Here is a 57389-nt window from a genome sequence, read left to right on the forward strand (position 1 = left end):
AGACAGACAGACAGACAGACAGACAGACAGACAGACAGAGACAGACAGAGAGAGACAGACAGACAGAGAGAGACAGAGACAGAGACAGAGAGAGGCAACTAGGATGCAAGACATGTCATTGTCATAGGAGAATCCTCTAAAGGACTTGGGGATGTTTAGCTAGAAGAATAGAAGATTTAAGGGGAATCTCTTGACCATCTTCAGGTATTTGAATGAATTGTCAGTTGAAAGAGGGATGCTTTGAGCCTGAGGGGAAAAAAGAAACAATGGGTGAAAGTTACAAAGTAGAAAACATTTAATATAGTGCTTACTCTATGCCAGCCATCAGTGCTAAACCCTTTGCAATTATTATCTCATTTGATCTTCACAATAGCTCTGAGATACCTAGCAGGTGCTCTCATTATCCCCATTTTGCAGATGAGAAAACTGAGGGCAACAGAGGTCAAGTGACTTGCCCAGGGTCACACAGTTGGGAAGTGTCTAAGGCCAAATTTGAGCCCAGATCTCCATGACTCCAGGGTCTTTGGATCTTCCTTCCACCCCTCTCACCACCACCACCCTGACTCCATCCACATACTGTAGAGCATGCACCCCAATCCGTCTTCAAGCTCCAGTCATCCTTCTTTCTTGTGTTTTCTTTCACCTGGTTCTTCCTTTCCATTCCACCACTCAGATGCCAAAATAACTTTCCTAAAATGGAGGTCTTGACCATGGTCCCACTCAATAAACTCTAGTGGCTCCCTATTGCCTCCAAAATCAAATATGAAATCATCTGCTTGGCATTTAAAGCTCTTGACAAAGCTTTAAAGTGCTTCACCACCTGGTTGCTTCCCACCAAGACAGTCTTCTAAAGCTTTATTTCTTTCTACAATCAGGATATGCTTGTCTATTTGCTGTTATTCTGACATGATAGTATCTTATGTCTACCCTGTATATTTGCACTGATTATCACCCATGCCTGGAAGGGTCTACTTCTTCACCTGGGCCTTAGAGTTTTCCTAATTATCTTCAAGACTCATTTTACCTTCTATAGGGTGGGGAGAGGGCTAAATAAAATTAGCTAATTAATTTAAAAAGTAATTAAAATTAATTTTAAAAGTTAATTAAAAGCAATGTTAAAGATAAATAAGTTTATGAATTTTTGTTACATGTAATTGTAAAAAATAAAATATTTTAAAATATTTAAGTTTTAATTTAAATATAAAAATTTAAATACTTTAATATGTAATTTTAAATATTTATATGTATAAATATATATTTTAAACAGTTTATTTTCATTCATTATTTAATTTATAATTATTATTAAATAAACTATTAAATAAATATTAAATATATGACTATTTTTATTTTATCTTATATTTAAATTTTGAATATTTTAAATATTAATGTATTGAATACTTCTTCAGGGGGCCTTTTTCTGTTCTCCCTCCTTAATCCCTTCCCTATAAGAATCGGCTTGCATTTATATTATATATAGCTTGTAGAGGAAGCTAGGTAGCCCAATGGATGGAAGAATAGGCCTGGAGTCAAAAAAATTTACGTTCAAATCTGGCCTTAAGACACTTACTAGTTGTGTGACTTTAAGCAAATAATTTAACTAGTTAGCCTCCTCTATGAAATACGGATAATGACATCCCCCTCCTAGAAGTGTTGTGTGAAGATTAAATGAAATCATGAAAGCTCTATAACTGTTAGCTATTAATTAATTACATGTCTCCTCTTCATTAGGAAATCGGCTACTTGAAGGCAGGGATGGTGTTTTTGCTTTTCTTTCCATACCCGCTTGGCACAGATCTTAGCTTACTCCCAGTTGCCTAGCTCTTAACCGCTCTTCCACAGAAAGGAAGTAAATAAAAATAGAAATATTAAATAATATCATTTATTAAAATAAGTAAAGTACCTCCACAATCTGGACCTTGTCTGCTTTCCAGGTTTATTTCCTACCCTTCCATAGCATTGGGTTATTAATAAATGCTTGTTGTCTGATTGACTGACTACTACCACTCTATTTGGGGCCTTTCTCACGTCAGGACTCCATCCTTATCCATCTACCCAATCCAATCCATAATCCATCTGGTACACACAGGCACACACAATTATAGATAAATAGAACATTTGTTAAGCACTCGTTTCATTATTTATTGTCATTACCGAAGACAATAAAAATAATGACAAAAATGTGTTTCCCATTCCCAAACACAGGCTCCTCTGTAACGTCCTCTTTTCCTTTTGGTGTATAGAATTCATTTTTCACGGATTTCTCAGATGCTACTTCACCGGTCTGGTGGTGGTACTATCTCATCAGCCTGATGGCGCCTCGGGACGAGGTGGTACGCCTGGAAACAGGTACAAAAAGTCTATAACCAAACTGGGTCCAGTTTGGATGATCCTTCAGTGTTCATAAAGTGTTTTCCCGCATAATATTTTGTTTGAATCTCACAATGACCCTATGAGCTAGGCAGGCCAGGTGTCATTATCATTACCCAAACAGAAAAAAAAAAACTGAGATAGGAATAAGTGATTTGCCTAAGGTCACCTGGTTAGTAAGGGGCAGAGTTTGGGAGTAGAGCCCAGTCTTCTTAGAACCTCCAGGGTAGTCTTCCTAAAGCACTTCTTGGGAGATTAATAATAATAATAATAATAATAATATCTGACATTTATAAGGTATTTTAAACCTTGTAAAGCACTTTATATGTTAACTCATTTGAAATCACTATTCTACTCAGAAATCTTGAACGGTTTCCCATCGTTTACCTAATAAAGCCAAATATTATAGTATAATATAATATATAAATAATATAAAATATTACAAATGAAAGCCTAATATTAAAGAATCTCCAGAGGAACAGCAAAGTGGCTCTGATTCAAATTCGGCTTCAGATATTTCTTAGCTCTGGTATCCTAGGTGAATCACCTAAAGCCCAACTGCCTAGCCCTTACTATTCTTCTGCTTTGGAATCAATACTTAGTGTCAAGTCTACAACAGAAGGGAAGGGTTGTTAAAAAAATAAAAACAGAGGATGTCCACAATCTGGACCTTGTCTGCTTTTCAGGTTTATTTCCCACAATTTTATTATGTGACTCCTTTTTCGCAACCATTCTGTATGACTCAAAGCAATAAGCATTTATTTTGTTTTTTTTAATTCTATTTTATTTTTAGGTCGACATTCTCTCACTCCCACCTTTCTCGCCCCCTCCCATTTGAAAAAACAAGAAAAACAAAACCCTTTATAAACACGTATAGCAAAGCAAGTACTCAAATTGGCCTTGTTCCCTACTGCACACACACACACAAAGCTTTAAAATGTAGTCTGGAGTCAGCTAGGTGGCTCAGTTGGATAGAGAACTAGGCTTAGAGATGAGAGGTCCTGGGTTCATATCTGGTCTCAGACACTTCCTAGCTGTGTGACCCTGGACAAGTCACTTAATCCCCATTGCCTTCTGCCTTGGAGCCAATGCACAGTATTGATTCTAAGAAGGTAAGGGTTTTTTGTTTTTTTGTTTTTTGTTTTTTAATGATACCTAGGTTGCAAGCCAGTGATTGGGAAGGTGGTATTGCCTTGCAAAGTGATCAGAAAGTCAGGGCAGGGCAGGAAAAGGGGGTCAGGAGAAGAGTTTAGTTCTGGATCTATTTCTGAGTTAAAGATATCCACATTTCTCAGTTGACAAACACCCATCGCTTACCTGTGGTCCTTCTTTGGCCATGTTGCCCCTCTCTGTCCGGACTCTCCTCTTCTCCTCTATTTCCCACTCTATTACAATCCAAGTTCGTTCAAAGTCCCTTCAAAGGTGACTTCCAGTATGAAGTCTTCCTTGATTCCTCCCAGCAAAAGGTTGATCCCTTCTCAACCTCTATGATATCTTTCTTAGTATTTTGCTATCTAGTTTGTCTCCCTGCCAGATTATCAGTTCCTTGAGAGAATTTGCTTTTGTTGTCCCCTCACCACCTGGCGAGGTGCTTTGCACATAGCTGTTGCTCGACAAATGTTTATGGATTGAATAATTACACAAGACGCTTGCTGCAAGGCATCTGGAGTCACACTGGATGATACTTTCAAAAAATAAAAAGCCTTATGTGTTTCAAGGGGTTGGGGTGCTTTGGGGGGGGTGTTACTTTCTGGGCATCCTGCACATTTCATGGCCTGTGTTGATTGGTTTCTTCACCAAAGCTGTGTCTCTGAGGAGCATCTGCCCACCTCTTCCTCCTCTGTAATTGGAAGGTTTCTATTCTCCCTCCAAAGGCTTTTTGGTACCCGTCCTTTGCTTAGGTTCTCTCAGAGGGATGATTGTAGATGCTGTTTCGCACTCCAGGCCAGAGAAACAGTCTAATTATTTCAGGTGGCATGTTAGTAGGGATGAAAAAAGACCTGGACCAAACTACTCCCATTGGCTTCCTTAGTACTTGTAGCAAAGCATCTTCTGCCATTCTTTCCCTTCAGCTCTGTGCCCCCAGCTGGCCCTTTGGAAAATGCCCGCTTGCCTACAGAACCCAACCTAGAAGCGCTTTTCCTGAAGTTGGAGGGAAACCAGTGCCAAGAAATAAGTTTTCCCTTCTTTCCCCACTGGCCCATCTAAACAGACCGCTCTCGTGCCAGCAGGTTTCAGGGCTGGCTCTTGGACGCTGAGAGAGCTTTCTGGGTCCTGGGCAAAGCAGAGAAGGCGAAGCAAAGGGAACAGTAGGGCATCTGTATCACTGGCCACTGAATCTCTGTGTGGGAAATAGTTCTCAGGTTGCAAGGGGAAGGAGGTTAGAGGGAGGGGGATGGGAAATTGGGCTGGGCCAGGAGGGGCTGCCCAGTGGGTGTGAAAGCGTGGAGGTTGCGGGGGCGGGAGCTGAAATGCCCAGCTTGGTGGAACCCGTCGGAAAATAGCACTTCTCCTCCACTCCCGGTGGAGCCTCGCACCTCCCTGCCCCGTCCCGTCATGGCAGAGAGCTCAGACAAAGTGCCCATCGCCCTAGTGGGCCCAGAGGACGTGGAGCAGTGTCGCCCACCCGTGAGTAGTGCGCCCCGGGTGCTGGGCCAGAAGTCCCCCGGCAGGCCGTGGGCGAGGCCCGGTGTAGACCTGCAGGGTCCGTGCCCATCTGTACTCCGATGTGCACGAAGACCCTCGTACCCTGTGGGTGCCTAAGAAAGCCATCGTACTGAACCCCATAGCATAAGCGTCTGATGGGGGGGGTCCATATACACACCATTATGTTCGGGGGGAGTGGAATGCCCTGTGCAGAGTCCAGTAGATCCAAGTGGAAAATGCGCGTGTTGCTGAGGCACGCGTGTTCCCACATCCCATACGGCTGCCGGGGAGACGGTGGAATTTGAGGGACTGAAAAGGAAGGGGACCCCTCGCGGGGTGGGAGGTGAGGTGGGAAAGGCATGGGGGCTCCTCGACCCCAATCAGTCGAGGCACAGGGTGGAAGCTGCTCCTTTTGCCCTCCCCGCCCCCAACTTCCGCAGGCGTACACAGCAGTGGCGGTGAGACCCTCCAGCCCCGGGCGGCTGCTCAAGGTCGGAGCTGTGGTCCTCATCTCCGGAGCGGTGCTGCTGCTGTTTGGGGCTATCGGCGCCTTTTACTTCTGGAAGGTGAATGACAAACATGTGAGTGGCGAACTTTTCCTAGGGCTGGGTCCACCAGGTGCGCGGGGAGTCCCAGGTGCCCCGGGGTGGGACGTCTTCGGTGGCGGGATGGGGAGATCCCGACCAAAGCTCAGCTACGCCCCCACGCCGCCCCTGGGAAGTGTCGCAGGGGCTCAGCTCCCCGAGTTAGCCAGATTCCTATTGGGGTGTTTTATGGTTTTAGGGAATTCATGAATATTGCAGTGCATTAGAGATTAGCGTTATGAAAAGAGGCTGTTAAAATCTCGGTTGTGGTCTAGCCTGAGAGTCATTTGCTGTGTGACCTCCTGCAAGTGCTTCATTGCTCTGGGGCTGTTTCCTCGGTCTGTAAAATACTGGGGTCGGACCAGTCTCTCGAGTTCTAAAGGATTCCGATTTCTCTAGTTGTGAAGGATTATGATCCTAAGGAAGAAAAAGGAAGGCTCCACAAATGAGCTGCCTGCTCCTGGGGTGCGTGAAGGGATCAGGCAGAACCAGGCACTGGAGCGATCTTAACCTTTCAGGGCAGTTTCATCTGACTTCAGCACCTTTCTCTTCTCCCTCAAAAACAGGGCAGGGAAAAAATGCAGGGCACTTAACGTGTTAGATAATGTTTAAAAAGCAATTCTTCCTTTGGTTTTATACTAAACGTTACACTGAACTGTCTCCTTACTTTTACTTGTATACAAATATTTGTTTTCACAAGAGCTCCAGAAATCAAATCGTTTCAAACTTTTGCTTGGAAGAGTTCTAATGTGTATTTTAAAGGGGAAGAATTTTGTTCATCCGTATAAAAGGGATATTTTATCTCCATAACTACTGCACGAGATCTAACGTGAGCTCATTTCTAGTAATGAGGGGAGGGGGGAATCCATCTCCATCCCCAAGACATACAACAGTTCTTGTACTGTTTCTTGATCATTCTCCACAGAGGATTTCTGAGCTCTCTACTCCCCCTCCTTTTTTCTCTATCCCTCTCTACCTCCTTTTCCCTCTTCCCCCTCTCTGGGGAATTCAAAGCATGAGCTAATTCCAGTACTTAAGAGAAAACGGTGGAGAAAGCAATTCAGCCATTTTGCACCTCACATCTTCTACAGACATTGCACAATTTGTATTCTTAACTCTGAGGCCTTATGCTGATAAGCAAGCTTGCCTGATAGCATCGAATCTATTCTAGGGACCCCATCAAATTTAAAAGCATCATTCTGTAAGATGAGAATGGTAGTGTTTAGTGTGTACATGCATGGTGAGTGTTTTATTGTATTAGTATTTTAAATGTAAAAACTGGGCCATATGCTCCCAGCAGCTCTGGACAGAGGAAGAGATTTCAATATATAAATCTACCAAAAATTGAGTGTTTGGATTAACTCCTCTTTTGGAAGCTTTATTCGTTTATTTTATTTGACTATAAATTCAAGCTTTTTGATCAAAAAAAGTAAAGGAAAATCAAGTTTCATTGTCATATCATGATAAAAATAACTGAGTTTTATGTAGCTGGGCTGTGCTATGTATTAAAACTAATTATGCTACTTGGCATCTAATTATTTAAGGAAGACATTTCTGATTCACAAGATCCTAAAATGAGAAAATAAAGAATCATATGCAGTAAGCAAAGCTTATTCATGTCTTGCTTCATCACAAGTTGATTGGTTTTGTTTCACAAGAATGCTAAGAACATCCAAGAATAGCAAAGCACATAATTGTCTGTCAATAAAAGTCACTGTTAGCGTATTCCAGACCAGCAGGATCATAAAGAAAATTATGTATTCTTATGTTATTTTACTTCTGCAAAACACTCCCAGGAGCCTTATATACTTGCAAATGTATATTGTATAGATATGAAGGATTTTGAATAAAGTACCTCACAGAGACAAATGCCCATTTTCAAACTCCCCATTTTTTGGATTCATCCCTTTCTCTTTACTCACACAATATCATCCTAAATCAGGCCTTCATTAATTATTCTTGGACTATTGAAATAGTTTCTTAGTTGATTCCCTGTATATAGAATCTCTCACCTTTCCAAATCATCTGACACACAGCTGCCAAACTGATATTCCTAAAACACAGGCCTGTGTCATATTTATGTTCAAGAAGCTTCCAAAGCTCCCTATTGCCCCCAGAATACAATACAAACTCCCTTGTTCAGCATTTGAAATGCTGTAGTCTTAACTCCAACCTATCTTCCAAAGATAATTTCACCACCCACTCAACAGGTCCCTTCAGGATTCTGCTTGGGTCACTTACACAAGGTCTCTCTGGATCTCTCAGTTCATTCTCCCAGCCCCACCCAAATTACTTTGTATTATGTGTTTATTTATCTGTGTACCTGATAGGAGAAGGAAACAGCTCCCAGTGCAAAGAAAATGTAAATTTTTTGCCAGTCAAACTTTCATCTTTTTGTCTATTTCTCCAGGACCTGGCATACATTAGGCACTGAATACCTGCTCATTGAATTATTTATATATATACAGAAACAACTGTGTACTTTGTATATTCACAGATTTTCAGTTCTAGCTCTGCTTCCTATTAACATTTGTAATTTTAACAGTCTAAACAAAATTTAATTGGGAAGGTACATCTGCCATTTTGAAAGGCATTCTAAAATTAAAAAGATTATCCATATCACTGCTCCCCTCCAATAGTATGGGAGAGTTGAAAGTTTACTATAATTCTCTTGGGATCCTTTTCATAAGGATCTATTTCCTAGGTTTATGCCATCTTAGTTTAGATAGTGTCTTGAGTACTAAAAAAGCAGTGTTTAGGATCAAATATGGACTTCTGCATCCCAAAATAAGCTATTAAAAAGTTGGAAAAAACATGGGGTAAAATGGCAATCCTCTAGATATGGGACATCTGGTCACTCTACATTATGTAACAATAGTAGCAAAAGAATATATTTAGATCCTTTCTTCACAGACTGAAGTGTTTGGGGGTTTTTAGTAGATTTTTTTTAGTTCAGCAGACAAATCAATGTTGTATTGTTATTGCTTTGTTAAAAGCACCTATTTGCATTTTAGAAGGCACCACATTCAACAGTTTTGTGGCAAACAAGACAGTTCATTGTGCTTATTTTCCTTTCTAATTGTAAATAGTTTTTACAGAGCTGTTTGTGAATCCAGGAATCTTGCTGGAGCCCAATTCCATGTTTTTGTAACCCAACACTTGTTTCTTTATCCACTGCTATTCATGATGGGCTCAAGTGATGTTTCTAAAATTTATCATTCCTCATAAGATAATGTAAGTTCTATAGATGTCTGTTATCATTATTGATTTAGGCTTCTGATTGTTAATATAGTTGTTGGGAAACCCCAATGGGAAGATTTTTGCCATCAACAGAGCTGCACCTGTTGTGCAACTGATCTTGAGTTTCCTGGGGGCCCCCGAGATGTGAAAAGCATGACTGTAGCCCAGGGGACTCAGAGACCAGCTCTTCATCTCCTTATCATCCTGCCTCTCCTCTCATTCTTCTCATGCTCTTATGAGTAATCCAAGCACAGTGAGTGCTGATTCAGCAGATAAAAGAAACCAAAGCTCACCTATTATGTGGGCTGAAGGACTGACATTGGAATTCAAATAATATCCGTAAAATTCATTTAAGTTTTCATTTCCTTTGTCACCAAAGTAGATCTCAGTAAAACAGGGGATCATCACCTTTTTGAGTGTCATGGACTCCTTTAGAAGCCTGGTGAAGCCTATGGATCCCTCCTCAGAACAACATTCTTAAATACATAAAACACATGGGATTACAAAAGAAACCATTATATTGAAATATAAGCAATTTAAATATTTTTAAAACAAGTTCTTGGACTCCAGGTTAAGAGCCCTTAGATTAAGGTCTCAGAATGAATTCCTTAATTCTGTGTTCCTGATAATGAAGAGTGTAAAGTCCTAAAGAGCAAGGATTTTTTTTCATTTTTGTCTTTGTATTCTTAATATCTTTAACATGATAGGTACTTACACAGGTAGTGGTGGTGGTGACAATCTTCTCATTTTTGCTGTTCTGATCTCCACCCCTTTAAAATCCAAGTTCCTGACACAAAATGGATAAGCAAGGAAGTGACCTGCCCAAGGTCATGTGGGTAACAACTGGTAGAGCTGGGATTCAATTCTAGGTCTATCTGACTCCTAATCTAATACACTGATACACCGTGCTGTTTCAACTTTTCTTTCTTTCTTTCTTTCTTTCTTTCTTTCTTTCTTTCTTTCTTTTTTTTTTTTTTTTAAAGAAAACAAACAAGAAGATCTAGGAGTATTTCTTTCTGGTAATGGCTAATTCATCAAAGAGGAGGCTAGGCACCATTTCTGTCTGCAAAAATAGGGGATGAATGTGATGTGATTGCTAGTTCTTTTCTAACAAAATGATACACACAACACAATCTGAATGCCTTAGGAGTTCATTATAATGAGATATCCCCTGTACTGGTCTAATACAGGCATGAAGATTGACCTTGCTTAAAACAAATTTAATGAACTCTAAGATTCTGTGATTCTGCAAAATCTTATACCCCAACAAGCAACATTTGTTAACCCTGTCTCCATGCTACTTAATTAAAACCCATTCTTGATTAAACCACTACTACTAATCCAAGCTGGCTTCCCCCAATCCAGTACATCCCCCTAGGCATTCTGCCAACACCACTTCCCATTTAGCTGGAAGGGGCCAAAACAAAGGACATTCTAGGTTTTTAAAGAACTGCACTGAGGGATTAATGTGGATGAGGTTCTATCATAAATATATGTAGAACTATTAACAACAGATGTTAAGGGCCTTGGAAAAAATGAAAGTCATATTATATATTGAATGGTTAAAGAGAAGCCACTGATTACTTTTAAAAAAAAGTACTAACTCCTTATGTTCAATTCCAGATTTACAATGTCCATTATACCATGAGTATTAATGGAAAAATACAGGAGGGATCAATGGAAATAGATGCTGGGAACAACTTAGAGACCTTTAAAATAGGAAGCGGAGCAGAAGAAGCAATTGAAGTTAATGATTTCCAGAATGTGAGTAGATTTGACTCATTTCAAAGATTTAATGATTCACTCCTTTTCGACTCTTCCATTTCAGGCAGAAGTAGCATTTCATACATACAAAGCAGTAAATGTATTTTTATAGAAAGAATCTATTATCAGCTCAGGCCACAAGCCTGGGTCTTTTAAAAAAGCATGAATCAGATGGTGTAGCTCTACTAGTACTTTTTCCTATATTTTAAGTCTTCAACTGCTAATGCTGTTACCGACCGATTCCTCCAATTATCAAAGAATTAGTTCAGTGGAGTCACCTTGTGATGCAGCTAAAAGCAGCTTTTTCCCCTTCTTCATCCTGTTTCCAGGCACTTATCTGATTTGATAAACTGGAAAAGTGATTGATTGTAATCTTGCTTCTTTTAGCACTTTGTTTTACTACCTTAATATTCCTACTTGCTTAAATTATTTGCTTAAAATTTCAGCATGGATTTGAGTGAGGGGAGGAAAGGAGAGAGTATAGAAAAGTGAGGGGACTGTAAAGGTAGAAGAAAAGCAAAGAATTGAGAAATAGAGTAAAGAAGGGAAAGGGAGGGAGGAGGAAGCAAACCTATCCCCTGTTTGCATGGTGTAAGACCATTAGACCTAACATAGTATTCACCTCTGGTTTCCCTAGTCTGTGGTTTCAAGCCTTGAAACAGGGAGCAGCATAAAATCTCTATCCTAGATTAACTACAGTTCCTACTCTAAGGAAAGTAAAAAAATCATTCTCCATAATGTTGCTTATGCTACATAGTGGCATCTTCTTCATAGACCTCCTATGGTTCATAAATTTGCACGAATTTCCTAAAATCTGACCCACAGTTGACTAAGAGGCATCTTTACCCTGTAGTTGAGAGTCCACTAAACTCAGATCACTTAATTATGGCCGTGATCCTGAGTTCTCAAAGACTCCTCTAATAAAACAAACCCCTCCAAACTTTCAGTCCTACCAGACTAGACAGGCTTTGGTGGCTATGAGCTGTCTAAAAGACAAGACTCGTTAAGTCTGGAAAGGCTTGTCTAGAGCACCAAGTGAGAAGGGGGTTTCAAGATTTCCTCAGTGAGTATAAAGTCACTCTAACTGGTCCCAGTCATGCTTTATATTCTAACTGAAAATTATCTTGAATTTCATAGATGAAAGGACCTCAGAGGCCATCTGGTTTAACCTCTCATTTTAACAATGAATAAAACTAAGGCCCAGGGAGTTTAAGTGGCTTGGCCTAAGTTTCAGAGAAGGATTTGTACAGCAGGCAACCATTCCCTGCAACCATTCCCTCTAAGAATATAATCAACCAATATTTCTATTGCTATTGGAATGGTCATTAGCTCTACTATGGCCACACTCACAGCTCCTAGGAATGTCACAAACCTCTTGGTTCACCTTTCACATATAGGTGATGAACTGTCTGCATTAGAATTTTATATTCCCTAGGGCCAAAAAATCTGGCTTCTGTATTCTATCCCTGGATCTTGGCATTAGGTAATGGTTTAACAAATACTTTTTCATTCATTTATTCCATTTATTCAAGAAGAAAGAAGAGGACATATTCATGTATTTAAAGTCTGCCAAGCATGCTCATAACCTGTGACTTAGGGAATAATCTCACTTAAGCTTTCCTCAAACACTTGGAATTTTATGAATTCTGTCCTAAGCTACGAAACTGTTTTTAGCCATGAAAACAAAACATCATATAACAAAATGTAAAATGCTTCAATCTAACACCTTCAACTAAGTACATGTACTTTTATCCACTGAAATTTGAAAGGTCAGTCACAGTGAACTGACCCCTGTTAGGAACTCCAGGATTGTGAGCTTTATTACTAATATAATTCCTGGGGTGAGTAAATGGACAAAGTTGTCGCTTTGGGAACAAGTTCTTGGGAACGACTTATAAAAATAGTTAAGCATCTGGCCTTGGATTATAGTAATTTATTTACTTTTTTTGTCTCAAAGCCCTTTGGAAAGATCTATGAAGAAAGTTAAGGAACTTAGGTTTCAATTTGGTTGATTTATTTGCTCTTTAATCATCATATGGGATGCAAGTCTGAGACATGAGCCCTGCTTCTTAATAAAATATAAACAAACAGTAAGTGATATGTGTCATAAGTGTAAAATTCATTATATAGATAATGTACTCTAGGATTCAAGAGGAGGAAAAGATAACTCCTGGCTTGTGGGGTTCTGGGACAGTTTCATAGAAGTGGCATCTGAACTTTTAAGTTGAACAATGAATAGTTTCTTTCTAAGAGGGCAGAGGATGGGGGGGGGGGGAGGGGAGCATGCTAAGAGGTATTTAATTATAGATAACCAACCACCAGAGAATTCTGTTGTTGTTGTTAGGGGATCACTGGAATCCGTTTTGCTGGAGGAGAAAAATGCTATATTAAAGTCCAAGTGAAAGCTCATATACCTCAGGTGGATGCCAAGGCTAAACAGAGCATCAGTTCAGAACTGGTAAGTAACTTGCTAAGAATGTAGAAAGAAGCCTTGCTCCCAATAACCCTTCCATCCTCAACTCCTGTTCACAGAAGACTGGAACTGGTCAAATTTCCATTTCTTCTCTCTTGAAGGAATAGACTGTTTTTGTTTCTATGGCTGAAAAACTCTATTTTCCAGGTGATCTTGCTAGGAGCAGGTAAGGGGGAGTATCTTAAAATACAACACAATTTCTGCCTCTTAAAATTTCACCTCCTAGACCTAGACTCCCTAGGTCTATGCAAAGTTTCTCTTCCACATGACAGCTTTTTTTTCAGGTATTTAAAAAGTTATTATCCCCTGAACCTTTTTCTTTTCTGTGAAAAATCTGTTTCTTTAAATATCCATCCTATAAAAACACTGCACAATCCTTTGCCAATATCTTTTGTCAACTTCCTTATTAACTAAATAAAATATTACAGAACTTAACAAAATGTTACAGATGTGACCTGACCAGCCTATTATATAGTATGTCGTTCTGGACACTGTAATTCTATTAAAGAAACCAAAATTGCCTTTTGGAGGGGAACAAATCTGTGTGTATGTGTGGGGTGAAGAGGAGAACAGCTAGCTAATTTACATCATATTGATTGCTGATATTAAACTTAGAGTAAACTAAACATCAAGGTCTTTTTCATACAACCAGTTTCTCCTATCTTGGATTTTTGAGGCCCTGCTCCCCATCTGTCTTCTAAATAGCTAAGCCACAGCATGGACCAAGGGGAAAAGAGCCTATTGTTTGGGGACTCTTTATTGTGAATGTTGGCTTACCTTTGGATAACAATAATGACAGTTTGCCAACTCCTTTATAAGCTGCATCAGCTTCAAAACAATTAGTTTTAGATATTTTAACACACCCATCTCCCACCAGTATTTTATATAGAACAGAATTTGGATAAAATGTGGCAGATTTTTATGCAATCTGTTCTAGCACATTTTCTACAAATTTTGTATAACTTTTAAATGATATTTGAGCTCAGAGAGGGGAAAGAAAGATTAGGAAATTAATTATATAAAAAGAAAAGGCTTATCTATCAATAATATGGGGGGGGGATCACTTAAACTTAGTGGAACAAATGGATTAACTAAACAATAGTTTTCCATAGTTAACCTGAAAGTATTTTAATTCTGCAAAAAGCTCAAGGGAAAAAGTGTAAATGAAGTGCTGCTTTAGATAAAAAAAATTTTTTAAAAGGAAAAAGTGTTTTGATATCTCTAACCTACTGCAGATGAATAAATACATGAAAGGAACAACTTGGCAAAATAAATTTGTCTCCTGTGTTATCAAACCACTCTCAGGAACCTGCTATATAAGAAAATCTAGAGTTTAACTTTGAAATCTCACTGGTGTGCTTGATGCCAGAGACATCTGAAATATGTTTTGCTACAGCTAGAAAATGTCAAAAATGGTTTATGTTAAATAATACTTTGAACTAAAAAACATTAAAGAACCAATCATTTGCATCTCTCTCTTCAAGCTGTCTGAAACAACAAAACAAAAACCTGCAGAGTTGGTCCTGTCTTCAAATGGGGTTTCCAGGGGAGGTTGGTTCCTGAATCTTTATTATAATTTGGGGGTCCATTCAATTGCTTTTCCTCCCTAAAGAGCTTGAATTGCCAGCACCAGATTAACCTAAAACTAAAAAAAAACAAATTTCACTTTCAACTCAAGACTTGGTCTTTTCTTTGTGGGAACAATCATAACAATCTAAAATTCAAAGAAGCACCTCTGAATGACACAACTCTGAAGATTATGTAAATGACCACAAAAAGAATCTTTTTAAAAGGTACCTGGTATTCATTTCTCATGAAACTTGTATAAAATGTAATAATCTTTCAGGAAAAACTGAATCTTAATATGTCCATACATATGTAAAATGAGCCACTGTTCTCTGCTAAACTACTACTGCATTTTGTTTTAACTGCTTTAGGAAGGCAAGATCATGCCAGTTAAGTTTGAAGAAAATTCTCTAATCTGGGTCGCTGCAAACCAGCCTGTTAAGGATAACAGCTTCTTGAGTCCTAAAATCTTAGAACTGTGTGGAGACCTTCCTATTTTCTGGCTTAAACCAACACATCCAAAAGGTAATTATTTTAATTTTCAGATGAACACTATTTAGAATTTTCCTTGTTTTGTATCAAGACCCTATTAGCCACTCACTCTACACTAAGCATTACAAACCTGGGCCAATTAGAAAGATAAATCAAGCAGTATAGACAGACCTCAATAATTAGTAGGACAGATAAAAGAGGAAATAAAGACAACTATTAATTGTGTGTTAAACGGTGAGGAAGGAGGCTAAAAGATAACTATATTCATTACCTATAATTTTCATTTAATAAATTCATTTTTTCTTTGGCTTTGCCTCTAAATCTTTGCTGTTTGTTTATTTTGAGTTTGCTCTTCTTCCATTGAAGCATAAAATAATTGTTCATGCAGAGCATTGTGGGAAAGTCTCAAGATGATGAAAGTATACTCAGTGACTTAACAATTCAAGACTTAAACATTAGTTCTCAAATCTTAATTGTTCTAAAAAAATTCCACTTAGGCAGGTTCAGAGCTATAAGCTACATCTATCATAAAGCCAACCATACCTTTCATCTTTGCTCCTAGAAAAAGTTTTAGCAGGCTAATAATTTTGCATTTATTTTTAAGTACAAATGCTATAATATTAGTGGGTCCAACAAATTTATTTTAGGGGAAAGTAAGCCTGTCCATTGGGAAGTTCCTTATAAACAATTAAGACCAATAACTGGTCAGTAACTTCATCTTAAGGAGTTACCTGGGGGAACTGAGATTAAATGATTTGTATGCCCAATGGTTACAGGATCAAAAGCAAGACTTAAAACCTAGGTAATTCCCAACTCCAAGGCCTGTGTTTCAGATCTATATATAACATGTCTAGTTTCACATTTTTTAAGTTTAAGTCAATCCCAAAAATGATATATGTGTATATATATGTATATATATATAAGTACATGTATATATATGCATGTACTAATCACACATATAAAATATTTTTTTAAAAAGAAAAAGGCAGTATGTTGCCATTTAGTGTAAGTCAAGAATGATTTGGAAAGGATCCAAAAGGAAGCAAAGGGCATAGATGGGCTTCCTTAAATCATAGTGACCAGCAAGTTTTTCCCTCTACTTCATTAACTTCTCTTTTTCCTCCCTCAGTACTTTCAAACAAGTAAAACTAAGCATGGGCTGGGGCAGGTTGGGTACTTCAGGCCCAGGTGGGTCCCCCTTACTGTTTGCATCAAGTAATATTGTCTGGTGCCAAGAATTTTATCTCAGGGTGTTGATGTAAAATTCTAATATCAGCAAGTAGGAATAATGAAGTACATTTGAGAGGACTCTCAGCATAGACTAGAGGTTCTCAGAGTGTTGTCCAAGGAACCATGGGGTCCTAGAGACCTTTATTGGGGATCCATGAGGTCAAACTATTCCCATAATAATACTAAAGCATTTTAATTTCTAATATGGTATCTATCAATGAATATAATCCATAAAACAAAACCACTCTTGAGGGAGGAGGGGCATGACAATTCCAAGAATGCAAGAAGGCCCTCAGACCCAAAAGTTTAAGAATTGTCAGCATAGAAACTAGAATACTGGGCTTTTAGGAAGGCCTGGCTGTTTGTGTTGCCTCTGATACTACAGAATTAGGTAAAGACTATAATTTAAATGATTAAAGTCTTTAGATGGAGGGACTATAAAAATCACAACATAAGAGGCAGTAACAGTTTCCCTCTGAAGGTACTTGACTCCTTATGGTAGAAAGAGGAACAATGGATTTGGGGGTAAGAAGACATCTGAATTTGAATTCTGCCTCTGATTCCAATAGTGTGATCTTAGATAAATCACTTAACCTCTCTGAGATGCAATTTCTCAGATAACAGAGATAACAATAATACTTGTAAAATCTATCTCATAGCACTGTTTCAACCACAAGACAATTTGGCAAACATCTATTAAGCGCCAATTACATGTGACACACTGTGCCAGGTGCTAGAAATACAAAATATTGACAGTGAGGGGTCAAGGGAGAAGGAAATGTCAAGAATCCTCTGAAGGTTCTGACCTTAACTGAGAGTGGATTTAGGAAGAATAATTCTCTTTTGGACAAGATGACTGAAATAGAATGGGAGTGCAGGAGAGAAATTGTAGCTGGATATATTGAGTTTGGAGGTCACTTGACACTATGGAAACCAATGAGATCAACAGGAAATACAGAGACTAAGGGAGAATCTGGCTCAGGATGGTGCCATTGCTGGGTGGTATCCACAATAAGGAGGAAGGATAGTGATGGAACAAAAGATACTGAGAAGGAAAAGACAGAAAGGAAAAGACCAAAGCCACAAAACCTTTAAGTCAGAGGCCATCTAATTCAACCTGTACCTGTCACCTCTTCAACAGAACCAACAAACATTGGAAGCTTTGAGGAGAGCAGCAAGATTTGAAGTCTGACCACAATGGGTTGGAAGTCACTGGGCGGTAAAGGCATCATGTGGCAGGAACCAAAAGAAGCAGGAAAAGGGAGGAGAGGGAGAACAAAATATTTTGAATGATGGAAAAATTCTGGAAAAGAGAAGGGATGGAACTAGGGACACAAATGGGGAGGGAGGGAGATTAGGGTAAAAGAACAGATGAAAATGTTCATGATATTTGGAAGCTTGGAGGAGAGACAAAGGTGTTCTCAAAGAAGTCCCATTTTCTCATTAACATGGAAATGAGAATACCTTCTGAAGAGGGGTGGGTTGGCAAGGATGACATTGGAGGCTACAGAGATGGGAAGCCCCTGCTGAGAGGAGCAGGTTAAGAAAAGGTCCCTTCCGGCTCTAGATCTCCACCAGGCTGCTTCAGGGAGGGCTGACTGGAATGAGGGCAGTGCCAATGTAATGCCATCAGTAGAGTGCTGAGCTTTCCTCCAAGAGGAGAAGCAGATGAAAGAGAGAAGGTATGAAGTGAGAAAGGACCAGGATTGAGGGTGGGGAGGGTATAAGTGGAAGGACAAAGGGACGAGGAAGCCAAGAGGGTGATGGAATTGTTTCATATAGGGTGAAGGCACTGAAGAGGAGAAAGTGAGGTCAGGGTGATGGATGAGGAGAGCAAGGAGAGTAAGGGAGGCTGTGCTGAATATCTGTAGAACTTTGTGAGCCTTCAAGTGATATGTGTGTCTGAGAGCTGTGGTTATTATCCATACTAACATCCCAATATCTCCAGACGCTACTTAGCACACACTTCCTTTTTTCCCTGCATTTTCTAGATGAGCATGTCTGGATAACAGAGACTCAACAAACCACACATGATGAGCCAAACATGGTCCTGGTGGAAGCTGTCTGTAGCTTAAAAATTGTTTTTGTAAGTTTGAGCTCTGTTAAGATTTAAATTTTTATGATCAGTAGCCATAGATCATTCTACAGTTCCAGAGGCCAACTGTAGTGTAATGGAAAAAAAATGGTGTTCTTGAAGCTGAGAGACCCAAGATCTTGTTTCAGTTGGCCAATTAAAGCCCTGTTGGACACATCACTAACCTTGGACACATCACTAAACTCTTTAGAATCATTTTTCTTATCCATAAAATGAGAATAATATTTATTCTCTTTCAACGGGCTACCAAATGTTTACTGAGCTGAAATGAGTTTGGTGAGACAATAAATGTGAAGATACCTTTCAAACTATAAAGTTCTAAAAATGTTAAAGTATAAAACTAAACTGACTACCATTGGTGTTTACTATCCCAGATTCTGAGCTATCCATTCTGTTATCTAAAATTTCTCCTTGAATTCATATTAGTTTTAGGTTATATTTTAATGTTCATGTAGGTTATTCCATGAGCTACTTTCCTTTTCTCCATGTTTTAGCAGGTAGTCAGAACATACCAATGTCAACCATCACTTTAATATTTTTAAATTCACTTTTAATCATGATGAGTAATTAAAATAAGTATCCTGAAATTTAAAAATTAATTTCTTACAGAAGGACCATTATCATGCATTAATAACCTTTTAAAAAAACACACTGATACCATCATACATATTGGGGAACTGGCATTCTTTCTGACAGATAAAAATTTTTTAAGCTTTTGAAACAATCAAATAAGTGCCATCGTCATACTCATCTAAGAAGAGACAAGTTTTTCCAAATGTCTACCTGTGTTCTTCTGCTTTATTTTCATGTAAAAGCAATAAATTTGTACTTTTTTTAACTAAGGAAATAAAGTCATAAATATCTTTCCTCGTAGAAAATCAAAGAGAACGAAGAGAAATCTTAAGAAAAATTCGTCAAGCTACCACAAGAAGGGCAAACAGTGGGCCACAGGGTAACCCAAGCTCTGGAAGACCAGTTAATGAAACTAGGCCCGGTATTCAGGAGGATACAGAACCTTTCAATCCAGATAATCCTTATCATGTGAGTAGTCATGTTCAGATTAACACAGCTCTAAAATAATGTTTCTGCATATGTATTTTGAAACGAGTATTTAACACTCAATGGAAACATTTTTCTGGCTTAGTAATAACTTTTAAAATGTAGGCCTATGAGAAGCAAGACCCCCATAGGCAAGCCCATGCCCATAAAATCTTGATGGACCCAAGGGAAACTTTCAATTAGCGCTTAAAGTAAGAGAAGAAAATCTGAAACAAACCATATCAAGGGTCAGAATACATTCCAATTAATCTTTTTACTAAAGTACTTTCTCTAACTTTTTTTTTTAACAATTATTTCTTATTCCTCTGTTTGCTTGGATTCCATGAATTGTAGCATTTTTGAAGCCTATATTTAAAATTTTGAATTTGGATTCCATATACAGAATCTTTTCCTCAATGACTTACAGTTCAAGTATTTTTCATCTCCATTGCTAAAATGAAGGCAGGAGAAGTTATATCACTTCTCTAGGATCCCTACCGAATTACAACTTGAATTATTATACTTAATTCCTCTCTCTGTCACCATTAGATCACTGGGTTCCAAACTCTACTACCTAGAGACTGAAAGCCATCCCAACAAGAAATCAATAGGTGATCCCTGGAAACTAAACTGGCAGCAGTAGATTCTTTTTTTGTTCTGTTTATGTGTTTAATGAAGCCTGATAACTAGATCTCATGATTAATGAGCAGATGCAATGTAATACTTGCTTGCCTCAATGGCAGTTTTGGTAGGTGGAAGTTCCATGAAAACAAAAGCAATTTTATATAACTTTCAAGCTTTAAAAAAAAAAAAAAAAACTGAAGATGGGGTAGCTAGGTGGCTCAGTGGAGAGAGAACAAGACCTAAAGATAGGAATCTTAAGTTCAAAACCCATCCTGCCCAACTAACTCTCACTCCTCCTACCTGAGCCAAGCTTTTGTATATGGTGTTTTGTATTTTTCTTTTTCATCTCTTGCCCTTTGTCTGTCTTTGTTGTTTTGGGCTAAAAGGTAAGGTGCCTACTTTGACATCTGCCACTGTCCAGTGGTGTTTCTTTGGGGGGAAATGGCATCTAACTTACTTGAAGGATCATTTGAGAACAGAATTTAGATTTTTTTTTCCCTTTTCCCCATAGCTTTATTTTCTTAGATTTGGAGTTTGTGCTATCCTGAATCCAAAGCAAATTGTATAAAAAGTTTTACATTCCATATGGTATGTAGTTGGGAACCCAGGACAGGAAAAGAGGAATAAAAACTTCCCTCCTCTTGGTGTTTCAAGCATTTGGAAGAGACCATCCCCACATGAATGAGAGATAGGATAGAGGCAGGCAAATTCAGTTCTCCTCACTCTATTGCCTTTCCTGACTGCTAACATCTCATTTACTTTATAAAAAGTTTGCATGAGTTTCATTCCTCATTCCCCTTTTTTTGAGCCACTGCTGCTGTTTGATTATGAAATTTTTCATCCGAGGGAGAAGGGTCAAATGGGCCATCTAGAAGCCCATGATATCTTTCTCCCACCATGCCAGAAAGGTATTCTGCACACCCCTGTTGAAAAAAAAATTAGGTATGGAGGGTGGGAGTGGGAAATGTCTTTTTGTTTTAAAAGTATTTCACAAACTTGCAGGGGGAGGGTGGGAGATTCAGTTTCAGACATTTCCCAGCTGTGTGATCCTGGGCAAGTCACTTAACCCCAATTGCCTAGACCTTGTCATTCTTCTGCTTTAGAACCAATACTTAGTATTATTCTAAGATAGGGTTTTAAGATAAGGTTCTAAGATAAGGGTTTTTAAAAAAAAAGTTAAAGAACCTTTACATTAGCCTATTCTGATTCTCATAGCTATGGGAAATTAAGGATCTAGTTCTAAAATTATGCACACTAAGTGAATTTTACATTCTATAGAAAATTCAAATAAATTCTTTTATTTTACAGCAACTAGAAGAAGGTGAGGGCATGACATTTGACCCCAGACTAGATCATGAAGGAATCTGCTGTATTGAATGCAGGCGGAGTTACACTCACTGCCAAAGGATCTGTGAACCTCTCGGTGGATACTTTCCCTGGCCTTATAACTACCAAGGTTGTCGCTCAGCTTGCAGAGTGGTCATGCCCTGTAGCTGGTGGGTGGCCCGTATCCTGGGGATGGTGTAAGATGGTTTCCTATCGTAGGTATGATAACCAAAGCAAGAAAAAAAAATTTGCTAAAGTGATGAGACTACAGCCAAAGAAGTATAGAGATTCTTGGAGTTGAGGACACTTAAGTATATAGTCATGAGTCATAACTAGGTCATTATAGATGTCTCTACATTTTCTACTCCCAGTATGGAAAAATCCACCAAAAGGGCAATGTGACTCTAGAAACACACATTAATCTCTTTTTTGCTGCAGAATTTGGTTTGTCAATAATAGTTTATTCATATATCACCATCCCTTTGTTCTGGAATACATGTGAAAAAGTTATGGCCAGTTAGTCTAGAAGCTCAACTTCTTTATTTGGAACTACCTTTCAAACCAAGTCACTGACAAAAATAAATCACAAGACAAATTGTCCTGTTATTATCCATACTAAGTTTCCAAATCATTTTGTATAAAAGTCGTATCTCATCCGTTTCCAGCAAATATGCTCCAAAAGTTACTGAAATTTAAGTCCAATAAGAACCAAAACACACTGAAAGAATAAGCTACATAACAGAATGTATTCACGTAAGTGCTACTTATCTATGTATCTCAAAGTGGTGGCAACATGGGAAGTTGGTCATCTAGAGGGTATGGTACACAATGCCTTAATCCTTAAACATCATCAGCTCTAGGTCTTTAGGATGAAAATGGTCAAATTTAAACAAAGCCAAATCACCCCAATGGAGGGGAGGGGAAGTGGAAAAAATTTTATTATTAAAATTTGGAAAAACAGATAATCATATCTTTTTCAACCTGCCTTCAATAAATGGTCACCAGAATAAAGGAGGATAGTTGATCTCTACTTTTGTAGTATAATCAGACTGCTGGAGTAGTCCAATTACAGTATCCCTTCTACATTACAACTTTCCTATTGCAATTTTAATATATCATGAATCAGTATAAGAAATTAAATGGGAATTTGGGGGAAGTTTTACAGAAGCTGCCAATAACACTTGAAGGCAAAGAGGCAACACAGAAAGAATCTAGAAACTATGTAACCAATGCCCAAATACCTGACCTGAAATTTCATAATAAAGTAAATATCTCAAAAAAGAAAAAAATTCAGATTTCTTCTCTGGCATGAGAGGGCCAAAAAATTTTACAAAGATTGTCCAGATCATAGGATTACTGTACCCCTAACTCCCATGATGTGGAAGGGAAATCTGTACTAATAAATCTCTCTTACTAATGGGACTGATAGTGTTGCTTGGAAGACTTAGCCTAAGAGGAATGATAAATATATTTTAAAATCAAAATATTTCTCTAACAAGAGCACAAATTAGAAATTTTACATTTTTTTGACAATTGAATTCTAAGAACCACAATTTTTTTGAGAGCTGTAAAGAAAATTAAAAGTTGCTTTTAGGAAGATTTACAAATAGGAGCTGAGGAAGGGAAAAGAAAGGTCTTCATGCCTTGAAACATCACTAATAGTTCTAAATGCACCATACTTTTATGCTGATATGAAGATTCTTATTTTTAACAAACAGCAAGTTCCTGCCAACTAAAGTATATAAAAATGCCAAAATATTTTAACCCTTTTCTAACTTGGTTAGTGGATTTATGTTCACACACTTGCATTCATTGGAATGGGATATGAAGCAGAATTACAGCAAGCTGGATTTATAGAGGAACCATGAGGATGTAATAGGTTAAAACAGAAATAAAATCTTTATACTTAGATATTCTCAGGCAACAGAGTATCTTTAAAGAATGTTAATGGTCAATTAAAAACATAAAACATGTTTTAAATGGTTGTCACTCTGATTTTTTTTTATCAGAAACTTCATTAACTGATAGAAATAACATAGTATGGAACACTCAAAAGAGCTGAAAAATCATTAAATACTAGCCAAAAGAATATTATCAGGGTTAGAAAACAAGCTATGTTTCTGGGAGTCTTGGGGGAGGAAGAGGTAGAGGACAGCTAGAGCCAAGTTCAAGTCAGGAGAGATGGAGGACAAGTGTCTAGCTGGGCTGAGAGGAATGAGGTACAGAGAAAGATAGCCTTTTGCCAGGATGGGATCCTGGGAAGCCTTAGAAAAAACTATGTTAAAGAGAAGTGAATTCCTGCAGCTCAGGAATTACTAGGATACCAGTGAATTTTTCTGAATCAGATTATACTATAAATGAAATTCATTGGGGTAAATTCTTATTAGTCAGCAAACTTAATTGATTGTTTAACAGTCTTATAGTAGGATGAGATGAAGAGAATAGGAAGACAGACAACAAGGACAGAGGTGATAGTTTCCCTTTGTTGCCAAAGTGAAGTACAAAAAAAAAACCCATGGGAATATAATTTTAACTTCAAAATATTTACAACTTTGCCTAAGATGGAACTTTTTTCTCTTTTCTTAGGCGAGGACAAAGGGAAGCTTGGTATACAATATACTGTCGCACAACTACAAATGTAGGCATTCCTTTGATTTTTTTTTCCTAATTTAAGCTGATAAATTCCAAGGGATCTGTTCATCAAGGGCATACAAAAGTTACTATGTGATATCTGCATTAGAACCATAAAATCTTAAGCTTCCAGACCAGACCAGTTCTCCTCTATTGCATTCCTGACAAAAAGTCCTCTGGTCCGCATCACCTCATCTTACCTAGGTTATTTCAAGTCTCCTCATTGCTCTCTACCTAGTCTCCTCCCTCTTCAACCCATCCTCCACTCCAAACTGATATTCCCAAAGAGCAATGGCTGCTATGACCTAAAGTCCCTTACTATTTTAGGCCTATGATGCCCTACCCCCTTCATAAACTCTGTCACACTTAGCATCCCCCTTTCTTGTCTCTGTCACCCTTGGAACAAATTCCCTATTCACCTCAGCCTCTCAGAAGCCTTGATTTCCTTCAGAACTCATTTAATCCTTCCTGACACTATATCAGGCCTTTTCTAATTTTCCAGGTGCCAGTGCCTGTCCCATGAAATAACTGCACTTACTTTGAATAGGCTTAGATAGGTACTTCTTGCTCCTCACGAAAGAAACTCTTTTAAAGCAGAAACTTTAATTTTTGTCTTTGGATGTCCAAGGCCTAACAAGGTATTGGCATATAAAAGGTGCTTGATAAATATCTATTGCTAAATTCTTCATACAGGTATCCACATTGGGAGAATTAAGGGTGAGGTAGCCATCTGAAAAAAATCTGTGTAAAGTTTTTTGGTCTTTCCTTCAAACCAAAAAAGAAATCTGAATATTTTTTTAATGGAGTGTTTATAGTACCTTATTTTAAAATTTGGGTTAAGCATTTGATTACAAGATATATAAGTTTCTAACCTTTTTCTGTGTCTTCTGCAAAATTCCCATTTGTTTTTTTTAATGCTGAACCATGATATACTGAAACCATGATGGGGGAAAAATCATGATGTGGAAGGAATACCTGTACTGAACTGAAATCTGCCTCCCTCTAACTTCTACCCATATCTTGCTGTAATGTTTTAGAAACTAGCATAAATTGTGGCAATTCAATAAATATTAAAACACCACCACAAAGATACCCCTACTGTTGTCATTTCACAATTTAGACAAATGACTCATAGAAAGGGTTACCTCAACTGTTAAATAAGAGGACTGCTGTCATGCCTAAAAGACATAGCTGATCAGTAGATAAAGAAAAAAACATTGCTGCAGAGTTTGTATTGTGCATAAGATACTTTGTCCATGTGATTCACTTTAAAATGTCACACTAAAATACTGCAATATCCTTTTATTGCAAATGTAAAGAAATCCTTGTGCAGATCCCCGATTTAGTTATATATAACAGTCTGAACATTAAAAAAAGGCAAATATACTCAGAATAACCATTTATGCCATTCAAAACTTTATTCTCACCATTTGATTTTATTACACACTGAAATACAAGCTACATTTCTTACCAAAGACATTGTTTTTCATGTGCGTGGCCTAAGATTTACTTTTATGCTTACTTGTATATGTGCTCAGAGACATGTTTTATGCATACATTTGCAAATGGCTACTTTTTTTTTAATTTAATAATTTTCTTGCCTTTGTGTAGCCACAGCTACACAGAGACATTTTCATACCCCAAACATGAAGTTAATCAACCCTAGGCTGTTTCACTGCTCTGAAGGCACAAGTTTTAAAGCTCCTGATGCAATGAATTGACATTTGGTGCCTTAAAGCTCCCTGAAAAATCACACTTCAGCAGAAATATTCTACATGCAAAGTCTGAAATGCATCAAATCCTATTTAAGGAGATCTGCACATGTGATTCAAAGAATGTTAGCACTGGAAAGGTTCTTAAAAAACAACTAGTCCCATGTTTTTATTTTACTAGCAAAAGGCCCACGTAGCTGAGGTGACTTTTTGCTCACAATCATATATACAGCACAGGTCTCATGTTAAGGACACATGGTATATACCAGTGATTCCCAAAGTGGGCGCTACCACCCCCTGGTGGGTGCTGCAGCGAACCAGGGGGCGCAATGATGGCCACAGGTGCATTTATCTTTCTTATTAATTGCTATTAAAATTTTTAAAAATTAATTTCCAGGGGGCTAAGTAATATTTTTTCTGGAAAGGGGGCGGTAGGCCAAAAAAGTTTGGGAACCACTGATATATACAATAGGTTAATCAGTGGTTTATTATTTACTTTCAAAATCAGTCACCAAATTTTTATTTAAATAGCCAACTCCGCTAGTAAAATTAGAATATAACTTGACATATGTACAAACCATCAAGAATTCATATTGCATAACCTGCATATGCATTTATCCCTATGTAACCAGAGTATTGTAAAACTCTGAAATACATTTAGGCTTTTGGATCATTCTGTATGCTCTGGGCTATCATGTATCAAATTAATATCCTTTTGATAGTTTTTAGACATTAGTTCTTTATTCACAACTTTATGATTTACTGTTCCTCTATATTAAAGAGCACTAGACCTAGTGAGGAAGATCTAAATTCAAATCCAGACTCAAACCCTTACTAGCTTGAGACCATGGGCAAGTCACTTAACATTTGTCTGTATCAGTTTTCTCATCTATAAAATAGGGATAATAACCACAGCTACCTCTCAAGATTGTTGTGAAGATAAATAGACAATTTTGACAAATATTCATTTGTAGAAAGAAAAAAGTTAGGTGAAAGAAGTGGCAGTAATATGAAGCTGTACTGAGCTAAAGCTATGGGATAATGGATGGAGGTTGGAATAAACTATGCTTGTGAGGAAGTAAATTTTTACCCCCTCCAATGGTGTTAGTAACCATAGTGTTACTAAACTTACTTTATGATCACTTATATTATCAAGGTCAATATAACTTAGTAACATAAAAATATTGGAGTACTATCAAAACATCACTATCAGATTAGGAAAACATATTCCTAAGTATTAGTATTATAATTCTACTTCTCTTGCTAACCAGTTCTCTCAACAATGATAAAACCCTTGGTGTCAATTTCTTCAGTTGTAAAAATGATGAGGATATTTGTTCTTTCTACCCTAGAAAACCAAAAGCTGTGAAAGAGCTTTGAAAAAGTAAAAATCCTAAACAAATAGAAAGGACTGACTAGCTATTGTCATATTAAACGAATTCTCTGAACCACTTTACTCATCTTTAAAATTAAGGGATTGATTGGGTAAAATGATCTATGATGTCACCTTTAGCTCTCAAATTCTATGTGATTCTCTCTGTGTCTGTTCTATCAAACATGATGGGGCTCAGATACAAATATGGACAAAACACCTTTTCAACATCTACCAAGGAATGCTACTTCTTTGTTCTAAAACCTGACCTAGAAAAACAATGCTTTCTTGCTTTAATTTCAAAAATTCTGTTAAATAAAAAATCCCATAAAATAAGTGTTTTGAAGATAAATTGGCATTTTAGTCTATCAAGATGGTGTTTAGGTTCAATCTTTAGGATGTACTGGTATTCTAAGAAAGAACTCATTTCATAAATACAGGTTTACATTAAAATGGAGCATTACATATAAGTAAATGTATGAAAAGAAAATGAAGAGAAAGTGGGTGTGTATTAAATTAAAGGGCATTCTCATTATCACCAGTGAAAGTCATTTAACAATTGAAATTGTCTTACAGAAAAAAAATCTAGGCTTTAAGAATATTGTACCACCTAATCCCTTGAGGTACAGTCATCATAAATATTTTTCTTTTTTTTTTTTAAACCCTTACCTTCCATCTTAGAATCAGTATGATTCTAAGGCAGAAGAGTGCTAAAGGCTAGGCAATGGGGGTTAAGTGACTTGCCCAGGATCACACAGCTAGAAGTATCTGAGGCCAGATTTGAACCCTCTAGGTCTGGCTCTCAATCTAGGTGAGCTACCCAGTTGCCCCTCATAAATATTTTCTAGAGTTGATATAGGTTTTTATTTCTGATGTCAGGACTGCCATAGTATATTTTGTTCACTTACTTTTTTTCCCATATTTAGTATCTGTTGTGCTCTTGGCAAGTTCCTCAGTGGTAGGAATTGGCCTTTTTAGTGCCCCCTAGAACAGTGCCAGGGCAGCTAAACAGTGCCAGGGCAGCTAAAAGGCACAGTGGATAGAGTCCCAGGCCTGGATTCAGGAAGATTCATCTTCCCACGTTTAAATCCAGCTTCAGATACTTACTATTGCAACTCTCAGAAAATCACTTAACCCTGTTTGCCTGAGTTTTCTCATCTATAGAATAAGCTAGAGAAGAAAATGGCAAACCACTCTAGTATCTTAGCAAAGAAAACCCCAAATGAGGTTATGAAGAATTGGACAGAATTGAAAAATAACTACCCAAGAACAAAAACACAGTACCATATGCTTTCTGGGAGCTTTAAATATTTGATACTTGAATTACACTTTATTAACTAAACACATAAGAGATTACAACTACATTCATTTACCAACATACTTATTTAAAGCACACATAGAAATACTCACTTTATGTTCTGTGATGAAATGTGTTTTCCAAGGAAGTATTAGAAAGACAATAAATTCCATTAAGAACAAGCTGATGGAAAGTTATATTGAATTGGGTTTAAAGTATAAGCAGATATGATTGAGTCATGAACTTAGGCATACTATTATTTTTCTCTCACATTCTCCCATTACTGACAAGACAAAAATAGAAACCAAACAAAGCAAATACCCTTTCAACTGTCTTTTTTTTGTAGGAGAAACTAAATAGTGGTTTTTCTATTGTGACCTAGAATGGTAATGGCGAACCTATGGCACAAGTGTCCAAGATGGCACACAGAGCACTCTCTGTAGGCACTCAATCACCCTCCCTTCCCACTCCACCCCCACCCAGAGTTCATTATTAGAAAGGACTCAGGCAGACCTGCTCCCCTCCCTCTCTCCACCATGCCTGATGACATTTTTTACATCCCCCCACCCTTCCACCCAGCAGCCCAATTAATGGGAGTCCTTCCTCCCTCCCCTGTGTGGGATAAGGGGGGAGGACAACGACAGGCACACTCAGCATGGTGGGGCAGACACAGCACTGGGTCTGGGGTGGGGAGGTAGCATTCCGTCTCTACAAGGTTCACCATCCCTGTTATCATTAAAGTCGCATTTAGTTCTCTGTACCTAAAAACTCTGAACAATGTTTCTTTAGTATTTTGTTTTGTTTAAAAAAAAAGGGGGGGGGGGCGGGGCAAGTAGGGTGGCTCAGTAGATTGAGAGCCAGGCCTGGAGATGGGAGGTCCTGGGTTCAAATCTGACCTCAGACACTTCCTAGCTGTGTGACCCTGGACAAGTCACATAAGATGCATTACTTAGCCCTTACCACTCTTCTGCCTTGGAATCAATGCAAAGCATTGATTCTAAGTCAAAAGGTAAAGGTTTAAATTTTTAAAAGGTAAACAAAGGCCACATCCTTTCATATTTGAAATATTTCTACTTGGAATTTCTCCCCCCTAAGAACTGGTACCCACATACATATAATGGTCTCGCTCAATGGTGGCTCCTGCTCCTCTACACTTTCCTATTCTTAGTCCTTCATAAGAATCATTTGGAGGGAAAAGGAAAAGTAATCGGTTTTTTAAAAGGGGAAACATTCTATGCAGTATTCCACTTAATTCCCTGAGAACTTAGGTTCCTAGGTAGTGAAGCAAACCATAGGGTTTCAAGTTCACTACTGCAGTACCTGTAAATCTTATTCCATTTTGCATATATGATGATCCATCTGTGAATAAGATCAGGTTAGGGTTGTCAAGAGGGAGGTGTGTTTGACAGATTTTCTTGAAGTCTTTCTAATAATTGCACTACAGTTTCACAATTGTTCAATGGTTCTCCATGTGTTGGTAAATCGGGTAATAATGTAGCTGGATTTAAGGTGTGGAATCTCTTTAGCATTATATGTTCATTCCCCCAAAGCACCATGTCATATTTAGCCAGGTGTTGATCTGAAAATGCCTGTGTTCTGAACTTTAGCATTAGTGCCTTGACTTCATGTAAATAATAAACTGTCAGTGGGCAGTCTAACACTAAATCTGCAGATCTGGTAACAAGCAATGCAGATGCTGCCACCCCTCTTTTGCATGGAGCTATTCCTGCAGCTATGGGATGTAGCTGACTGGAATAATATGCAATAGGATGTTGGTTTGGTCCTAAGCTATTCCCTTTCACTCGTGGACATAGAACAAGAATGGTTTTGAATAATTAGGGATACCAAGAACAGGAGCTGATAACATTGCTTCCTTTAACTTTGCAATTGCCTATAAATGCTCTGGTTTTAGCTTCAGTGGATCTTTATTGGTGTCTTTTTTTTAAAGCCATCAGTGGTTTCATAAGTTTACCATAATTAGCTATCCATTGTCTGTAAAAACCTGTGGTTCCTAAGATGGCTCTGAGAGGCCATTTGGTCTAAGGGGCACTCAGCTCTTGTATATCTGCTACTCTCTTTTGGGAAATGCTTCTGGACCCCTCAGACACCATAAACCCTAAATACTCTACGCAAGGAAGACACCATTGGAGTTTAGCTTTTGATATTTTGTGTCCCCTCTTGTAGAGCTCACACAGAAGACATTTGCTATCATGCTGGCACACTTTTGCAGATGGTGTTGCTAGAAGTAGATCATCTACAAAGTGAATGAGTTTACTGTCCTTTAACTGGATATTTTTCAAATCTTTAAGATTTGGGAAAACAATGAAGGACTTTCACAGAATCTCTGTGGCAAACGGAACCATGAATATTGATTTCCCTGCCCCATGAATGCAAATATCTTCTGTGAGTCTTTGTGTATTATAAAAATAATAATCAATGAATTTATTATTGATTTTGAACTTATTTGATACTCTGTTGTGCTTACAAAGTATCTTCAGGTTAAATAAGTGAAGTGAAGCTCATAAGGGAACTCCTGGGCCAGGAGCAAGGACACTAAGGAGACTTGTTATACAAAAATAAACTATTTATTGAGAATATAAGGATAAAAAAGGATTTCTAACTCTAAGGGATTCTAACTCTACCCAAATAAAATTCCCTGCAGAACCACTTCTTCTGTTTCCATAGGCTACACTGATCCTTCCTGATCTGACTAACCAAAATTTTCTCTATTCTACAATAAAAACTATTATCCTTATAAGAAGTATATAATTCTTAACTTTGTCTCCAAGTTATCAAAATAACAAAGGCCAGCTGGCTGAGCCTCAGCAAGAACCAAGTTAGAATGCTGAGCCTTAGCAGACTCGGAGTCCAAACCAAAGACCAGGTCTTTCTTTGGTCTTCTCAGAGATAAAAACAATTTATGAAACAGCAACGGACAGTCACTATGTTTCCCAAATTGGAAAAGGAAATCATTTAGCTCCTTCAGGTTTTTTCCCTTCTTTCCTTTACCTGAGACAGTGAGGAAAAAGAGAAAAGATGTCATTTGCTCCAAGCACTGAGAGAGAGAGAGAGAGAGACAGAGACAGAGAGAGTGTGTAACTGCTAACTCCCTCAGACAAAGTGCCACTCCCCGAGTGTAAGTGCCACACAGAGAGTAACTGCCACATCCAGAGACTAACTGCCACAGAAAAACCATTAAACTCTCAACATTTGAAACTGACACTGTCTCGGATCTGTTTAAAGCTCCAATTCTTTCTCAAGCCAGCTTCTCTAATTCTTAAGATGACTTATTTTCTAATATCATCCTTATAGTATAGGTATTAAGAAAAAAGCAGAATATAAATCAACCACAGTAAAATATTTTGCATGACTTGGGATAGAAGAAATGATGGTAGCCTGCTTGGTACAACTGGGCAAGATTTTACTACATGATCATTACCAGCTCATAAATCTTGAATAAATCAATACAGTATTTGTCCTTCAGTATCTAGCTTGGATTTTTTAGGTAAAATTGGGGTGTTATATTCAGAGACGCATGGTATTATTATGCCTTGCTGCAATAATGAGTTTATTATCAGAATGATTCCATCAATGGTACTGTGTAATGCATGGTGGTGGACCTCCTTTAGTCAGTACTTTTAACAGTGGCTGATTTTAATAAACCTACATCTTTAGAATCTATAGCCCATAAGCCTTCTGGAATATTATCTGATATCTGAGAGATGTTATTTCCTTCCCCCTCTGACTCTACTGTATCTAGGAACAATACAGGGGAAAGGTTCAGGGATTCTTCTGGGAGTTTCAAAGAAATATCTCCAGTTGGTGTACATACTATGGTTGTTTTCAATTTACAAAGAAGATTCTTATCCACTAGATTCATTGGGGAATTTGGCATCAAGAGGAAAGAGTGTTCTACGCTTTCTAAGCAAAAACAATCTTGGTTCGAATTTCTTTACTCTTTGTTTTCCCTTCACACCCACAGCTTCCATTGAACTCACTGCTTTGCACTCTTCAGGTGACTTCTGCAACACAGATTTGGCAGTACCTGAGACAATCATAAACTTGGGTTCCTATTTTTAAGGTTACATGGGGTTCTGTGCTATTTTCTGGAGAATGGACAGGTATTACAGGAGCTAACACACTAGGATCAGGAAAAATCAACACTTGTTCCTGTTCCTCATTCTCTAATTCTTCATTGATTTCTCCTCTACTAATCTGCCATATTTTTAAAATCTCTTTGTCATTTTCATTTGTTCTTATTTCATTGCCCATACTTCTGAGTCCATTTTCTCCATATAGTAGATCTTTAACTGCACAGTCCTTGACACACCTTCATAATGAAGTTGCACCTTTTTGCATATTGAGTTTTGGGGGATTCTCACCAGCTACCTGGGAATATTTTGGACAATCGCCTGCTTTGATATAGTCTTGAATGGAATTCAGGTCTGGGGCTTGTGAATCATGGTAGCAGCCAGTATCAAAATAATTTGGGTAGTTGGGTCTCCCATACTGGAATGCATTATTCAACTTATTATTGAATCTGCTGTTAAACCCATAATTCCTATGTCCATTTTGCCTGAATCCATTAAAGCGATAAAACTTCGGTTTCCCCAGAAGTTTTGTCCAAAGAATTGTCCCCTAAATCTGCACTCTCTCATGAGATGACTAGGTCTGTCACAAAGATAACATCTTGGGGTCTGTCTGTATTGCCTGGGATTGTAGTTATTTCTGGGTTGTCTATAAGTTCTTAGTGCAACTACTGTTCTTTCCTGCATTTCACTAGATTTCAGTTTTTGTTTAAGCTCTCTGATTTCTTTGGTCAAGTTATCAATTATAAGGTTTTTCTCTTCTGATTGCCTATATTTCTCATCTTGGAAAACATAATTAACAATTCTCTGAACTCCATCAAGACCCACATCAAACCAATTTGGACAGTTACTCCAAAAATAATTTCAGTTCACAGAGCATGCATTTTTCACAAACTGCCTGCGAATGTGATTTACGTTTTCCTCTGTTAAAATATCCAACCTAATCCATTTTTCAACACAGTCAAGGAAAGTGGAGGGAGTCTCTCCTACTTCCTACTTTAGGCGTTCAAATTTAGACCAGGTTGCTGGGCACTTAGAATTTTGCTTCATAGTTTCAATTATTGCCTCCCTGGCTGTAATTAAGTCTCTGTACCCCACAAATGAGTTAGCTTCCCATCCAAGATCCTTGGTTGGCCAATTGGCAATTTGGTTCCTATTAGTGTCCTCTATAATCTACTGTTTCTCCCTCTTTGTCAATAATTCATCCACAAGAATGTCAAAGTCCAAATAAGAAGAATTGTAAAGCTTAACTAAGCTCTTGAACTGCTTTACAACTCCCATTGGTTCTTCTTCATATTTTAGGGCATTTTTCTTAAACCTGTCTATATCACCTTCTGTAAACCTTCTGTGACATATGAGATTCAGTATACCATGCTCTGGGGACTCTATGGGTACCTCCCTTAAAGGAAATATGTAAGTTTTCTGATGCTTCAGTTTCCATTTCTAATTTAGTTAATCTGATTTAGTTGCATCCTCTAATTTAGTTGCCTCATGTTTTTTGCTTTCTGCCATTGACACGTTAACTTTGAGTAATTCCTCATATTGAGTTTCCATTCTATCTAGCTTAGTCTCTAGATAGTTCACTTTTAACATTAGATCATTCTTGCTTGATGTTTGTTTTTAAATGTTTAAAAATAACTGCCAAAGATTTGATCATCATGTAAAAGCACAAGAGAACCAATACTAGCACAAGGACATAACAGATTGGTTCCAGTAGTGTCAATGAGAGTAAAAGCATTAGAAAGTCATAGGCAAGTGAATTTTGTATATAATCCGGTATAATAGAGAAAAAGAGATTTGGCAGAAAAGCCATATATAACAGGAAAAAGCCCAATAGTGATTTTATGCAGCTAATTCACCAGCTTTTCTGAGAGCACATAGCCTTTGAGTCAAGTTGACTGGGAGATGAGTTTTGGAGCCACCTAAGAGTTTAGCTCACTCTTACTACAGCTCACAGCGAAACTGTCAGCTCTAGCTGCTGCTTCAATGGACCCAATGCTATGATAACAGTTCTAACTGCCCCTTAAAATCAGATTTTTCTGGTTCTTTGTCCTATTTAACTCACCAAAACTGTAAAAATAATATGTCAATGAATTGATTATGGATATAAACTGATTAGATGCTCTGCTTGCTGTGCTTACAAAGTATTTTCAGTTCATATAAGTGAAATAAAGCTCATAAATGAACTTCTCTTCTGGACCAGGCGCAAGGACTCTAAGGAGACTCTTGTTATACAAAAATAAACTATTTATTAGTCTCAGCAAGAACCAAGTTAGAACTCTGAGCCTTAGCAGACTCAGAGTCCAAACCAAAGACCAGGTCATTCTTTGGTCTTCTCAGAGATAAAAACAATCTATGAAACAGCACTAGACAGTCACTAGTGTTTCCCAAGTTGGAAAAGGAAATCACTTAACTCCTTCAGGTTTTTCCCTTTTTTCCTTCTACCTTCAGATGAGGAGAGAAAAGATGTCACCTGCTCTCAGCACTCAAAAAGAGACCAACAGTCACTCCCAGAGAGTAACTGCCACAGAATAACCGTTACACCTCCCACATACAGTCAACATTTGAAACTGACACTGTCTCAGATTTGTTTCAAACTCCAATTCTTTCAAGCCAGTTTCTCCACTTCTTACCTCTAAACTAATGTAACACAGCTTCATTTCTAATATCATCCTTATAGTACAAATATATTGCTATTTTCAGTTATTTGCATAGATTATCCACAGCCAACTTTCAATTTAGCTTAGTTTTTACCAAGTACTTTCACTTGTGTTATTTCCCCCAAATTTTAGGTAAGAAATGTATGCTAATAGTATTATCTTATCCTAATTTAATAATAATTAGCAATCTAAATCTCCTAAGGAAAAAAACCTTTCATGATGGAGTTAAATATAAAGGTTGTTGCTTTTTATTCTTGATTATGTCTTCTTTTTAATTATCTATACTATAGCTCCTCTCCATTTGTACAGCTAATTAAAAGTTAGTGATAATTAGATTCTGTTCAAGTGGACTTAGAGCCTAGAATAATACAAAGGCAGTGAATTTCTGTCATTTGGATACTGATTATGCAATTTGGGAATGATCCAGAACTCTTAATTTGTTTACCTTTTGAGGAATTTCACTGTTCAACAACATTTTTGGAAGAAAAAGAAAAGATATTCTGGGCTAGTCATTTTGCTATTAATCAGCATCTCTTGGAAAAGTTTTGATTGGTAGGAAATTCAAACTTCTGACTAAAATGAATTCATATCAGGAATTTCAAAGAATCCAGTGCTGACAAAGCCAACATAGTCAAATGATTACCTTTTATAATTGTAATAGTCTTTAGCCTACTTGGGAAAGACTGAGCGATGATACTTCTTGGAGACAGATTGTACAAAATATCTATTTAATAAGTATTAAAGGTTTAAGGAAATGTAAGGATAGGTAAACACAGGTTGAGGATAGGATCCCTAAATCTAAGAGGTCTTAGCTGTTTCCCAATTCCCCTCTGATCTGCGAGAATATGTTTCTTGCTCAGGTTTCCCTTACAACTCCTTATCACTGACCTAAATGCCCAGGATCTATGCTAAATAGCATCCTTACATATATTTTAAAATTCACTTTCTCCTTGTATTCCTTCAGCTCACTCCTCCAACTACTAGTACTTTCTTGGCCTGGTCAGGCTTCAAAAGGCCTGCCTCTACCTTCAGTCACACAGAGGTAGAAAAATACAATTTCTTTTCTTCTTTCTCTTGATCTTCACTACAACTTATTTCTGGCACTCCAACCTGCTTCCTCCTTCAACTGTCACTCTCGGTTTTCCAGTTTTCCAAAGTAGATCCAGAGAGCAAAATCCAACCAGCCTCTTCAAGAACAGCTTCCCTCCAAGAGACCCTTGGCAGTTGGAAGTCCAACCACTTCAAGTTCCTCAGCATTCCATCTAGGAACTTTGCTCAAGATTTCCAAGCTGGGCCTTAAAAGTGTTCTGACACTCTCTTCACTCTCTCCTTAGTTTACTAAACCCCAAATTAACTTCAAATCTATTTAATCCTAATATAAACCAATCTCACAAAAAGGCCTAGTCAAGAAAATGAATGGATAAATCTATCACTACTATTGATAAGGGGGGGAAAAAAGCCTCAAAAGTGTAAATGGGAATTCTTTGTTCTCTTTGAGTTTACACTTATATGAAAGGGAATCCTTTATTCCCTTTGTCCATTTTGAGTTAACACTTTGGTTAACAATAACTTAAGTACCCCTACTTAGTATCTCACCAGACAGTGAAGTCAGGATTAACTCTCCTTTGTCTACTTTTGAATTGACAAATGCTTGAACATCCCACTCAGCACTAGGTGGAGGAGCTTTCCACCTTTTCAAATCAATCAGCCAGGAAATGAGAATTCACACCTCTCCAGAAGGTAAGAAGTGGTTCCCACAAACACTGGCCCCTGGCAGTGCTGGGCAATTTGGAAGCTGTGACTGGCCCTTGTGAAAAAGGGAAGGGACAAGAACTCACTTTAAAAAGGCCCTGAATTTCTGGGGGAAGGGAAGTTGACTCCAAGAAGGAAGTTGGCTTCAAGAAGGAATGGGATTTCAAGAAGGAAGTCAGCTTCAAGAAGGTCAGCTCAAGGAAGAAAATTGGCCTCAGGATTCACCTTCAGCTCGTGTCATTGTCTTGACTTGCCTCTTGGAGAGAACTTGGGTGAGTGGATAGCTGGCTTTCCCTTCCTGTCTTTTAGAGAGTTAAATTCCGGTTGAATGTCAATAAGTCCTGGCTGAGTTGAGCACCAGAGCAATATTTAGTTAGATAAGCTAATGTCTTCTTGACTCTTGTAGTTCTCTGCTTTCACTCTTTCCACCTCTTTTGTAAACAAAAGCTATTAAAGTCATTTTAACTTTGAAGCAATAATACTTTGAATCAGTGAGTACCATATTATTTATAAATTTCATATATTTTAGTCAAACCATTAAAATTTAATTCTTTCAAAAGCACAATGATTATGGGTTAGTCATATATTTTATATATGACACAAGCTTTGCCAATGACACAAATAAGCAAAGGTCACTTCCTAATTCCATTAAATCTTATGAACACAAAAGAAAATAATACTCTAAAAATCCTTCTTCCTCATTGGTACCAATTTAAATAGGGTTATATCATCATATAGAATTCAAGGTTATTAGCGTTAGGTTATTTTGCATGCTCAACTTTCTTGAAGTCAGAAAGATAAATGTATTTAATTCTACCTGTAATAGTTGCTAGCCATGTGACCACAGGACTTCACTTATCCTCAGTTTTCTAATTTTAAAATGGGAGTAATAACACCTGTAGTTCCGACTCAGAGTTGTTGAGGCTCAAATGTGAATCTTTTGCAAAATTTAAAGCACTTTATGAAGTAATTAATCTCCTACCAACTGCTAATTCTCATTAAAATTTTATTATTTAACTATTTTAGACCCCTAGGGGATAGTAAAAATTTTCAAAAGTGAAAGCATAAAATAATAATTATTTGAAAAACTGTTTAAATCTTTAACAATCAGAGAAATGAAGATTAAAATAATTTTGAGATTCCTTTTTCAGGCATTAAATTGGGCACAAATATTTTAAAACTACAAAATTTACTGGTGGTAAGGCAAATGGCATGCTATTATATTTTTTGGTAGAACGATAACTTTTTTTTTTTTTTAATTTAAACCCTACCTTCTGTCTTGAAGGCAGAAGAGTAGTAAGGGCTATGCAATGGAGGTTAAGTGACTTGCCCAGGGTCACATAGCTAGGAAGCATCTGAAGCCATATTTAACCCAGGACCTCCCATCTCCAGGCCTGGCTCTCAATCCACTGAGTCACCCAGCTGTCCCCTAGAATGAAACTTTGAAGAGTAATCTTGCAATGTAGGGTAATAGTTACAAAACTGATTATAACCTTTGAGTCACTGAATACACTAGCAAGACTACATCCTGCTATTTCTGTCAAAAGAAATATATTTTTCAAAACCATCCCCAGTTCCATTATTTAATAATAGAGGAAAATAGAAAGCAACTCATATATTAAATGACAAGGGAAATAGCTTTACCAACTGTTCTTAAATAAAAGTTATAGGATACTGCAAAGCCTCTTTAAATATGATGAATATGAAGGACAAAAAAAATACAAAATTAATACAAAGTGATGCAAAATAGTGTAGAATTTCTAAGACCACAGATAGCAATAATAGAAAATAGAAAAAAAGCCAAAATTTTCTAAGTACACAGATCTAAAGAAGAAACAAAAGCAAATAGCTGTTAGCTTTACAATTTATTAGTTTTGGAAAAAAGTAAATATTTTGGATAATATTGTTTTGGGTAAGATTTTACTCTATATTGGTTAATGAATGTGCATATGAAATTGTTATTATGTATTATAAAAATTGCCTACAATAAAAAGAAATGATATAACAAACATACAGTTGGGAAGTGGGGAGGGGAACAGGGAAATCTTTACCTTCTATGACTAACACAGCATATATAAATATTAAATATACCTGCCAACATTTCACTTGACTTATTTTCTACCCTCTTAACAATCTGACAATAAATTATTTATTCTCTCAGGTACCTCCACAACCAGCCACTCCCACCCCACAAACACACAAACACTTGATACAAATTTCACATTACCAATATCAAGCAGTAGATATAAAAGTGCCAAAAGCTAGGGAAGAACTAATTTATAATGAGGAAAAAATACTTCTTAATCTCTGCTATAAGTAGCTCATATTATCAGTTTTAGATTTAGCATAAAATATTGTCAACTTCTTTTCAAGCATAAATTTTGAATTAAACAAAAGTTCATTAAGGATCATGGTTTACTCCCTTTTCCACTTAAAAAAAAAAAAAAAGAAAGAAGAGGAAAAGAAGATTAGATGAAATATGAAATAATTTTGTCCCCCAAAAAACCTCAAACATCTTTTTTAGGCTGGAACTTAAAATCCTCAGACAAATGGAAACCATTTTCAAATTTTTATATAAAGCACTTTTTAAAACTCCTCAGACATCAATAATTTCCATTCTCTTAACATTCTTCTGTTAAGTTATATGATGTAATTTATTTTAAAATGTGATTCATATTCTATCTGAAAACCAATGAAGGACATAAGAAATGAAATTTTCAAATTAAAAAAAAACATAACAAAAGATAATATTGAAAAGTCCTCTACAAAAGTAAAAAAAATTAAGACCATTAATTAACAAGTTAAAATATAACTTCTCTTTTTGATGCTAGAATTAGTTCTATACACTGACCTCAATTTAAAAAAAAATCCAAACAGAAAATATGCTGTTTCATCTGAAACTATCAAAATGCTGGAGGAAAAAGTTCTTAACATTTTGCATATAAGAAATGGTGATGAATTTTGTTAAATAAATCCACCATTATTTATAAGCACTCTGACCAACTTTAAAAATCAGTATTTTTATAGCTTCCCTACTTAAAATAGTGAAAACATTAACTTCTACATTAACCAAAAGAATTTATTTAATGTTCCTATCTATAAAAAGCAAGAAGTTCAATTCATATTCTTACTAAGCTTTCCTACTTAGGTCACTTAGGATTACTTTTGATCTTAAATTTGTATGCAGATGCAAGGTTTGTATTTGTCAAACTTAAAGCACACATGTAATGATATTTTTCAACGATGCTACTCATTTCAAGATAACTCACTTTGTGATGATAATCACAGAATTATTATGATTCATAGCCATCTGACTATTTTGAAAGGAGACCAATGTGTACTATTATAATCATTTCTTCTTAACATTAGTCCTGTGGTGGCTCGTTACTGAAATAGGAAATAAGGCTGAACATTCAATCCAATACAGAGCCAGAATGGAATGATTATGATGAAGTCAAGTTAAGAAATCAATCTTCTGGTAAATTAAAGACTCTAGCTAATTAATTAACCTCTTTGGTTAAGCATAACCAAAAATAGTCAATCTATAAGCATTTATTAAGTGTTTACAATGCACAAATGAGCCAATGTAAACGCATGTAGATGACGTAGTGAATAAAGTGTCAGGTCTGAAGTCTGGAAGACTCATCTCCCTGAGTTGAAATCTGGCATCAGGCATATCCTAGCTGTGTGACTCTGGACAAGTCACTTAACCCTGTTGGCCTCAGGTCCCTAATCCGTCAAATGAGCTGGAGAAGGAAATGGCAAACCACTCCAGAATCTTTGCAAAGAAAACCCCAAAAGGGATCACAAAGAGTTGGATGCAATTGAAAATTGACAACCAGCAACAAAAGGCACTATGCAGATAGATGGAATAAAATTTGTTTATGAAGTAACTTTACGCTAAAATGTAACACTTGAAAATACAGAAAAAGCTATATTAATGTTGGCATCACAGCAATACTTTCTGACTCTCTCTTTTACAGATTAATTTTTGCATAGAAAACAATGGTCTGTTTTTGTGTTGTTGTTTTTTTTTAATTCTCATACATCCATCCCTTTTCTGAGACTTGGGAACAAAATGAAATCCAAATATGTGGCTGCAGTCATGGAAACTGGCATAATTATAAAGAAAAGGTTGTGTACTAAAAGTAGAAATACTCAAGGTCTCCTACCTTTCATTGGCAAGCTGGCATATGTATATGATTACAACTAAACAATTCAAAAGAGCTCAGGCTTTGGTAAATTATATACTCCAGCGGCAAGCTAGGAAATTTAACTGAGGAAACTTTAGCTAACATTTAAGAAAAATTTTATCTGAGCTTCAAAAATAATTTACTTTCTATCTGGCATCCATCCAAAAATTTAACAAAATCCAGGCATCATTTTTGTCTTATAAAATGCATACAAAATAACACAGATTTTCACTTTATACTACACATATGCCTCATTTCTAAAAATGTTTTTAATACTATAATTTTGTCTTTTAAGAGAAATATAATATTCTCCAGTAGCCTAAGAGGATGGTAAGAATTGATTTGCTTTTTAGTTGGTTAATTTTTCTCAATGTAAGAAAAGCAAATGTGTTACAAAAACTATATGGCTACTAATACAAATGCTGTCCCCTCCCCAAACTGTTCAACTCATTTTACAAATTAATAACTCAATTAAGAGATATTCTATGCTGAAGATAACCAGAACGTATACTTGACAGTGGGAATAGAGAAGTTTGGTCAATTCTGTGAAGAATCAGATAATTTCATAAGGACAGACTTATGGACAATGAGTATGAGAGCACTGCCAGGTCAGAATGTTGTATAACTGAGTTCCAAGGAACAAAAAAGGTTATTATAGATGACATTAAGATAGTGACAGTCTCAGAACTAAATGAAAATAGGTAAGGGGTGTACTGAAAAAGAAAAATTGATTTATGTGCATGTAAAGGAAACCATGACATCATATGAACTGAGATCAAATATAAAGGGAAAAAAATGGAGCTAGGCCTGAGGGAAAGGTTCACTTTCAAAGGGCAAGGAGTCATCAAAGGAGTGATATGAGTCAAAATTCTAAAGTACCACAAGAAATAGGGCACCAAAGGCTGTCCATAAAGTGATTATCAATTCACTGCCTAGTACAAATAGAGGATAGGAAAGAAATAAGAAGTCCTTGTCTAAAATGACATTGGTTAAATCCTTTATGAAGGCAGAGAATCTTTCATCATGCAGATAGTAGTGGAACTGTACTGTTTTTAAGTGGTCCCAATCACCTTTTACTATTGCTCTAGTCTAAAATTTCATCTCCCTGCAAGTTAAGAACTGCTTCATTCACTATCTATATATCTCCCGTGACTAGTTCAGGACCTAGAACTGCCTTAGAGTAGGAACTAAATAAACAATGGTGGATTAATTGAATGCTTTCAGTCACATAAAAAACTAATTTTTCACCAGCATCAAACACAAGTTTTCTAATAACAGACATTACTCCTACTAAGGGTATGAAGAATTGTAAGGAGTAGGTAATGGGAGTTAAATGACTCACCCAGGGTCACATATCTAGGAAGTGTCTGAGGCCATATTTGAAACTAGGACCTCCCATCTCTAGGCCTGCTCTCAATTTATTGAACTACCCAGATACCCCCAGCAAACTTATTTTTAAAAAAAGATTTTAGGTTGTTAAAAAAATGAGTACTGATTGCAAGAATGGAATGATGACCTACAAGTCAGAAAGTAAAATCTAGGTAGCATATATTTTGAGGTTTATGCTAAGTGGTTAAAATTTCTTAACACTCAACTCTGTTATTTTGCAGATAAGGAAATCAAGGTTCAGAGTAATCACATGACTTGCCCAAAGTTACAGAGCTATTATGTGGCAGAGAAATAAATGGAAGCTAGATCTTCAAGCAGTGTTCATTCTATCACAATACAGTCACAATGCAGCTAATACTTCAACTTCAAATGAAAACTTGAGTGGCTTCTCACAGTACCTATATTTTGAGCACCCCAAACACAGTCCAATTTCCCCTGATTTTGTCAAGGTGAGGAATCCCATTATCACTGACTTCCAAATCTGGACCAAAATTCCGGAAAACTTGCTGAGGCTTTAAAAAATTTCACTTAGAAAGCAATCTTCCCTCCTCTGAACTTCAATCATATTGAGTGCCACAGTTTCAGTATTCACTGTTCTTTTATCACATGTATAAATTATGACTTCTTGAGCTGTAAGCTCCATGTAGTCACTGGCTAAGCTTGTATTTATTTTCTATCTCCATAGCCCCTAGCACAGGATTGGGAACATAGATGCTCTACAAATTCTTTTAACTGAAAATGCAACTACCCCAATCTCTAAGGGCTATCGATGGGGGATACAGAAGTCGCTGCTGCCATGTTCTCAGGACTCATGGTGGATCAAAAGCAGCAAGAAGAAAAATTAAAGCTAATTTGGTTGTCCTTATCTTAGATCCCAATGAGACATACATAGCTTGTCTTGCAGCCTGATCAAATCAGCAATATTGAATCCTATTGTCGCATCTTTTACATCAAGGCAGCATAATTTGGGGAAGCAAGAACTAAGATCCCAGTTCAATTACTTATATAATTTCATAAATAATCAAATGGCAATTTCTTTTTTAATTTGTCTAATAAATAACAAGTTCTCACTAAAAACTCTTCAAAAATAAAATAGACTGAATGTCTTCATAGAAAAAGTATATTTACATCTTCTTTAAAAGCAAAGTTAAAAAGCAAACACAATATTTGAGTTGGGGGAAAAAAACCTATGTTCATCCAAGGTTGCGAATCTAATAAATTAAATGAATACTGTGCATCAAAAATAAGGCAAGAATCCTCAACATCCAAAGAATGATTTCCCCTCCCTATGGTAGTACAGAACTAATCTATTTAGTAGAAAAAGACGAATGAATTTCAGTACATTTGAAACCCTTGATGACAGAAGTGATAAAAATGTGAATGTTGTATTTTATCAGACCCCTAGAACATTTGCAGGAATTTTTAAAGCAACTTTTAAAGTAGAAAAGAAGGAAGGAGGTATCATTTCTAAAGGAAATATTCTATGTTTAGATTCCAGAATGCAATGTATATAGACACAGTGGACATTAGGTGAATATACGCAATACATTGATAGCAAACTGATTTATTTAGAACTTTTTCCATTCCATGTCATCAGGAGGATTAACATCAACTTTCCTTTTACCTACATCAGACCAGTTGGTACTCAGAACAGTGCCTCCAGACTCCATCTGCAAGAAGGTACAAAGTTACATTATGTTAGAGCCAAGAATCAGAATAGTCATATTTAAGCATATACGTTCTTGAATATAAGCCAAAAAAAGGTCTAAATAAATAAAGGTTTTCTTTATTTATTTTACAATATTCTATATAACTTAAGACATGGCCTAAAAGGGTAATAGATTTTGATAGACATGTAAAGCAAATCAAGATGAGTTGAAATGTCATTGACTGCCATGGCCATCAAAGTAGTAACTGGTTAGCAGGAATAACAGAATTCAAATAAATGTCAATACAAGCTTTCATACAAAGGAAATGTTATCAGTTTAAAATAATAAAATTGGTTCCCAAATAAGACTATGAAGGCATTAAAAACTAAGTAAGCAGCTATTTTCTAAAATGTTTAAACATAATTATTTCTTAAAGGTGTTTCTAAATCTAAATAAACCACATTTAATGGTAGCTAAGTAATTTTCCTATGGAACCCTTCACAGAGAAGCTGGCTTGTGCCTGCATGATATTAAAAGGAATTATTCCAGGTTTTGGAGGCATAAGTCTATGCAAAAAGTCTCAGGTGACAAAATAGAAAAATAAATCTATTCTTTAAAAAGTAGAACATAGTACTATCTCCAGACTTTCTGATATTTACTAGATTATTTTTTTTAATGTATATGATCTTACAAATGACTTGTTCATGGCACGTTTCACTTCATCAGAACCATCTGAATAGATCTGCTGAAATAATTTGTTTAAAGCTGCATCTCCTTCTAATTTTTCATTCTTTTCTTCTTCCTTGATCTCACCAACTAATTTGTCCCAATTCCTTGTATAATGAGAGGATGACGGATACATGTTTGAATCTGTAAAATTAATTTAAAAAAAGAGATTAACAACAGGTTTTGATCACATTATATTTAAATATTATAGAATTAAATTTTTAGAAAATCATGTAAGCAGATGAATTTCACATTTTTAATAATAATATTTTGTTTATTATCTGGCACCTATATAAGTAAATCTTTTTGAACATCTAAAAATTCTTTATCAATTAACAAAAATGGAATCCACAGAATTTCATCCCATAGTAAATAGTACTTAATAAGAGTAAACTTGTAGCATTTTATTTAAAATTCAATTTAAAATAAATACTCCACTAAGGAACTTATCTAATGTCAGCAGGACTTTTATGAACATTAAGTGCTGATACCTTTACTTCAAGGTCTCAAATAACTCTAGGGGTCAGGAATAAATGAACTATAAATAATTATCCATTCTATTTAAAAGTATAAGTTAACAGTCTATCCTCTCCTCTACTAAATAACAAAGTCTGATTTAAAAATAAGATACCAAAAACATTTAGAAATAAGCGTTAATAAATAGTACATGTTGCCTCATTGGATATGGTGCTAAGTAGTTGTTACAAATGCCTACTGAGGCATAAAGGTATTTGAGACTTTAAGCCAATAAAAAAAGTGATTTTTAGATGTTTAAAATGAGTTATAGGTATATTATCAATAGTGTATAAATTAATCCTAAATCCTTGTTTTCCCATTTCCTGCCCCCCCTCCACTTTAAATAGTTGAACCACTTGCTTATTGTTGGATTCTTTGCCCCCTTCTTCTTACATCCACATATGCTTTTATTCACATTAGCGATATTCTTTTCAAACTGTGGCTCACTCCTTCACTAGCATCTAATCCCCATTTCTTGTCCAACTTTTATCAATGCATTTGGCAAATTACAAATATGATAGGAAAAAGACTACGAAATGCTAACCTAATTAATACTAACATCAGTTCATGAGGTAGCTGAGAGCAAGGGTTATAATCTCCATTTTACTGATAAAGAAATTGGCCGAGCTGACAGAGGCAGGTTAAGTGATTTGCACTTATCTTTAGCTTCCAGCCTGTAGTACACAAGAATCTGACAAGCATACTAATTTAGCACGAAAGAAAAGAAAGCAGGAGACAAAGTATCCTAATACATGCGATGTTCGGATGGTGTGATTTTTAAAAATAATTTTTAAATCATCATAATTATGTCTGAAAATGTTTAATGTTAAAAAATGTTCTTAAACATCTATAACAACAGATGAATTAGTAACACTTTATTTGCAAGAAAAAATAGAAACCCTAACTTTACCTGCAATTTCATTCTCTAGAATGAAAACAGTAAAGTTTATTCTAGAGTTCTCATTCAAAATAATGTACTAGAATTTGTGCTATTATGCTGAAACATTTAAAATAATGTAACAATGCAGCAACTAAATCATTGTGCTATAACCATAACTGGCCTTACTGAAACCAATTAAGGAGAGAAAAAAAGTTTAACCAAAAGAAAATCTCTGGAAATCATTGAATTTGTTTATTGACATAGATGACATTTTATTTATATTAAGAACTTTTAAGAAAATCAACCCCAGAAAAATTGAAGGTGTAAAAACGTAAAGGTGTGCCCAGAGAACAGAGAAGCAATACCGAGAGATCACAGAGATGATTCTGGTGAATAGAGTATGAAGTGGAATATTAATAAGGTTTACTTAATATTAAGAATTAAATATTTCAATAAAAATTAACTAGTACTGATTTACTGAGGTTACATATAGAGAGCATTTTTCAGCATAAGAATTCAGCAAAACACTTTTCAAAATGATGTGAAGGTGTACCTGGAAAATATGGACCTTTCAATACACATGGAAATTATCATATAATCTGGAAGTAACAAGTGTGGATTATTCAAGTTAAGTGATAATAGGAGTAGTTATAACTACTGTAGAGCCCCATGAAACCTTAATTTTTAATTTCTAAATTTAGTTTGCAATTTCAAGGATTGATGTTTACAAATTAACTTACAAATTACAGAATTTCAAAAACATGGACCCTGAATTACATGAGCTCTCATTTTAACATAATCTCATCATAATCTCTCCCCTCCTTTGAGCTGACAAAGCATTTCATACTTTCCTTTTTACACCTGCATTTTATACCTTAAAGGGCAGCTAAATGCTTATCAGTAAATAGAATGCCAAGACTGGAGTCTGAAAGACTCATCATTCTAAGTTCAAATAAGACACTTACTAGCTGTGTGACAAAATGAGTTGGAGAAAGAAATGGCAAAACACTTTAGTATCTTTGCCAAGAAAACCCCAAATAGGATCACTAAGAGTGTCCGTGCCTAAAAGAACTAAACATTCTACCTTGAACAATTATAGTTATTTCCCTTACTAGAACTCTGCTTCACATTCTTTGCATTTCTTCATCCCCATAACGCTTAACATAGAACATTGCAAAGTATATAGCTTAAAATCAAGTTGTTAAACTAAAAGCTCCTTAAAATATAATTTACATCCCTGAAACAACTCTTGTATGGTGCAAATTGGCATTGTAGTAAAATGTACTAAATAACTTTAAATTCCAGGAAATTGTACCTAACTACTTCAACAAGATAGAGATAAAGAAGAGATGTGAAAAAACAAAAGATAAGGAGAGCAACTGATTCACACAAACAATCCAAAGGGAAACACCTAACACAAAGAGAAGAAATCACCAAGGTGACAATTTAAGACAACATAGAAATCTGAACTTCCCTCTGGAGATCTCTTGTAATTCACTCAGCATTCATTTAAAAAAATTATTTCTGAATTTTTATAGTTTACAAAGTTAAGACCTTTACAAGATTTACAATTTTGTATTCATTTCAGAACAACCTTATTATCCTCAATGTATTTCATCTTGAGAACATAAATAATGAAAGCGGAAAGAATGCTCATTACTGTTTAATGTCAATGATACAATGTTTGAATTTTAAGTTCATCTAGGACAGAAAACAAACCTGGTGTAAATTGTTTGGGTTTAGGTACATCTCTATGTCCCTCCAGCTTCTCCCATCTTACAGCCTCTGACTTTTTCATTTTTATTTCAATCTAGAGAAAACACAAAAACAAAACAAAAAAAAATCCATGTACAAATCACAACCAAAAATCCACAAAGACTTAAGAGTTTACTTTTATGTCATCAAATTCTTATAAGATAAATTATATGGTTTTTGGTAACTTTTCCTTAAAGAAAATTATTAACAAATACTGATATAGGATCCTATACATCTTTTGTTTCCAAACTTAAAAGTCATCTTTCAAAACTGCAAAATTCAGAACACTGTGCATACTACACAATTACCAATAAAATAGGCCTTGGAATCAATATTCATTTTTTTTCACATACATTTACTCTTATGCTTACTCCCTTTGTAATGTTCATAGCACTAGATTAGAAATTTTTTCCCCACTGCATAAAAGTCACAATCACTTTTTGATGCCTATAGTAATAATTCCATTTGATTCATGCATGCACTCAGCAAATATCTGTTAAATGCCTATCGGGGCAAGGCACAATACTAAGAACTAATGGGATACAAAAAATATGGAAGATATGATCCTTGCCCTCCATGAGCCTTTAACCTAGTAGGGAAGATGGGACAGATACAGAAACAATTAAAAAGGAAGTGTATAATAAATACAAAATAAGTGAAACAGACAAATGAGTATCAAAAAAGAAATGGAGCTAAGTGGTTGGGGGAGGATGCTGTTTCAATGAGAAAGTGATATTTCAACTAGGTCTTAACAATGGCCAGAATAAGTAAAGATGAAAAGAAATAACATTCAAAAAAGAGGAAATGCGACAAACAAAAATGTCAAAGTAGAAAAGGGCTAGATGTGTTTAAGGTAAGAGAAGTGGACCAATTTGAATGGAGAGGCAAGAAGGAAAATTAAAAAAATAAAAAGTAGAAGAAAACAAGCATTAAGCACTTACTCTGTGCTAAGCATTGGGCTAACCCTAAATAATACAGTTGCATAATTTATTACAAAAGTAAAAGCAGTAATACATACCAATCTATACATGAGATATAAGTAGAAGAAGTTAACTGAATATAATACACAGTATAAGAAATGGGTCATATCCTGCCTCCAAAGAATGCTGAAGAATCTGAGTTTATGCTGAACATGTACTTACTGTGATGAAACTGAACTAAACAATCTCCATTAGAAAATAATTCTAGTTTAGAAGAGGTACCATGTGAACATACTATCTAAAAAATCTAAATAAGGTAAGTGCCTGAGGAGTTTTAACACCATAGGTGTCCCTCAGAAGTCTGTCCTAGGGTCTCTTCTCTTCTTATATACTATTTCAGTTGGTTATCACAAAGGCAAACACAGATTAAATTACCAGACTCCTACTAAATCAATTGTATAAAAAAATCAAGCCATTCCCCAATTGATAAATGGGCAAGAGACATGAATAGGCAATTTTCAGATAAAGAAATCAAAACTATCAATAAGTACATGAGAAAGTGTTCTAAACCTCTAATAATTAGAGAAATGCAAATCAAAACAATGCTGAGGTACCACCTCACACCTAGCAGATGGCTAAAATGACATCAAAGGAAAGTAATGAATGTTGGAGGGGATGTGGCAAAATTGGGACATTAATGCATTGCTGGTGGAGTTGTGAACTGATCCAACCATTCTGGATGACGATTTGGAACCAAATTGCGCTAAGAGCATTAAAAGACTCTCCTGCCCTTTGATCCAGCCATACCATTGCTGGGTTTGCTCCCCAAAGAGATCATAGAAAAACAGACTTGCACAAAAATATTTATATACACACTTTTTGTGGTGGCAAAAAACTGGAAAATGAGGGTATGCTCTTCAATTGGGGAATGGTTGAACAAATTGTGGTATATGTTGGTGATGGAATACTATTGTGCTCAAAGGAATAATAAACTGGAGCAATTCCATGTGAATTGGAAAGACCTCCAGGAATTGATGCAGAGTGAAAGGAGCAGAGCCAGAAGAACACTGTACACAGAGACTGATACACTGTGGTAAAATCGAATGTAATAGACTTCTGTATTAGCAGCAATGCAATGACCCAGGACAATTCTGAGGGATTTATGGAAAAGAACACTACCCACATTCAGAGGAAGAACTTCAGGAGTGGAAACACAGAAGAAAAACAACTGCTTGAACACATGGGTTGAGGAGGACATGATTGGGGATGTAGACTCAAAATGACCACACCAATGCAACTATCAATAATATGGAAATAAGTCTTGATGGATGACACATGTTAAAATGTGGAAATGCACATCAGCTGGGGGGGGGGGGTAAACGGGAAAGTAAAAACATGAATCATGTAACCATGGAAAATGTCCCCCAAAATAAATAAATAAATGGATGTCTAAAGGAACCCTCTTAAAATAAATAAATAAATGGGTGGCTGATTTGCTTAATTAATTAATGAATTCCCAGGCTCCTACATACTGATGATTCTCAAATCTACGTACCCTGCCTGAATCTCTCTGCTATCTCCAATCTCATATATTCAACTGCCTTCTAGACATCTCGTACTAGATTTCCAGTAGACATCTTTAACTATGTCTAAAACAAAATTCAATATCTTTCCCCCAAAATCCTCCCTCTCTCCTACCTTCCCTATTACTACATAGGGCAACATCATCCACCCAGATCCCCTATCTCTCACTATCCATAGCCAAGTTATTGCCAGAAACTGTCAATTTCATCTTTGCACTCTCTCGAATATGCCCTCTTCTGACACAGCCACTATTCTGGCCCAGGCCATATCACCTCATATCTGCCTAGCTCAAGTCTCTCCACATTCCAATCCATCCTTCACTCGACCACTAGAGTGGTTTTCCTAAAATGCAGTCAAATCATAACAACCCTTTACTCAATAAACTCTAGTGGCCTCCTATGCTAGGAACAAATACAAAATGTTCTGATTAGCATACAAAACATTTTATAATTTTACCACCTTTCCAGTCTCCTTACACTTTACTCAACACACATTCTTTAATTCAGTGACACTAGCCTCCTGGCACCCAAAAGATACTCCATCTTGAGACTTCAGGCATTCTCACTGACTATTCTCTACATATTGAATGCTCTCCCTCCTCTATTCTGACTATCAACCTTCCCTAGCTTCCTTTAAGATCCAACTAAAATTCCACCTTCAAACGAAGTCTTTCCCAACCTCTCAATTCTAGTGCTCTCTTAATTATTTCCAAATTTCCTGTATATAGTTTTCTTAGTACTTGTTTGAATGTTGCCTCCCCCATTAGATTGCAAGCCTCTTGAGGTAAGGTACTTTCTTTTATCTCTTTTTGTATTTTTAGCACAGTGCCTGGTACATAGTAGGTATTTAATAAGTGTTTGTGTTTAATTTTTAAATAGTTTTTAAGGTGTCCAATGTTTGTTAAGTTTGTTGAGTATTTTATAAGAAGAATGTATAGTAATTAATGAATTAATCCTATACTAAAACTAAAATCCTATACTAAAACCTGATTCCTACTATTTTAACAATTGAAATTAAGTATTTAATTTTAAAAGTATTTATTAACTAACCAGATGATATATCCTAAACTGGTCAGTTGGCTCTCTCCACAATCTGACAGGGCCAGAAAAGAAGACAACTCCTCCTTTGGCCCAGGTTTACATATCATTTTTGAGCTCACCTCCACATCCCAAGACATCTCTGGTTAATAAATGGCTACTAAGAGGGTGGACTTGAGATCTCAACTCCACTTCCATTACTTCATCACAAGGATAGTGTCTTTGTTTAATCTAGAAATTGCCAACACATTCAGCAACTTGGGAGCCCAACATGGTTGTGGGTCTGGGTTCACCATGCCTCAGCCCTGCCCTTAATCTTCTTATCTTTTTAAGATCTTAACAAAAGAAGGAAGGTCTCAACCCAGTTTCATATCCTGGAAGAGAAACTATTTAGGCTGACTTGGTGGGGAGTGGAGCTAAAGGGAAAACTATTTCACAAAAATATCATAAGTCAATATAATTTTCCATACTATGTTATGAAGATGCTCCTATATTCTTTATTTTTAAATAAGTTTGTTAATGCTTATTTTTACATACATCATATTTTTTAATATGTACCATCACTCCCACTCATCATCATTAAATCCTATGCTTCATATAAGAGAAAATCAGTTAAGTGAAAACAGCTAATAGTGAGTGACTAATGACAATACATGCAATATTTTCCCCTCAGTCAGTCATCTCCTGCTGGGATCATGTGTTATTTTTCAGTTACTCGGTTCAGCTTCATCTTAGTGATTTTCCCCCTATATGTTGTAATAGTCACTATGTACCTTGTTGTGGTTTTGCTTATCTCATTGTATTAGTTAAAACAAATTTTCTCATGTTTCTCTGAATTCCTTAAATTTGACATTTCTTACTGAAAAATAATATTCCAATATATTAGTATGTTTGTTCAGCTACTTCTTATCAATGAGTGCTCTTTTGTTTCCACTTCTTTGCTAGCACAAAAAGCACAGCTGTGTATATTTTTCTACTTATTTATTCCTTTCTTTCTACTTTTTATATTTTTGGTTTGCATGCCCACACAGGAGTGGGTTCACCAAAGTATATGAATGGTGCCTTTTTCTTGCATATTTCTGAATTTTTTCCAGAAACAGCTGGAACAATTCACAGCTCTGTCAACAATGTATTAGTTTAAGTGTATTCCTACAACCTCTCCAACACTGTTTCTATTTTTCCCCCTTTCTAATTCTAGGCCCCCTAAAGAAAATGCCAAGAAAGTATAAACTCTAACAGATCCTATAAAACTTGAAAAGCTCCTAATATGGAAAAGGAAACTTACTATGTCGCCTAAGGATAAGCCTAAGCTTGGAAAAATTTACAATCAAAACACTGATCACCAAATGATGAGTTCCTTTTTAACCATAGTAAGTCATTAATCTATCTACTAAATAAATAAAGGACCCTTGACAGTTACTTAAGTAATTGGATAAATAATGCTGATAAAAGGTATTAGTGAATGAATAAATATTGTTAGCTTTACAAGTAATCTACAGAAGGAAATAAAGTTTTATTTATTCTATTGGTCTTCCACTTTAAAAACTGAACACATTAGAATTAGTTTTGAAGTAACTTTTCAATGTTTTTTAAAATCTAAGAAAAAGATTATAATGCTATGAAGAGAGTAACAACTGTTCAATCACTGGTTTTAAATTAACTAGAATAGTAGACTCCCTCCATAATGCAGTTCCACATTAAAAACATTATTAAGAGTATAATTAGAGGGGGCAGCTGGGTAGCTCAGTGGATTGAGAGTCAGGCCTAGAGACAGGAGGTCCTAGGTTCAAATCTGGCCTCAGACACTTCCCAGCTGTGTGACCCCTGGGCAAGTCACTTGACCCCCATTGCCTACCCTTACCACTCTTCTGCCTAGGAGCCAATACACAGAAGTTAAGGGTTTAAAATTAATTTTTTAAAAAAAGAGTATATTAGAGAAAAAAATTATCCTTATGATCTTGGTGAAAATTAGTATGAATTACATTACACTAATGAATTTAAGTTTCAAATGGAGAAAAATGTTTTCAATACTTTATTTATGCCAATTCCAATAAAAGATATTAAAATACTATTTAAATGGAGACTGGTGTACAAAATATATACACACAATTTGGACGATTTAAAAAAAATGAATTCTCAAAACAAAATATACCAATAAAAATTTTACCTCCAATGACAGATGGTCTTATCTGATGCAACATCTTTAGAGAAATATATTTAGCAACATATTTTGGGGAAGGAGAGCCAGAACTCACATATTTTAGCAAAATTGAAGCAAATTTACTTGCCTTTCATAGTAGACTGTAAAATCACAAATTCATGTGAAACTACATTTAACTGAGACATCAGATAAATTCTAACAAAATACTAACTGAAAAACCATTTGAATCTATACTACAAATGATCACATAAATTCTCAAAAGCACAAAGTTGTTAACTGAATACTTAAAAACAAAACCCTCTGATTCTCTGTCTAATATCAGATTGTCACTCAATATTCTTTAAAGTATCTGACTTGCTAAATTTTTTTTCCAGGCAGAAGCATACTATTTTTGAGCTAAAAAAAAAAAGAGTTCTGAGGTCATTTAATCCAACCTCCACATTTTGAAAATAAACAGACCTAGAGATTTGGATGGTGTGCCTACCATTTCCTAATTAATCAGTAGCAAAACTGGTATGTTAAAAAAGAATCTATAAATCAGTTAGACTTTATTAAGCAATAGCTATGAATGTGCCAGGCATTGAGATACAAATCCCTGACCTCAAAGAGCTTATATTGTATAATAGCAAGAAACGATGTAAATGCAATGGAATTTAGGTATGGGGGTACTCAGCTGTATAGTTAGGGGTCAGGAAAGGCATCATGTAGAAGGATATGGTCTCTTATCTGAGTTTTGAAGTGAACTAGAGATTCTGTAAAGAAGAGTATATTCCATGGACAGCTTGTAGAAAGGCACAGAAATGAAAGATAGAATGTCATGTGAGGATCAACAAGTAGCTCAATTTGGCTGGAGAGAAACATATTTGAAGGAAAATAAAGTATAATAAACCTAGAATGGTAAGTTGAAGCCAGACGGTAATGGGTTTAAAATGCTAAACAGAAGAGTCTATATTTAATCCTAGCAGTAATATAAAATCACTAAAGCTTATTGAGCAGAAATGATATAGTGATACCTGTGCCTTAGGAGTACTAGATTGAGGATAGATTAGACATGGGAGTAACTAGAGGAATAGAGAGACCAATTAAAAGGTAATGAAGACTTCTAGCCAAAATGGCTGCCTGAACAGAAGCAGACTTCCCAGTTCCCATACATCTTTTCCATCAAAACCCTAAATTTCACCAGACAGGAAAAGGATAAAGAAATCCAAAAAGAAACTACAGTATATGATTTCTTCTCCAGAATTCTACTAAAAGTCAGCCTGATATCCAGGGGGCTACAGGAAAGGGGTCCTTGAGCAAAATTAGTAGCAGTATGACAAAAGACCTACTAATAGTCTGCAAGGCTGTGTCTGAAGGAAAGAGTGGAAAACACCCTGAGAAAGCATCAGAAAGGATAGAAACCTCCAGGTTAGAGACTTTTGAAGCTCTGAGAACCAGCAACAGATTGCAACTGTAATACACAAAGACATCCCCAAGCTCAGGGTCTCCAAGGTCACTAGTATTCTGTTATGAGACAGCAAAGAGAGCCCTAAAGATCCATCACTTTGAACTTCAAAAATCCAGAGTTGGGAGTCAATGCAGGTACCCAAAGGAATCCAGGGAAAGACCAAACAGGGTCTACCATCTTATCCAAAAGCAGAGTAGGAAAAAAGTTTGGACCTTGGACATAACCCCAATTCAGGAACTAAACCTAGAGAAATAAAGAAAAACAACCAGCATCAAAAATTATTACAAATCTAGAGATACCCAAAAGAGTATATAACCACAAGTACAGACTCTAACGAAAAATTAAGTCCCCATGAAGATACAAGAAATCCTAGAAGAAATGAAGCAAGAGAGGAAAAAAATAAAAAGAAAAACTACGAAAGAAAAAATTGGAAAGGGAATAAATAGCTTAGAAAATTTTAAAAATGCCAAAAAGGTTGTAATACTTTTTTGGAATGCACAAAAGAGAACAGAAAGTTCAGAATGAGCAACATATGCAGGATTGTTCTGAAAGTAATATATTGACTATGTAGTTTTGGGGTTTTTTTTTAAACCCTTAACTTCTGTGTATTGACTTATAGGTGGAAGAGTGGTAAGGGTGGGCAATGGGGGTCAAGTGACTTGCCCAGGGTCACACAGCTGGGAAGTGTCTGAGGCCGGATTTGAACTTAGGACCTCACGCCTCTAGGCCTGGCTCTCAATCCACTGAGCTACCCAGCTGCCCCCGACTATGTAGTTTTTAAAAGATTTTTAAGAAGATGATTAAGGTAAGAGTACATCCATGTTTTAAGAAGTCAGAGTTGGATGATGATAATCCAGTGTTGGAGCCCAAGAAGGAATATTCAAACAGATGAGAAAAACTAAAAGAGAACAGTATAACAAAAACCCAGAGGAGAAAGTATCTAGGACAAACATGTAGTCAACAGTGTCAAATTCTGCAGAGTCCAAGAAGACAATACTACTAAACTTTTTTAAAGGAATTTAACAATTAAATTTCAGCAATTAAAAGACAATTAAATTTCAGGTTAGTGATAGGGAGGTCAATTGCAAAAGGCTCAGAATTAAGTGGAAAAAGAAACATGGAAAGACTAGATTTTGAACAAGAGAATCTGTATTCAAATCCTAGTTCTCCTAAAGTTTCTACCTGTGTGACCTTTGGCAAGGTTTTAACTATGGGGATTTCAGTTTCCTAATCTGTAAAATGAAGAAATTGTATTAACAGTTTCAGAGGTATTAATGACTTCTAAAATCCCTTCCAACTTTAAGTCTATGATATTATGTTCTATGACTGGAACCTGCAACTTTTAGCTCCTAGGTTAGTGCTTTTAATATTGCCAACATTCCTTATGTTAAAATTCTAATTTAATAATAAAATTATAACCTAGGATTCAGATTGCTCTGAGTGTTAAAAACTGACTGGTGGAACAATTTGAGTGGGAAGCTCATACTAAGATACACAGTTTTTATGTACTGTTATAAACTAAGTACACAAAACATTTTGCATTTCAACTGAATCTATTTAAAAAGTAGTTTGAAGCTACTTAGTCTGACATTATGATATTCTATTGAATATTTTTACTATGCTACTTTAGTATAAATCAGTAACACTGAATTATGATTCCCTGTGATAGAGGAAACTTTAGATCTCTACAACCCATAGGTGACAGATGAGAATCTGTAATAAAAGTACCTTCTTATTTCTAAAGCAAGCTTAGAACTAGATGTCTAGAGCAGTGATTCCCAAAGTGGGTGCTGCAGCGATCCAGGGGAGCAGTGATGGCCACAGGTGCATTTATTTTTCCTATTAATTGCTATTAAAATTTTTAAAAATTAATTTCCAGGGGGCTAAATAATATTTTTTCTGGAAAGGGAGCGGTAGGCCAAAAAAGTTTGGGAACCACTGGACTCTAGAGCATCCCATTTTGATTAAAAATTTTCCAGGCCACTCACTTTTTTCTTTAGGAAAATGGCAAGAATACCAGGAGTTTTAGCCAAGGTAGTCTGACCATAAATTTCTAACAGAGAATATGTGAATATTGACAAGTACATAATAAGGCACATATGGGTGAAAAATATCTTCCAAAAGTGCCCTGTGCTAATCTATTTGTTTGAACTAGAGGGAGGGGAAAAGGAAGGG

At 36.3% G+C, this 57389-nt stretch overlaps 2 protein-coding genes across 3 annotated transcripts in view; one reads left to right on the forward strand and one right to left on the reverse strand.

The window, feature by feature from the left end:
* The first annotated feature begins 4923 nt into the window (after positions 1–4923).
* Positions 4924–21646, forward strand: CNMD (chondromodulin). 2 transcript variants are annotated; one of them, XM_044667366.1, is made up of 7 exons: positions 4924–4995; positions 5454–5594; positions 10461–10601; positions 12946–13059; positions 15012–15165; positions 19332–19502; positions 21435–21646. In XM_044667366.1, the coding sequence occupies exons 1-7, from the start codon at positions 4924–4926 to the stop codon at positions 21644–21646; spliced, it is 1005 nt and encodes a 334-aa protein (XP_044523301.1). The 2 variants fall into 2 exon arrangements, with proteins under 2 accessions (XP_044523301.1, XP_044523303.1); XM_044667368.1 differs by having other exon boundaries at positions 21438–21646.
* A 22441-nt stretch (positions 21647–44087) lies between these two features.
* Positions 44088–57389, reverse strand: part of SUGT1 (SGT1 homolog, MIS12 kinetochore complex assembly cochaperone) — a 76341-nt gene continuing 63039 nt past the window's right edge. Inside the window, exons 11-13 of the mRNA XM_044670608.1 lie at positions 48030–48120; positions 44880–45058; positions 44088–44209 (exon numbers count right to left, since the gene is read on the reverse strand). Coding sequence (XP_044526543.1) covers positions 44108–44209; positions 44880–45058; positions 48030–48120 — 372 coding nt within the window. The 3' untranslated portion in view covers positions 44088–44107. The remainder of the gene's footprint in view (positions 44210–44879; positions 45059–48029; positions 48121–57389) is intronic.

The sequence above is a fragment of the Gracilinanus agilis genome, chromosome 3 (genome assembly GCF_016433145.1).
Source record: "Gracilinanus agilis isolate LMUSP501 chromosome 3, AgileGrace, whole genome shotgun sequence".
NCBI lineage: Eukaryota > Metazoa > Chordata > Mammalia > Didelphimorphia > Didelphidae > Gracilinanus > Gracilinanus agilis.

Excerpts from the sequence above, each read along its gene's own strand:
- CNMD (XM_044667366.1), top strand. The coding sequence starts at position 4,924 with ATGGCAGAGAGCTCAGACAAAGTGCCCATCGCCCTAGTGGGCCCAGAG. Across the intron at positions 4,996-5,453 it reads TGGAGCAGTGTCGCCCACCC|GCGTACACAGCAGTGGCGGT; the intron begins GTGAGTAGTGCG and ends CAACTTCCGCAG. Across the intron at positions 10,602-12,945 it reads AAGTTAATGATTTCCAGAAT|GGGATCACTGGAATCCGTTT; the intron begins GTGAGTAGATTT and ends TGTTGTTGTTAG.